The sequence below is a fragment of the Durio zibethinus genome, chromosome 3 (genome assembly GCF_047325235.1).
Source record: "Durio zibethinus cultivar Kanyao isolate XHJ-2024 chromosome 3, ASM4732523v1, whole genome shotgun sequence".
In the NCBI taxonomy this organism is placed as follows: domain Eukaryota; kingdom Viridiplantae; phylum Streptophyta; class Magnoliopsida; order Malvales; family Malvaceae; genus Durio; species Durio zibethinus.
Window position 1 is genome coordinate 34,891,963 of NC_143164.1, and position 68,060 is coordinate 34,960,022.

At 32.9% G+C, this 68,060-nt stretch overlaps 12 protein-coding genes across 22 annotated transcripts in view; 6 read left to right on the top strand and 6 right to left on the bottom strand.

Moving 5' to 3' along the window:
* The first annotated feature begins 4,528 nt into the window (after window positions 1-4,528).
* LOC111283754 (splicing factor U2af small subunit B-like) lies at window positions 4,529-5,999 on the top strand. The gene has a single exon (XM_022872366.2). It carries the CDS (start codon window positions 4,916-4,918, stop codon window positions 5,750-5,752), a length of 837 nt encoding a protein of 278 aa, XP_022728101.1. The 5' UTR covers window positions 4,529-4,915; the 3' UTR covers window positions 5,753-5,999.
* Window positions 6,000-8,202: 2,203 nt separating this feature from the next.
* On the top strand, window positions 8,203-13,616 carry LOC111283281 (transcription factor UNE12-like). Of its 4 annotated transcripts, XM_089758656.1 has the most exons (8): window positions 8,203-8,794; window positions 10,524-10,643; window positions 11,250-11,315; window positions 11,978-12,043; window positions 12,392-12,487; window positions 12,558-12,913; window positions 13,011-13,182; window positions 13,362-13,616. In XM_089758656.1, the coding sequence occupies exons 1-5, from the start codon at window positions 8,477-8,479 to the stop codon at window positions 12,473-12,475; spliced, it is 654 nt and encodes a 217-aa protein (XP_089614782.1). In that variant the 5' UTR covers window positions 8,203-8,476; the 3' UTR covers window positions 12,476-12,487; window positions 12,558-12,913; window positions 13,011-13,182; window positions 13,362-13,616. The 4 variants fall into 4 exon arrangements, with proteins under 4 accessions (XP_089614782.1, XP_089614779.1, XP_089614780.1 ...); XM_089758653.1 differs by lacking the exon at window positions 12,392-12,487; XM_089758654.1 differs by lacking the exons at window positions 12,392-12,487; window positions 13,011-13,182 and having other exon boundaries at window positions 12,558-12,719.
* Window positions 13,617-13,846: 230 nt separating this feature from the next.
* On the bottom strand, window positions 13,847-17,741 carry LOC111283282 (NADH dehydrogenase [ubiquinone] flavoprotein 2, mitochondrial). Its single transcript, XM_022871739.2, has 10 exons — window positions 17,539-17,741; window positions 17,408-17,440; window positions 17,233-17,298; window positions 16,687-16,803; window positions 15,261-15,338; window positions 15,049-15,154; window positions 14,912-14,958; window positions 14,429-14,506; window positions 14,281-14,346; window positions 13,847-14,158 (listed from the first exon to the last, which is right to left on the bottom strand). The coding sequence occupies exons 1-10, from the start codon at window positions 17,602-17,604 to the stop codon at window positions 14,051-14,053; spliced, it is 765 nt and encodes a 254-aa protein (XP_022727474.1). The 5' UTR covers window positions 17,605-17,741; the 3' UTR covers window positions 13,847-14,050.
* Window positions 17,742-18,205: 464 nt separating this feature from the next.
* LOC111283280 (protein OSB1, mitochondrial-like) lies at window positions 18,206-20,146 on the top strand. Its single transcript, XM_022871737.2, has 5 exons — window positions 18,206-18,687; window positions 18,804-18,942; window positions 19,040-19,121; window positions 19,227-19,333; window positions 19,705-20,146. Exons 1-5 carry the CDS (start codon window positions 18,320-18,322, stop codon window positions 19,888-19,890), a joined length of 882 nt encoding a protein of 293 aa, XP_022727472.1. The 5' UTR covers window positions 18,206-18,319; the 3' UTR covers window positions 19,891-20,146.
* A 1,526-nt stretch (window positions 20,147-21,672) lies between these two features.
* On the bottom strand, window positions 21,673-22,955 carry LOC111283440 (auxin-induced protein 22D-like). The gene is made up of 4 exons (XM_022872010.2): window positions 22,573-22,955; window positions 22,222-22,427; window positions 22,006-22,105; window positions 21,673-21,908 (listed from the first exon to the last, which is right to left on the bottom strand). The coding sequence occupies exons 1-4, from the start codon at window positions 22,794-22,796 to the stop codon at window positions 21,836-21,838; spliced, it is 603 nt and encodes a 200-aa protein (XP_022727745.1). The 5' UTR covers window positions 22,797-22,955; the 3' UTR covers window positions 21,673-21,835.
* A 5,629-nt stretch (window positions 22,956-28,584) lies between these two features.
* Window positions 28,585-33,110, bottom strand: LOC111283873 (F-box/LRR-repeat protein 17-like). 3 transcript variants are annotated; one of them, XM_089758652.1, is made up of 11 exons: window positions 32,347-33,110; window positions 31,757-31,858; window positions 30,938-31,082; window positions 30,667-30,851; window positions 30,367-30,471; window positions 30,151-30,248; window positions 29,819-30,039; window positions 29,658-29,724; window positions 29,475-29,560; window positions 29,249-29,347; window positions 28,585-28,917 (listed from the first exon to the last, which is right to left on the bottom strand). In XM_089758652.1, the coding sequence occupies exons 1-11, from the start codon at window positions 32,964-32,966 to the stop codon at window positions 28,777-28,779; spliced, it is 1,869 nt and encodes a 622-aa protein (XP_089614778.1). In that variant the 5' UTR covers window positions 32,967-33,110; the 3' UTR covers window positions 28,585-28,776. The 3 variants fall into 3 exon arrangements, 2 of the variants coding, with proteins under 2 accessions (XP_089614778.1, XP_022728249.2); XR_016341037.1 differs by having other exon boundaries at window positions 28,878-28,917; window positions 29,249-29,342; window positions 32,347-33,084; XM_022872514.2 differs by lacking the exon at window positions 28,585-28,917 and having other exon boundaries at window positions 29,112-29,347; window positions 32,347-33,084.
* Window positions 33,111-35,168: 2,058 nt separating this feature from the next.
* On the bottom strand, window positions 35,169-39,304 carry LOC111283562 (uncharacterized). The gene is made up of 9 exons (XM_089757842.1): window positions 39,263-39,304; window positions 39,036-39,094; window positions 38,376-38,508; window positions 38,160-38,255; window positions 37,964-38,051; window positions 36,722-36,806; window positions 36,488-36,572; window positions 36,317-36,406; window positions 35,169-35,755 (listed from the first exon to the last, which is right to left on the bottom strand). Exons 1-9 carry the CDS (start codon window positions 39,302-39,304, stop codon window positions 35,681-35,683), a joined length of 753 nt encoding a protein of 250 aa, XP_089613968.1. The 3' UTR covers window positions 35,169-35,680.
* Window positions 39,305-40,059: 755 nt separating this feature from the next.
* Window positions 40,060-40,794, bottom strand: LOC111283863 (photosystem II reaction center W protein, chloroplastic-like). Its single transcript, XM_022872502.2, has 2 exons — window positions 40,628-40,794; window positions 40,060-40,529 (listed from the first exon to the last, which is right to left on the bottom strand). Exons 1-2 carry the CDS (start codon window positions 40,722-40,724, stop codon window positions 40,219-40,221), a joined length of 408 nt encoding a protein of 135 aa, XP_022728237.2. The 5' UTR covers window positions 40,725-40,794; the 3' UTR covers window positions 40,060-40,218.
* Window positions 40,795-47,180: 6,386 nt separating this feature from the next.
* Window positions 47,181-52,400, top strand: LOC111284012 (magnesium transporter MRS2-2-like). Of its 6 annotated transcripts, XM_089758660.1 has the most exons (12): window positions 47,244-47,363; window positions 47,482-47,717; window positions 47,805-47,834; window positions 47,976-48,129; window positions 48,228-48,349; window positions 49,483-49,557; window positions 50,904-51,128; window positions 51,209-51,253; window positions 51,333-51,377; window positions 51,613-51,642; window positions 51,730-51,849; window positions 51,945-52,324. In XM_089758660.1, exons 2-12 carry the CDS (start codon window positions 47,610-47,612, stop codon window positions 52,101-52,103), a joined length of 1,113 nt encoding a protein of 370 aa, XP_089614786.1. In that variant the 5' UTR covers window positions 47,244-47,363; window positions 47,482-47,609; the 3' UTR covers window positions 52,104-52,324. The 6 variants fall into 6 exon arrangements, with proteins under 6 accessions (XP_089614785.1, XP_022728473.1, XP_089614786.1 ...); XM_022872738.2 differs by having other exon boundaries at window positions 47,185-47,717; window positions 51,976-52,400; XM_022872736.2 differs by having other exon boundaries at window positions 47,249-47,717.
* Window positions 52,401-54,843: 2,443 nt separating this feature from the next.
* Window positions 54,844-61,414, top strand: LOC111284011 (E3 ubiquitin protein ligase DRIP2-like). Its single transcript, XM_022872735.2, has 7 exons — window positions 54,844-55,404; window positions 56,227-56,326; window positions 57,118-57,451; window positions 57,615-58,057; window positions 58,163-58,213; window positions 59,991-60,063; window positions 60,921-61,414. Exons 1-7 carry the CDS (start codon window positions 55,290-55,292, stop codon window positions 61,092-61,094), a joined length of 1,290 nt encoding a protein of 429 aa, XP_022728470.1. The 5' UTR covers window positions 54,844-55,289; the 3' UTR covers window positions 61,095-61,414.
* A 1,415-nt stretch (window positions 61,415-62,829) lies between these two features.
* On the bottom strand, window positions 62,830-63,687 carry LOC111284013 (PRA1 family protein E-like). Its single transcript, XM_022872740.2, has one exon. It carries the CDS (start codon window positions 63,559-63,561, stop codon window positions 63,013-63,015), a length of 549 nt encoding a protein of 182 aa, XP_022728475.1. The 5' UTR covers window positions 63,562-63,687; the 3' UTR covers window positions 62,830-63,012.
* A 1,930-nt stretch (window positions 63,688-65,617) lies between these two features.
* Window positions 65,618-68,060, top strand: part of LOC111283718 (signal recognition particle 9 kDa protein) — a 6,508-nt gene continuing 4,065 nt past the window's right edge. Inside the window, exons 1-2 of the mRNA XM_022872313.2 lie at window positions 65,618-65,802; window positions 65,983-66,051. Coding sequence (XP_022728048.2) covers window positions 65,731-65,802; window positions 65,983-66,051 — 141 coding nt within the window. The 5' untranslated portion in view covers window positions 65,618-65,730. The remainder of the gene's footprint in view (window positions 65,803-65,982; window positions 66,052-68,060) is intronic.

Sequence of the window (68,060 nt, forward strand, 5' to 3'; positions counted from 1 at the left end):
ATAATAATTAAACAAAATTCAAATTTTATTCGATTCAAACTTTAATAGTATATGAATATTAATGTATCATTTACACTAGTAATTGAGGTGATAAAAAATTGGATAATTTTAAGGTAATAGGTTTTTTTTTTTGGTGAGACAATGTGAAACTAAAAATAAAATATCATAATGTTTATTGTTTTATATACTTCATCTAATATATATATATATATATATGAAAGTATGAATATAAATATCACTACAAGAGATATTATATAAAAATTAGATTCTAGAGAATAATTTAAACCTAAAACTTTAATTTTGTTGAGATTAGGGTGTCAAAATTAATATTTTAAGACATTTTTCAGTTGTCTAGATAATATTTTGAAGATGAATAAATTGATAAAATAATGAAACGATGAAAATACGAGTGAAGAGAAAATAGGACATTTAATAAAGGATAGTTTACTTTTATTTTATAATAATAATAATAAAATATAGGATAACAAAATTAGAATAAGGCCTTTAGAATAATCATATATCACAAATCTAAAATTTAAAAGTAAAACTCTGACTTAAACTATATAATTACATTTAAATTTATTTCCAAACCTTTGGTTTGGTGGTAAAAACATTTGAAAAGACATTAAATACCTAATTTCGAATCAGATTCTCTTATCTTTTTTATTTGTATTAAAAATTTATCATCTTGATGTAATAAAAAAAATTACATTCAAATTTAAAAATAAATAATCAATTAAGATTTTTTTTTTTTCATAAGTATGAAAAATATTGAAATAGATTTCCAATTAAAAAATAATAATATTTCAATTTTAACATAAGTAAACTATGGTAATTTATGTTTGGCGGGGCCTTTGGCTAACGTGAAATAGGCAAATATATGTAGCGATAATTTCAGCGTGAAGATCCCGTAAGACTTCGAGAGAAGAAACGTCGTGGTTCCAACGGTAATGTTTTTTTACCAAAGAGCCTTTGGAGTCAATGTGTCAGTATCATCTGGTAGTTTACATCTACAACCCGCCTCTGCAAGTTCGCGTTGAGCCTTCAAATCGAATGGTGATAACAAGAGCAGACGATCCATCAGGTGTTTTTATATGATTTTATATTTTTATTACTGCATTTTCCCCTGCAAATTTGCCGTTCATTCCTTTTGACAAGGCCGGAATTTTTATGTCAATCAGACGTAAGAAATGTAGATAAATATTTAATTTAGGTGTTTTTTTTAACAGAATTAATTAGTTAAATTAACTAACGAAAACATCCATAGGATGAACTGATGGAAGACACTGTTAGCTCTCGTGCTGATTAGCCAATATGAAAGTTGTTTACTGCATATGTTGTCATAAAACATCAATTCTTTTCTGCAGCTTTCATGCAATTATCTATCTGTTTATTGAGCTGTATTACGCACAGAAAGTTGTAATGTGTGGCTGAGGAGAGCTATGAAAAGCTGACAAGCATAGATCATGTAACATCTGTTGCATCCATATCATCATCATCGTCATTAAGTCACGCTCATCCCTCTCCTTAGAAGTCACTGTTGGGTAACAAGTTATCTTCGAAGTGTGAACGTAAATTGCCTTGGTTATCGAAGTGTATTATTTAAGTGATCATCTACGCTAACTTTTTCATGGCTTTTCTTTTCATGACATGATCAATAACAACCAAAGAGACTAGTAAATGGTAATCCTGATGATGAGATTGATCAAACACAAAACCATTTGATAAAATGACTTTGTAAATTCTTGCAACAACGACGAGTTACTTCAAACTTGCCCTATTATGTCATTTTATATGGAAATTTTGTTTATTGATCATTTGTTGCTCAATCAGACGCCAATCACACGGTTATGGGCACAGTTTAAGGATGAACAGATTTGTTGATTTTAAAAAAATTTTATGAACATTTTTTTATAAATATATATAAAAAAATTATCGATAAATTTATTAATTTTATTGATGAAAAATATTTAAAAATTTTTTAAACTATCCAAAGAAAATTATTTTAAAATTTTTATTTTTCAATATTTGAGAATATCGTAAACATTCTAACGCACACATGCGAATCCCCCAATGACAAGAGAACCATTGTTACAGTTTTGCGCAAACCTACTATATATTTCAGTGCATGAGAGAGTATCTTGAACTACAGTGTCAAATTTGATAATGCGGATTGGGATAAAATTTATATGAAATTATATAGATGGAGTTTGTGAAATTATTTATTAAAAATAAGTAAATAAAAAAATTGATAAAAAATTTAAATTGATAAATTAATAAAATTTATTGTAAAAATATTAAAAATATTATTTATAATCTAAATTTAATCAAAACTTATTTAATGATAAAAATTTTATTAAAAATATTTATTTAATAAATATATCAACAAAATTTTAAAATTTATATTTTTAATTTATATAATAAAATATTTTAATTTTTAATTTTAATTAATTTATTTATAATAAAAAATTTTACGAATTTCATTTATAAAATTTCATATAAATTTTTTCCGATTTGGATAAAACTTCATGCATGCTAGCTGTTACTGACATTATGAAGAATTTCCTTTTCGCTTTGATGGCATCATCTTATTCTGATGTCGGCCACTAGCTAGTTAGATTAACCAAAGGTCTTGTCTTCTGAATCTCAAACTTTCATAGTTTCGTCTGTAACGATACCAATGCAAACATAACTATAGAATTTCTATTTGAATTGCATTCTTAACTCAAGTTTGGTATACTAAATTAAGCTGTGGCCTCCCATCCTTTTAATTGCAGATTGCAAACATGATAAGGTTTCTGGTGGATAGCTTCGAGCAATTTTGGAGATTCCATCCAAGGGTCATCCGTATGAGTTATGATCCTGCACATGATTCTGTTCTTTCACAAGTTAAATACCTCTTCTCTGCTGAATCAGTGGCATCTGGGAGGCGTTAAATTATTCTTTTCAGAGAGTTGCAATGGTTCTCTTTCTACTTTCTATGAGATAAAATATACTAATTTTGTTAGGAGACATGGTTTGATGGCCTTTTGAATTGAATTACTTACGTTTAAAGAAACTTTTGGAGTTGGGTGGTGTCCATCATCCAACAGTTGCTGATGCATACTTGTTAAGGTAATGATGGTTTAATTGAATCGTCTTTTTTGGATGAGGGGATCGGAGTATTCTTGTTAATTTTATTTCGAGATTGTTTTAGTTGATACGTTTTAATTATTTTAAAATATGATATATTTAAATGTAATTTTTATATTAAATTTAACATTGAATGATATTGATTATTTTTGTTAATTTTGATTAGTTTCGATAAATTTCAATTCAATAATTCGTTTCAATTAGTACGTGAATGTAAAATATATTTTATAATTTTTAATTTATTTTTTATTATTTGATTATTTTTAATCTAACAAAAATAAAATTAATTGATAAAATAACTCTTAAAATTTAAATTTATTTATTTATTATTATATTTTGTTTTTTCGAACAAAAATTTATAAATATTTTAATCTCTTTAAGAAAATAATTATATTATTCTTTCTAAATATTAATAATCATGAAATCAGGTTAATTTTTTTTATTTTTTTATTTTTATCTTAATATTTACATGAAAAAAATATTTATTTAAATATAATATGATTATATTAAATATTTAAAATTATCATGATAAATTGATGATATTATTTTTTATCTTTTTAAACTTATTTATATAATTTTTTAAGATATTACATATTTATTTTATAAATTATTAATAATATTATTATATATAAATTTATGTATATTTATAAATATATTTATACGAAATCAATAATTTTAAAATAATATATTAAAATAATTAATATCAACATATACTACATTATTTTTTAAAAATCATCGATACGATAACAATTTTGGATCAAAAGCTTACCGATTAACATGATAAACTTGTTAAAAAATACATTTTTAAAAAATTATTTATTATCACTATATTTATAATATTTTATTATTTTATAAATTTTAATTTTTCATCGTACTTTTTTACAATAATAACGAATAATTAAAATTTTTAATGACATTCTTCTCACTGTACTTTTTAGATGCACGTTTTTCAATCATAATTAGTTAAAAGAAAAATTATCCGTCTGTATATCTATGAGTTATATTCAAATGTTTTCATCGAAGCTCACAACCCAAAAGCCCATTATGGACCCATTGGGCTTTGGTTCCGGATGCTGCCTGCAAGAAATGTATAACCGAGGTTTGGCCGAACAACTGAACTTTGAATTTTATTAGGATTAATGTGATGAACATTAGTCTTAAATTATAATGAGATATTTAAAATTATATCTAAATTTAAAAATTTTTAATATAATATTTAAATTATAAATGTATTAATTAATATAATGTTTTAAAAAATTAATTATTTTATTATTTAAAGTTAATATTATATTAATTAATTAATTTATAATTTACATATTTATTAAAAAAAATTTAAATTTAAATATCAAATTAAAAATTATAGAAGTGATTATTACTTAATCGCGCTGACAACAGCAAAAGTGAAGAAAGCTTGGGTTGACCGTGGGTGTCAAGGGCTACGAACTAGGAAATACGGAATACGAAATACTACTAATATAGCCTCTCCACAAACCTCATTCTTACGAACTACGAAAGCTTTCCTCGGCGCATGCTGAATCCGCGAGATCCTTCCCCAATCCCCGATGCCCGAGGCCCAAACGAAAAAGAAAAATCCTACTCCTCTCTTTCCCCCTTCCTCCTTCAAAAGCCCAAAATTAGGGTTTCGAAACCCCTAAACCTACCATATTTCCTCCAAATCCTACCTCTTTTTCGTTGCTTTCTTCTTCAATTGGATTAGGGGTTTTAACTAAAATCATATTTACAAATCTCCTGCACTTGTTTTTGTTCATAATTTCGAGCGTCAATGGCGGAGCACTTGGCCTCAATCTTCGGTACCGAGAAGGACCGCGTGAATTGTCCCTTCTATTTCAAGATTGGAGCATGCCGGCATGGAGATAGGTGCTCACGGCTCCACAACAGGCCGACAACATCCCCAACCCTCCTGCTGTCGAACATGTACCAGCGTCCGGACATGATCACCCCCGGAGTGGACCCACAGGGCCAGCCCATCGACCCCCGCAAGATCCAAGAGCACTTCGAGGACTTCTACGAGGATATCTTCGAGGAGCTGAGCAAGTTCGGTGAAATCGAGAGCCTCAACGTCTGTGACAACCTTGCCGACCACATGATTGGGAACGTGTATGTTCAGTTCAGGGAGGAGGACCAGGCGGCAGCCGCCCTCCAGGCACTTCAAGGAAGGTTCTACTCCGGTCGGCCTATCATTGCGGATTTCTCCCCGGTCACTGATTTCCGCGAGGCGACTTGTCGGCAATTCGAGGAGAATAGCTGTAACCGTGGGGGTTACTGTAATTTTATGCATGTCAAGGTAATTGGGAAGGAGCTGAGAAGGAAGCTTTTTGGGAGCTACCGCAGGTTCAGAGGGAGTCGGAGCAGGAGCAGGAGCGCCAGTCCACGCCACAGGCGTGATAGGGAGTTTAGGGACCGCGACCGTGACCGCGACCGTGATGATCATCGGGATAGGAATGGGCGAAGACCTGACAGGTACGACCGTGACAGTGGTGGCAGGAGAAAGCATGGGAGTCCTAGGCGAAGTAGAAGCCCTCCACCTGCTAGGGAAGGGAGTGAGGAGCGGAGAGCCAGGATTGAACAATGGAATCGAGAGAGGGAAGAGAAGGTGTAAGAAAGCTTGTTCGGTCATGTTTTTATCTATATTTTCATTTCTTCCTTTTGGTAATTATCTCCATTTCTAGATTGAGATCATGTTTTTGTTATGCATCTGCAACCTGGATTGAACTCAAGTCTTCATTTTGAGCAATGAGGGGGACCATTTTTAGCTGTTACTATGGTCTTGTTCTTGTAGTGTCAGTTTTAAATGTAGTACTTGTATCTCTGTTGAATAGTTTTCTTTCTTTTGTTTGCTGGTTTAAGTTTCATGGTACCTTCTTCTCACCTTTATCTAGGATTTGTGAGGTTTTCATTCCTTCTTTCTCGTTGCATTTTAACTTGTTAATCGGTCTGAGGCTGTGGTCTTATACTGTAAATGTGTTGTAGGCTGCTTTTGGTGGGAAATGGCTGCCAGTGTGTTTGCACACTCTCACTGCTACTGCCATTCTTGTATTTCTTCAAATTAATTTCTGTTGCTATGAATTTAATTTTTGCTATGGATTCATCCAAGAAACCTTCTTAGGCAAAATTCTAAAACTGTTTTCATTTGTCTAAATTTTTGTAGGATTATGCTATTGATGGCCTTCACCTCTCCTAAATAAGTTATATTATAGGGAAACTTACTTTTTTTGGCCATTTATAAGTTGACTCTTTTGGGAAATTGCATTTTTTTTCTTGTGTTTCCTCTCATTTAATCCCTCCCTTTATTGTCTTTTTCCTTCTCAAGATTCAATGGGATGGCTTTTCAATTTGTTTCTTGAGATGATTCACACCCATATTTGAGGCAATCTCTGGATTGAACTATTTTGCTTTCTTTTAGTAAATTTCTCCCATGCAAAAAATTCTTACCCTAGCATTATCTGGCAGCTCATTGCTACCGTGTAAAAGCTCTAATTAGTAATTTGTTATTCTTTTTCTTTAGAGGGAAAAGAATTTCTTTTCTTTTAAAAACTTACACGAGAATGAGATATGGTGTTACACACTTCTTGAACTGCTAATTTGTTTATTGATAAAATTTGAAGTTCATCTTATGTTCTTAATAATGTGTAGCTTCATAAGGAGCAAGAGTGATCTAATATCTTCATTGTTCCTGTCCTCAGAGTTTCAGGATCGGGAATATTTGGAAGCAATTACTCTTAATATACATGCGTACATGTGCACATTCTACTACATTGTCACACATGCACTCTATTTTATGGCTTAGAGTAGTGGTTCTTTATTATTCTTTACCATACCATTTTTTTTTTTTTAATGAAGCAGTCTCTTCTCTTTCAGATCTTGTTTCTCTTTCTAAACAGTGGGGCATTCAGCTTATGCTTAGGGAATTTGGCCATTTTTGCCCTTTGCTTGCAAATATTTTAGAATCTAGCTTTCATACTGCTAAGAGATAAGTGTTGCATTTATAACTTTCAATGGGTTAGAGAGGAATGGTTGAATTGAATTTTATTTATTCTTTTTCTTTTCTTCCTTTTCCTTTTCTTGAAGATGATATCAGCTTTTGCAACTCCAACAATGTCTAATTCATGAATCTGTGCCAGATCATTCTTATATCTGAATGGTCTTTGCATTTTTTAGTCCAGTTGAAATGTTTTCACTGGGTTTCAAAAGGAGCCGCAGCTCCAATTAAGATGAATAGACCAATTCAGAAATTTTCATCGGAGATACGTTCTATCTGCAAATCACAGATAGATTACTCAATGAAAAGATAAAAACGCAATCGAGACATGATCTTGCAAAACAGAGATTCAACATTATTTCAATGAAAAGAACCATTGTTGAAGTCTGATTTTATTCCATTAAAATCATCAAGGAAGCGCAGATAAGGAGAGTTTGCTTCAGCCAGCAGCTTAGCCATGGCACTGCCAACAATCACACCAACGGCTTCCCATCCTGCCATCCTGCTATCTGTTCTGATATATTAATAAAGCAAGTAACTGCTGGTTTAGCATTTAAAAATTTTAAAGTGTTTAGTATTGTTACAATAAAAATATTAAATAATAAGTAATTTTTTATTCTAAAAATATTTTTTTTATCGTAAAAGCAATTCTATAATAGTTTTTTTTTTATTTGGATTGTAAAGTTAAAATTTTAATTTAAAAGTTATTTTTTTATTGTTTAATATTGAAGTTGAATAAAAATAATTTTTTAATGAAAAACTACTTTTATCAACAAAATCAAATTAGACATAAGAAATATCTAATAGAGGCAGAAGCATAACCAGGCATGCAAATATTGAAGAAGCACTGTTCCAACTTCCCACAAAGGCAGTTTGCCGGAATTTACTAAATAATGAAAAACTACTTCATAATATACAAAATAAAAACCGATGCCGTTCCCAGACCGGACCACGTCGACAAACCCAAGCAAACGTGGAAAATGGTTTCCCACGTAATTTTGATCAAAGTCCGACTCCTTTTATAAAAACGCTACATTTTTTAACCACGATAAAACGCCACTCTGCTTTTCGTCCCCTCTTTGACTCTTTCTCTTTCGCTTCCCTTTCTTTTTCTCTCATGAAGAAAAAAAAAAAAAAAGCAAAAGAAAAACTTTCGCATCTCAATGGAGGAGAAAGAAAGAAAGCTAAGGAAAAAAACGTAAGGTTTTTTTTTAAAATATTCTTTTTATTTTATTTTGTTTGGTTCAAGCCTCTTTCGCTATTTCCTTTTTGCAAGTAGATGCTCTTTGGTACTCATAACTGGCCACTTCGACTCACTTCCACTACTATCTCTTCGACTTTCTCATGGCCAATAACCCCAACGAGGCTCCCGCCGATAATTTCTTCGAGCAAATCCTCAGATTCCCTAGCTTCGCGCCAACTGAGATGGGCTTAGCGGGACCCGACGGTGGCTTGGCTGAAACCACTGCAGCGGCTGGAGCGTCGATGATGCTGCAGCTCAACTCCGTTGATGGCGCGGGACATCTCCGCGCAATCGGCGGTGGGGGAGTTGGCGCGTTTCACGGACAGATTTTCCCTCTGGAGTTGAGCTTGGAGCAAGGAAAAGGCGGGTTTTTGAAGCCTGAGGAAGCTTCAGGAAGCGGCAAGTGCTTTCGCGACCAGGTATTTTATTAAAGTGGGTTATCCCACATTTAATAAATATTCAATTTTCTGTAGTCTTATGTTCAAGTTGAGCTCCTCCACTTATTGTCAATTGATTTTAAGTTGGATAGTAACATAATATCAGAGTCATGATTTTCTTTTATTGCCATTTCTAAATCTGTCTTGTAATAGGTTTCTTCTATATCTAACAAATATCAAATTTTTTATATTCTTGTATTCAAGTTGGGCTATTTCACTTATTGTCAATTGGTTTTAAATTGAATATTTAACATAGATGATGGCAGAGCTTTTTCTGTAAAAAAGTGTAAGAAGCATAATTTATCTTTTAATTTTTTTTATTTTCCCCATGTGTTGGCTTGGCCACTTACTGTCAATTCACTTTAAGTTTAAGCTGGATACTTAACATAGTTGATGGCAGAACTTTTTCTGTAAAAAATGTAAGAAGCATAATTTATCTTTTAATTTTATTTATTTTCCCCAAGTGTTGGCTTGGCCCACGAGGAACTGAAGAAAGGATAAAAAAACATAATTTTCTTTAATAGTGGAGCAATTTCTTTTGGGAACTTAAGGAGCTAGTTTTTGTGGTGTTAACTAATGAGTGAATTTCTTATTAATTATTACAGTTACTTTTTTTTTACATTAATTGGAGCTTGTCTATTTGTCCTTGTTGGGTTATTCTAAGTTTTGCATTGTCAAATGTGGTGTGACAGCAAATTTGTCTGTTTGATTTTTTATTATGTTGCTATGTCGTGTGTTTCTGTCTGATAGCAGAGACGACAAGGAAAAACATGACAATGTTTGGAGCAGGGTTGGGTTGGGAGTTAGTGTTGTGAGATGCCAGTTTGAAGAAACAAAGGAAAGAGTACACCAAGGTCCTTCTAGGTTTTTCCAGTGACATAATTAAACTAACTGGCAGGGTAGAATTGTTCTATCAAAGAACAGTCTGATTCCACTGCTAATTACCATCAAACATGCATCAGCAAATAAAGGAGAGTTTTACTCCAAAATGATATTATTTTTTTCATGGATTAAAGAACATATGGTTGAAACTTGAAGGCTAGGCTCATATCTAATATCTCCTTTATATTACACTTTAAAGGCCATTAAAATTACTGGTAGTTGTTTCCTTAATTTCTACTAATGTCATGCTTTTTCATTTGAGTTTGGGAATTGGTCTTCTGTTAATGGCTGGTCCATCTGCCAGGGGAAAGTGGTCCTGAGTAGGTTCACGCACCAAAAATTGTCAAAATCAGATAAGAGTTCAGTTATTTGTGGAAAGGTTCAAATTTCAGAACAGTCTCTTATTATGTTAGAAAATGTACAGAAGTTAAAATTATGACAGAAGAAATACAGATCTAAGTTTTCTTTTGCTTATTTAATATGGATTTAAAGTATCAGTCATGATCAAGACATTCTATCATCTGGAGCAATTGCTTTAATATTTTAGTTATTTATACTTTCAGTTTATTCTACAAATAGTGTGGGAAATATTTTGCAAAAGTTTTAAAAACTCCAAAAGTCCTATTCTGATAAGATTTCTGTTGTTTGTTCCACTGCTTTATGCTTAGATTCCAAACATTTATTTTTGTATATAAATCCCTTTACCCTCATTTCCTTGTCAAGAGGAGAGATAGGTGGGCAGGATAGAAAAGATGGTATTGGTTTTAGACGGTGTTATCTTATTCTGTAAATTCTATTATTGGTGATATTGACTTGCATAACTTTCCAGGTTTTCCGTGGCCAACCAATTCCAGCAACTGTTGCTGGAGCACCACATCCACCAGTAATGTGTCCGAGGGTGCTGGTTAGACGAGGACAGGCCACAGATCCACACAGTATTGCTGAACATGTAAGCTTAATTTTTTATAAATAATCACAGTAAACAAGGGAATGACAAAATATATTGAAGAGCAGTAATTCAGGTATATGTTTCGACCTAGAATCAAAAGGCATGACAAGGCTATTTCCTTGGACAGGAAAAATTTTAAAAACTAGGAATTGGATATATTTAATGGATGTCTTTTGATGACATAAGGTGTTTGAATGAAATTGGCTTTCCAAATAATATTTCTATTGTGTGCTTTATATCCAATGTAGAAGGTGGTCCATTGAGAAAAATTGTATTTTAAAAGATTTTTTTTTGAGTATTTGTATTTGGCAATGGAAAGAAACTGATTAATCATAAGATGGGGCCAGGACCTCATGGAGTTATAAACTATAAAAGATGAGTATTAGTCTGTCTCTTTTACATATCTAGCATAGAGAAGTCATATATAAAAATATAGAGATATATGAAACGGCATAAATAATTTTTAAGGAATTAGGAGGATAGCTGGGTAAAGTTTTACTTTATTGCCACTTCTTATGTTGTGAAATTGCAAAGCTAACCTGCTCAACAAATGGTTGCAACTGTAACTAATTATACTGAACCATTCAATTTTCTCCCTTGGTACAGTTGCGCGGGGAGAGAATTGCTGAAAGAATCAGAGCATTACAGGAACTTGTTCCTAGTGTTAACAAGGTCAGTTCCTTTTCTATCTTTTCATAAATTTTGCTTGTGAAATGACTTGCGTTTTTCCAATATGTTTTAGGCAACATTCTGAATAATTACTTTTTTCTTATACCGGATCTCTATCCTCAAATAAAGGTAGTGCTGTAGTTAAGTTGGCAGGAAAAAGATCTAAAAATTAATCAGTTTCTTTTTAAATTAATATAGTAAGGAGCATGCTCTTATTGGCAGCAGGGAACCATAATCCATTAATGCGGTTTGTTACTGATCTTGTCAGCCCCTAACTGATGATCTGCTCCATCTTGTAATATAACCTTGCATTAGTTTGATAACTAACCTTGTGATCTGAAAGTTTTAAAACTATTTAACTTCATTAGTTTTTGAGGGTTTGTCCACTTCCTTAAGACTTATTTCCAAGCTAACTGTCTGTTTGTCAAATTTTATACAGATATTGAAAAGATGAATATCCTAATTCTAGAACTAGTAACTTAATAACTTTACAGATGACTATTGTTGTTTAACCTACCTAAGTTGAATATTGTTATAGGGATCTTTTTGAGACATGGGTGACTTTATGGTAGATTTGTGTGTCTTGGGAAGTAAACCATGAGAAAGTTTAACTATTTATAATGCTTCTTACTCCAATTAGTAGCAACATATATTTCTTTATGCAGATTGATAGAGCGGCCATGCTTGATGAAATTGTAGATCATCTTAAGTTCCTGAGGCTCCAAGTTAGGGTATCATTAACACTGCTTACTTGTTTGACTTCATACTTCTTATTCAGATTTTTGCTTTAATGCATATTGTGGTGCTGCTTGTGTCTATCGGATCAGTCTGTGATATCTTATTAGATGAATGTGCCTTGCAATTTTAGAAGTTTTCATCCGTAATATATTTGGGTCAGTGGTGGTTAGTTTGCATCTGCATATACTTTTCTTTGCCTCAATACTTCTAGAGCATCACTGAATTTGTTACTAGTTCTTCAAGGAACTTGAGTAGTCCTTCTAAGGAAATAAAGAGAAATAAATCACCATTCTCATTTGAGAAAGATTCTCCCTTCATAATAATACGTGATTATTTAACAGGTTTTGAGCATGAATAGGTTGGGTGGAGCTGGTGCAGTGGCACCACTTGTATCAGACACCCCACTATCATCAGATGAGGAATAGCTAAGTAATCATGTACGTGTCAGACATTTATATGTATTTTGCTATTCATTCAAGCAATTGAGCTTCCTCTATCATGCACCAGGATGAAAGTAGTGAGGGTGGAAGAAACCAACCAGCATGGGAGAAGTGGTCGAATGATGGAACAGAGCGACGGGTAGTTAAGCTCATGGAAGAAAATGTTGGAGCCGCCATGCAATTCCTTCAATCAAAGGCTCTTTGCATCATGCCCATCTCACTGGCCACGGCAAGTTACCACACACAACCACCATATACCTCCTCTATTGTTAAAGCAGAAACAAATCCCCCTGCATAGACACGAGAAAAGAAGGGGGACGCATCCCACAGTCCACCGGTCCACTCTGTCTTCCCACACTTAATTTGTCCTATTCTAACCCCCCACGAAAATAAGTTGTTTGCTGGCTTCGAATTGCAATTGAAGTAAGATGCCATAGCTCTTACTTTTTGCCTTTCTTTCCAGCTTTTTTTTTTTTTTCAAAACCGGGTTTGATGTCAATGCCTAAAAAAATACACGCAGGCACCGATGTCCTGACAAGTTCAATTAAAGGGGAAGATTTGTCAAAGCTCACTTGACATATTCTTTTCTGCATCGAGGGCGGGGGTGCTAGACAATGATGGAATCACTTTTGTAGTGGGTCTCCGACTTTTGATCAGTGGGTTGTCGGACCTGCAAAAATAGATAGATGACGGTATATATGTGTTTGTGTGTGTGTGTGTGTGTGTATATATATATATATATATGGTATTATTATTGTAACTGCTTTATTTTGAGAGGAAAAGGAATGCAGTAGAATGGATGATGGTTGGCTATTCTAAAATGCTTGTTGCTATGGACCAACTGATACTGGATTGTGCTTCCTTTGTTCAGGGGGGATCTTGGTTGTTTTTCCAATAGTACTTCGGCTTCCTTTTTCAAATTCTACCGAACCATTGTCGGATAGTAAGATCGTTGGGCAGAGGAAAAAGAGATGATGGAGCTGGGTTTTGCCGTCAGTTGAAGTATTTCTAGTTTTTGACACTAAGCTACCTGGAAAGGTTGTATTAATGAGATAATCCATCCCAAGCAACAGACATTTTGAGCAAAAGTATATAATAGCCCTCGATTTTGATGACATTATGTTGATGTTTTAAAGGGTTTTTTTTTCTCAAGTTCTTTCCGCAGTACTTCGATCCGGTGTTTTGTAATGGAGAAAGATTAAACTACATCACCTTCCCTGGTGGTTCCAGGCAGTAGTCACCGAGAAAATCCCATGTTTTCAGTTCAGCTTCAAAATAGCATTGAAGCATTCCAATGCCAGAACAATTATGGCCAGCTTCCATCAAGGATTTTAGCGAAAACATTGACATCAATCATCCAGTGCAAAGCAATTTGAGTCATCTCATAACTTATACCAAGTTGAAATTGCATGAAAAATTCAATAGACGTCATATTGACAGAGAATAAAAAAAAAAAAACTGGTTGGTTGAGCTTGACAAATTCAACAAGATCATACAATCCAGTGCAGCATGGCAATATCCAAGCTTTGCATTATTGGAGACAGCATTGGCATTTTAACATTAGCAGGCATCGAGATCTCGGCATGGGGGAGGTTTTGGATCGCTCAGCAAAGTGGTATTTCCTCCTTCTGGTCCACTCTTGATACGTTTAGGATTTTGAGTGCCAGGCTGAGATATAGAAGAGAAATCAAAACTTACATTAGTGGCATCACCATGCAAACAGAACCAATAAACTCAAACACCCTAAAGTACTGTGAGGAAAACCAAACATTTGCCACACAGTTGCTTACCGGTGGCTTCTCTCCCCTTCTTAGCATCTCAACTATCTCAACAACTCGTTGCGGAGTAACATCTTCCTGCATTGTTAAACATGAAATGCAAAAATCAAATTTCAGATGGTAAATAGAAAAAGTTGAAAGGAATTCTTATGAAACCCACATAGTAATTATACGAATATCCTTCAGATCCATTGGAGTAATCAGCAACCGTGATCATAGGAGCATTTACACAACATCCCTGCAGAAAACCAATTAGTAAAATGTCAAACCTATCAGTCTAATGAAGGAAAAAGGTCAGCATAGCATAGAATTTGATCTCCAGATTGCAATTCGTCTTACAAATACCATAGCAGCAAGGACAAGTAGCAATACATGGATAATAAGGTAAGACATGCCAAAAATACCCCATAGGTTATTGTGTACAGGTTTTCAATCATTGCAAACTGCACAAGGAAATTTCGAGTATCCTAGGTAGAAATCCTTTTCATGCATTTGTTCTTCAGAGATCCTCCAGGAACACTAGCCATAAATTGATAAATATAATAATTGCCATGCCAACTTCTATATACCAACAAAATCAAAGCTAAAAAGCTAATTAAAAAATACAAATATCGATAGGTAACATGTAAAGGAAAAGACTTACCATACATTCCATTTCTCCAACTGAAAATAAACCATCCTTTGTTACCTCTGAACAACAGAAACAATAGATAATCTTCAATACTATCTAAATTTTCAAACTGTGACATAAGTTCTGCATGATGTAAGTTCAACACTTACCATTGCGCTTAACACCCAAGTGTTTCAATAATGCTTCTTCAATTTCTCGTGAACCACGTATCATACAAGGTGTTGTGCCACAAACCAATAGATGATACTTGCCAACCTGAGAAGCAATTGAATAAACTCATGTGGGTACTGCATCTTTGCTCATTGAGACAGGTACATAAAGAGACGGTCTCAAGGTGCAAAACAAAGATATAAATTCTGACCTTTGACCTGTTGAACATTGAATAAAAAGTCGCAACCTCATATACACGGATAGGAGCAACTTCTATAACCTTCGCAACCTGCACAATCCATTACATAATTGATTCCAAATACAATTCATTTAGCTTTTGCCTTTAAAAAGGACTGCACCATTCAAATCAGCTGAATGAAAATTCAATGGATGTCATCTATGGCAACAAAGATTTAATTTGCTTAGCCACAGAAGAAAAGCTGAATTCTCTCTACAATATTACCAGTATTTCATTTCAAGCAGAAATCTAATAACAAAGTAACACCTTTTTAGGACTACATGACCCACAAGTGATAAGCAAGCACTGTTTCAGTGGTTAAAAGATCTAGCCAATTACCACTCTTACATGATTTCAGATAAATGAACACTAGCTATTGATAATACAAATATTAAAATGTTACAATTATGTATCTCAGTCTAACAATCAAATTGAACCTCAGCTCAAATAATTTTAGATGTAATTATCTTGCTTTGGAGTCCTATAGTAGCATCAAATTTTCCTTTTTAATAGCCCTAAGCTCATTAACTTGAATCTTCAGTCACATTAAATTGTATATTAACACAAGATCAAGTATCACAGTTCAAGTACCAACATGCTTAAGTTTTCCCCTTTTGCTATGCACACTCCAGTAAGAGTAAAAGTACAGGGCATTTTGCATGATCCAGCATCAACTGCAGTCTAATATCCTTCACAGAATACCTGGCATGGAATTGTCTAAAACAATGATAAAAGTAGCAATGCATATGGTAACAAACATAAGCAATTTGCTAGCCTTCTGAACACTCTAGTAGTCCTTTTTCCAGATATTAGTAGCAGATCAGCTGTCGGCTGTATCTAATTTGCCACCTCCTTGCTCAAAGTTCATCAGCAATATAGAGTATGCATGAAAGCCATCACATATGGGCAAAAATTACTTATAAAAGGAGTACTTAAAAAGACGTCAGTAATTTATCTGATAGTAGATCAGGGAAATTATTGAAAATATAATAAAATATGATTTGGGAAAAACTTTCTTCTAGTTCGTTAAGTGCTTAAAAGCTTTGATTTGAACAAAAAGTTTATTTAAAAGCAACTCTTTTCTATTATATTTTGCATTATACATTACAAACCAAAATACAACATAAATCATGAAATACACGTTTGTGATGAATTTTGGCTTAAAAACAGCATATTTATTGAAAACCAAAAACCAAATGGAACGGCAAACATTTAATATTAAGCCAAAAAGATACTGGAATTTACCTCCAAAAGTGGTTAGTTTCATGTCTAATAGAATCATAGGTCTAATTCTTCATATTAACTATATATCACTGAATTTCTAAACATTTGAAAATTACCAGTCCAAGAGTATTAAAGCATGTCATCAAATTAATTTAACATTATTCATGCCACATACTGCATTCATTGCTGAAACAGGAAGCCACCCTCCATGCTGCTGCTGTGCAAGATCTAACAAAGGAATAACTGCAGATTGCTTGTAGTTGGATGGATAATGAGACAATATCTCCTTAACCTATGCATAATAAGTTAGGATTAGGACCATAATCAATTTTGGATTTAAAAAATGTTACCAATTACTAAGCCACTAAAAATATCTCTGCTAAACTTAGAACTGATTCAACTTCCATACAATTCAAAAGACATTTATGTTACAAGGAGAGAAAAAAATTCTATTCTACCCTCACAGAATTCATAGAACAAACAACCATACATAAAATAAGAATCTTTAAGTTCATATAAGTTGTGAAATATCTTACACTTAGTGGAGTTTATAGGAGTTCCTTAAATTTTAACAAACCAGTCATAAATTTATTAACTTTACCCAATCCCAAATCCCAATTTACAATACACCATCAAAGTCAAAAGCTTTTAAATCTACAATGATGGAAAAATATAACCTATAGCTCCAAATGCAAATGCAAGCATTTGAATTTGAACTCACCCTTCCTTTGTTGGCCTCGGAAAATTCCCACGGAAGGTTGGGATTGTTATCTGGGCTATCAAGGTGCTGCAGCAAAAAAATTACACCAAATTCACTCAATCAACTGTCTTTTGTAGTAGTATTAGGGGAAAATCCCGGAAAATTGGCATTGTAATCTGGGAAGATTGGAACTTACATAGTTCAAGGCAGTGGAGAAGGATCGGCAAGCCTGCGGAACAGAAAAAAAAAAGGGGGGGAATGAAATCGAGAGGTGTTGGGATGAGCAGAAATTGAGGGAAAAGGAAAAGGAAAAACGAAGGGGAATACCTGAACAGATTGACGGAAAGCTTGACGGATGTCGAGAAGACGCTGGGACGCGAGCCGAGCAAGCATTTTCAGGAGAAGTTTTTTAGACCCTCCTTTGTTAAACCCAATGAAATACTGGAGTAAAACTAGAGAACGGAGGAGAGATTTGGAAAGAAGAAGGAAACAAAGAAACAAACTACAGGTGCTCAATCGCTAGCATTTACAAATTGGGCGTGTGCGTGGTTTGATTGGCCCTATGACTCCATTAAACTATTGGGCCTACCATAAAAATCGGATCAGTTTCTCTTTGGGCTTGGCCTGCTTAGAACTCGAATCTTGTCTCTATCAAATTTTTAATTTGAGTAATTAAAATTTAATAACTTCAAATACAAAAAAAAAAAAAAATTATAAATAAATACTCTAGACTCTAGCGTGATATTTGTGGTGTTTTTATGCCATGAGACAACATTTCGTCATATTTTTGAAAAAAAAAAAGAAAAAAAGAAAGTGGACTTAAGCTTGCTGAAAAGCCCAAGATTGGTGCTGATGTTAGTAGTCCATTTAGTAGAGAACGAGCCAGCAACCAGCCCAATCCACGTGCCCAGCACTGTGCAGACAGCAGATATCTTCTCGAGCATTTGGGACAGGACAACTAAAAATAAAGTTAAACCCTCGCGAGAATCCGGATAAGCGAGGCAGGCAAAGAAACCAAAACATTTCTCATTCGGCAGTTTTGCTTGCAGCCTTCTACTTCACACTTTGGCGCCAATCGTCCGCCAAAAGCTAAAGAGATAGAGTGGCGATGGCGTTTGGGCTAACGCTAATATCAAGCAGAAACTTATTCTTCACCGTCCCCCAAAACCCTTACCCTAAAACCCAAACCCCAATTCTCTCCTCAGCTCCGACTCCCCATAACTCGTCTTTTGTCATCAACAAACGACCGCGTTCCATTCGAACGCCGAAATGCTCCGTCGATTACAGAGACCAACACTACAACCTTCAAGCATCGTACCCAAAACCCTCAGAAATCCCTTGGAGCAAGGACCTCTGTAATACGGTGCACCTCATCGGCTATGTCGGCGCTCCCGTTGAAATCAAGCACTTGCCATCGGGGAAAGTCCTGGCTTGGACGCAACTTGCAGTCAAAAAATCCCCTACCGAAACCACATGGTAATTTTTTATATGCTCTTTTAGGGAATGTATGAAAATTTAGCCCAAAATGTGCCTTTGATGCCCAAGTTTATCATTTTGTTTATCCTTTTTTTCTTATCGAAAAAAATGGTTAGGATTAATTTGACATTCTGGGATGAGCTGGCGAATACTGCGTATCAGCATGTCGAGAAAGGGCAACAAATATATGTTTGTGGCCGTCTAATTTCGGACACGGTTGAAAGTGAAGATGGCAAACGGCAGACTTATTACAAGGTGCTCACAATTACTATAATCCCCTTTGTTTTTTCTTGGCGCATTGAAAATTTGAACTATTCTTATTATTGTTCTTATTTCTGATATAACACTGTAGATAGTTGTCCAACAAATGAATTTTGTCGAAAGGAACTTCCTCTCAATGGCTTCATATGATCGTGGGTTAAGTGGGATGCCAAGTAAGGCGTATTTCCTGAATGGCTCAAACGCATTCTGCACAAATTAGCAATCTGATTTTTTTCTTCTTATTCTTCTTTTTTTTATTATTGGATTTAATTTTGCAGATAGGAAATTTGGCAACAATGGAGCGAATAATATGGGCTCTACTGTGGAACTATGGCAAGCTTTTTTTGCTAATCCTGCAGAATGGTGGGATAATAGGAAGAACAAGGTAGATGTTGAAACTCATTTGGAATTCCGAAACGTGTTGCATTATAATCGATGTGGTTGTGTGCTTTTATATGTACATATTCAGTCTTTAAAACTGAATGCAATTAAAAGGATTAGGCTGTAGTTGGTGTATTGCCAATGCTTTACATGCATCAAGATCATATTAAGTTTTTGTAAAAACTAGCCTAAGAAGCTCTTGAGTCAAAACAAGAATTTGCATTCTTGACTGAAAAATATAATTATAACTCTGGAATTAGATGGATGAGTTACATCTTTTAGGATTCTGGCACACTTGAACCAACAGAATTAAATGCTTTACTATTGGAATTTTTGCTAGCACTTTGTGTTAACTGTTTGTTTCGCCATGTAAAGAGGAGCCCAAAATCTCCAGATTTTAAGCATAAGGATACCGGAGAAGCACTATGGGTTGAAGGTAGGAATAATCCACACTGGGTGAAGTCCCAATTGGCAATACTGGATTCTAGAATGAGCTCTCTCAAAGATGAGGATGAAAGGATGCACGCTTCAATGGCTGGTGATAATCTCATGCCTTTCTAATGGTTTCTAGTCCTGTGTTTATAATGTTGCTATAAGCTGATTACCCTTGGCACGGTGCTGACATTTTCTACGAGGAAGTTTTTGTTAAGTCTCAATAGCCTTCAGATGTATAGTCTGTCTTGTAAAACATTGATCTTCTGCAAGTTCTAGTTTTATCTGCTTTCGTTTGTCTTCTTGAATTTCTGAAATATGATCAATTATGTTTCTCAGTGGAATAGATTTGTCTTTTGGTGGCCTACTGGCCTTCCCTCTCTAATTATCATGAAGAATTTGATGATTCCCTAATCAATTCAAATCCTTTAACCTGGTTTATTGTTCTGATAGAGTGGCAAGCATGTTATGCATGGGCACTGGATCAGATCTAAATTAAATTATCTATATTGAAGAGTAGAATTAATAACTTAATAAGGATCTTTTTTTCTGCTCTCTTTCCTCCTCTCCCACTATATGGATGATAGATGTTGAACCTCTACCACATTTTACTACCTTTATTTTCTCCATTGGATCCCAAGTGTGATCCACAATCTAAATCTGTATTCTTCATTCAATTTATACAATTATATGTGATATGGCTTTAAAGTTAATTGAATTGCATCTCCCTTATATTAACCTCCAGTTTAAACTCTTTCTTGCCATATTTATTAGGTTATATACTATATGTATTGTGGGAAATTAAATGCTGACAGTTTTAGTTGAAAGGTTGCTTTCACACTAGTCATTGCTTTTCTGGACTGCACATACTGATCCTGATTATTTGAAGTGATAATATCTGCCTAGGCAGCAGTTCAAGATGGAATCTGTCCCTCTGTCCTTGTTGTCAAGCTAGAATTCTGTTTTAGACATGCATTAGTATAAATCTGGCCTGAGATAATATGGCTTCTCTAAACAACAGCATGTATCCTACATTTGCTTTAACTCGATATTTGACATGTTTCTCGTTTGCCCCTTCCCTCCTTTGATTGGAGAGAATGCTCCAAATGCTTGCCCTTATTTTCCCATCATATTCCTCAAGTATTAAAAGCTTAATTGAAGTAATAATCCATTGAGCCAATAACCAGACTTTAATTGGTCTTTTGTATATAGGACACTGGCCAAATGAACCTTTTTAACCCTTCTCCCGAATTGGTTTATTTTGTTGCTTCTTTTGTTATAGGACTGCTCTTGGTCTTTATCCTCTGGCTCTTTTGCATTACTTAATGAGTTTTATCATTTTGTTAGATTTCAAAAAATTGAATTCTGTTTGATGCAAGTCGCTGAGAGCTATCATTAGATAGGGAAGAAAAGAATTTCAGGATTGTTCTAGCTGTTGTCCCTGCCCATGTTTTTAGTTACTTTGGTCTCACTTTTCTGAGGTTATCGTTGCAAACGAGAAAAACTAGATCTGATTAATTTTAAACAAATTATGGTAATATGATACGAAGACAATATAAAAAAAAAAAAAAGTGACAAATTAAAATTTTAATAAAAATTGAATATTGGTTTGACAAAATTAAAAAATATGTTTTGTATTTAATGATGTCAAAATAAATTATGACATAATAATTTTTATATATTATATATGAAATAAAAAAAAAATCTTATCTTTCCTCCGACAACAGGCAACTTCTAGTCCTTGATATTTCTTGCATAAAATTTCTAATCCCGAATCCTTTAGCTAGGATTTGTTTTACTCAAGTGAGACCATCTTGTATTGTGATCTTTGAAATTTTTTATGCAAATCACATGAGATTTACACCCTTGCTATTTGTTCCAAACTTCCAATCAGAATAGCACATACAAAACTTTACACATAAATATATAGTTCTTGCTTTTCATTTCATCTTCCAGTTACATGTGCTCATCCTGGAAAAATGGTAATTTCCTTTGTACAGTTGATCTCAACTATACTATTCTTTCCTGCCTTTCGATCATATCCTTGTTAAACAATTTGTTCTTTGTGGGTGTCTCATATACAGCCCAAGCCTCTGGCTTCTGATCCTTTAATGATTCTCAGCCTCTTGCAGGAGGAGATGAACATTCTGTAAACAAAAAGGTAATAAAAATATGAGTTCATTGGTAAAAACAATTGAAACTTATAAAGTTAAAAACAGAAATAACTATGGAGAAATAACTTACTGCCAGGGAACATCTCCAACAAGCATCCAATCACCATCTTTGTCTTCATAAGTTGGAGCATAGTCAGATCCATTGTAGCCTTCTCGCTCTGAGTATGCGCCTACAAATTGCAGATAAAAGGAAAAAAAAACCATCAGCTCTAGCACTACAAAATTATTACTCCACAATCACCATTTATAGTTTCATATATATTATATAACCATCGTTGGTTCTTACCAATGGTGAGCTTGAACATGTTTTCCAAAGCCTCAAGGAGTTCAGGGTAGCTTCTGTGAACCTTGAGATCAATCTTTCTGAGATAAGGAGCTCCATCAACGCTTACTTTGACATACATCCCAGCCCCTTCAACCTCGTTTTCATTGGTCTGTAAACAACTTTTCCTGTAAGATCGAATTGGTGGCCATCCTACAATTACTTGCGCCCTGCATTAATAATTCATGAAATTTTACATTAATATTCTGTCGAAACAAGTCATTAACTCAATATTATTATAGCCAAACCCTATACTCTCAACTTTATTGGCTAAACTTTTCTAAGACAAGAGGTCTTATACGTGTGTATACTTACTTGGCAGGAGGAGCAGTACTGTCATGGTGATCATCATTTCCGACCTCTGTCACGCCAGAACTGCTCTTAGACCTTGACTTTTCTGAAATCTCTGATGACGTTCTCTTATTATTTCTGATACTAGGAGTCACTTGTCTCTCAGGCTCGTCACTTCCGGGCAATCCCAACCTGAGCTCCGTTGCCTTGAGATTAACATCATTCTTGTAATTCACTCTCCTTTCCATTTCTACCAAGATGTATTATTTGTTCCCGAAACAATATATAATATCCCAACCGGAAGAATGATTTTCCTTCAATATGTTTGCTTCAAATCTTTGTTCGGAGGAATTTTCTTTAGCAGATTCCTTCAAAACTACTTTTGTGTTTGCCAAAACAGTGTTGATGAGAAGGATGTGAAGCTGGACCAGTTTTATAGGGAAGGATTTGTATTTTAGGGACAACATCTACGCCCTAGGTGACTTGTTCACTCGTGCCATGCATTACTTTCATTGATGAGAAATGAGAACCTCAAGCACGCGGTGTCGTACGTGCTTCCTCAATGACCAATCGCCTGGGTTCCCTCCATAGGAGGTAGGACCCCCATGGGACACGTGGAGAGAACCACGTGGCTTGGATGGATACAGCCTGGCACATGTGGGGGCGGCGTTGAGTTTGGATGCCCAAGTGAAGGGGACAAAGGAGGGACAAGCACAGCCAATGGCGTTGAAGACTGTGGCGGTTGAGATGGGGAGAATTTGGATTGTGATTCCAGGAGCGTTGGATCACAAGGGTCGGTGAGGGGTGATGGGAACATCCCCATGTGAAAAATGTCCCACGTGGATGTCGTTGATTGGTAAGTCAATTACATGTGGGTTGAGAACGGTCTGCAATTGAAGGGCCCTTTGAGTTTGTCCCTGACAGGGTAGAGAAAAAATTTTGCGCAATCTGGAAATGGATTTGAAATTATAATGCCTGGATTTGTTTGGGTCGATTTTTTTTTATTTGATTTAGATTAAATTTAAGTATTAAATATATATATATTAACTTTAAATTAAAAAATAAAAAATCGAGTCAAATCAGATTATATATTTTTTTAATTTTTATAAAATAAAAATAATAATTTTATATTAAATTTTAATTAAATATATTAAAATAATATATAAAAATTAAAAATCGATAAATTAAATCAAATTAAATTAATAAATTTTAATTCAAATAAAATAAAATTTTAATTCAAATTTACATCAAAATTTAAAATTTTAAAATATTATATAATATTTAAAAAAATTAAATTAAATTCGATTCGAATTAAATTATTATCATCCACATGTGAATTGTTACATGGCAATGGTTGATAACTGTTGTTCTTCCATGGTTTACCTTTCTTGGATTTCCTTCTCTTTCTCCTTATTATTAATGGGGAGGGTTTACAAATTTGATTATTTCCCTAATTCAAACATGGATCTCACTCTTTGGAGTTGACTATCATTACATAAAGCTAAATACTGCTATATGTTATCAAAGGATTATGATGGGTTTTGTTTTGCAAGATGGAAGAAATGTGAATCTTTTAATTTCATGGCCTATTAAAATTGGAAAAATGCATAACTAAACCACATCATTAGTCCTTGACTATTTATAGTGTTCAATTTTTATTTACAAAAATCCAAAAAAATTACTATTTTAGTGTTCAATTTTGATTTACAATAATCTAATTTTTTTATTTTTTATCTGTATTTTTTTAATTTATTTTAAATTCATCTATTTCTCAATATTTTCTCAAATCTAAATGCATTAATGTGAATAAAAAAAATTCACTTAACATATTAGTGGATATACAAATGATAAATTTCATCTAAATTTTATCGAAATGAATGAATTTAAAATAAACGATAATGAAAAAAAAATTAAAAATTTGAAATTACAGAAGCAAATAAAACTATTTTATCCTATGCCTATGTCTCTCTAACTCTCAAAGAAGCATGCTCTAGCAATATTACAAGGATTTATATTGGATATATTATCAATTTATAAATTTTATACATTATCAATGAATAGGATGATGTCATCTCATTAATGAAGTGAATTAAATGATATCAATTAATTAATGAATAAATTTTTAAAAAATAATTAAATTTTATATATTCATTTTAAGGATTTATATTTACTAATTAATAAAATAATATTATATTTAATGATAATGTATACATTTAAAAATTATCACATATTTTATTTTTAATTAATTTTTTTTATTAAGATATTTTAAAAATATATATCATCATGCTAACTTTGTTTGTAAAATAAATAAGATAATTTTTTATTACATAAAATCAATGCCGCTTCCTTAGGATTTAAACTAAACTATAAGAGACATAAAATTTGAAGTTAAACCCCTTTTTGGGTAGTTAAGAAATGTTTATAATTAAACCAAAAGTCAAGTGTAAATTCATTCATTCGTGTATTTCCCAACTTGCTGTTCCTGTAATTATTGGATTCGGCCTTTGCTTCCTATCACCCCATGCCCATGAACCATTTCATTTAAACATCGCCATTTTACATGCATCAACCCATCTTTTTAATTGGCTTAAGCTTTCAATTTTTTGTTTAATTTGTAAAATAAAGCAAAAATTTTCTTCAAAATCTTGTTTGATCTCTAGCACACATGAATGTGGCTCCCAGCCACATGGTTAAGATTACTAATAATAGCAGGAGCTGGTCCATTATTCTTGCTCAGATTGGGCCCAAACATGCAGTTTCAAATCTCCTCCAAGTGGTTTTGGCCCCTTTCTTGACGAGTTTAATCTGCCTGGCCCATTTTGGCAACCTAAAGGTGAGACAGGCAGGCAGTACCAAATCCATATTAATCTGATTATGATGTGGCCTTGAGATTTGCATCACCATCGCTTTTAAATGATTCGATTTGATATACAAAAAATTTTCAACGGTCGATGCAATAGTTGGTCTTCTCTCGTTTTTTCTCACCAAGAGAATAAATATTGGGCCACAATCATTGCCAAAATTTTCAACCTTGTATTTTTATGGGAGAAAAACTTAATAAAATTTTTTAGTAAATTTTGTGAAATTTTTTTATTAAAATTTATTAAATAAAATTAAAATTTATAAATTAAAAAATTAAAAAATCTTATTACATAGATTAAATGTGTAAATTTTAAAATTTTGTTAAATAAAGTTGATAATTTTTTATATAGATTTTTTTCTTAAAAAATTTGATAAAATTTTTGCAATTAAATAAATATTTTTAAATTTAAATTATAAATAATATTTTTAATCATTTTTATATATTATTGATATTCTCATTAAATTATATTAATCTATCAATTTTATTAAATTATTTTTAATGAAAAAGTGCACCTAAAAAATTTTATCTAAGGTTTTTTCTTCTATTAAAGCCTTAATTGCGCTGCTTTCCATAACTTGGACTTACAAACAAGAATGAAATGGATCCTTCATGAACAACGTTATGACTCCAAATTCAAAGAAATTAAGACTTAGTTAATATTAACTTTGTTGATTAATTAATGACAAAATTTTAGGGCTTTGTTCCCATGGACCGACGACATTAAATATAGCACGAGTAAAAAAAAAAAAAGCTTGCATTCACATTGATATGCTTACGTACGAATCAAAATTATTTTCATGCTATGTATTTATACATGAAACATGTAACTTGAAAATGCAAAACAAAATTATCCAAATAGTCTATATATGTATTAAGAGAAAAAGAAAACATGATAATTTATCACTTCTCGACCTCCCATTTTTCCCTCTATTGATTATATTGTTCGGAGAATATAGTAATATATTTAATCAATAAAGATCAATAAGTAGTAAGTTCAATTAGTTAATATTTGTCCTCTCTATCTAAGAGGTCTTGAATTCAAGTCTTATTAATGGTTACTTGCTAGAGTTATATGAAATACATGACCTGTAACTATTGTTAGGGTTATATGAAATGCACGACCTGCAACTTAGGATGTAATTGAGCTGAGTCGAGTTGTTATAGTGAGAAGCTCGACTCACAACTCACGACTCGATACTCAGCTCGAACTCGATCGAGTTTTATTTTTCAAGCTCGAACTCGATTAGTGATCAAATTCGAGCTACTTGAACTCGTTCGATTAAGCTCGATTAATATGTAAAAATAAGAAATTGAAAAAGTAAGAAATTCAAAATATATACATTGAAAAAGTAAGAAATTGAAGTTAAGATTTAATTTACTCACGCAATCATCTTTAAAAGATGTTGTTTAATAGGTAGAGTTGGCATCGAGTCGGGTTCGAGATGAATTTTACTCGTCTCGAACCCGATCCGACTTATGTGTTATCAAATATTATATTACAGTTTATTTTTTCATATCCGATCCGATATTATATAAACCGTAACCGATCTGACTTAACCCGAAATTAATAAAATATTATTTTTTAAATATAAATATTTAAAAATATCATTATATATAATTAAATAATCAATTAAAAAATAAAATTTTTATATAATATCGGGTCGGATTGGGTTTGCCTAAAACTTGACCCCAATTGTTTCATAATTTTACCTAAACCGACCTAATCAGAAACTCAAATTTCAAAAAAAAAAATTGACCCCATAGGGTCGGGTCGAAACCCGTCGAAAATAAATTAAATTGTCAACCCTACTAATAGGTCTATAATTAAAATTTCAACATTTATAATATCTACGACATTTTTAGTCAAAAAATGATAATAAATTACTTTACAAGGTTAATTTCATTAATCGTTATAGATTTGACTTTGTTCCTCGTCATCTAACAATCATATTCCATAGAACTAACATTTCCTTCAATATTTTTATTGATTTTCTTACCTTTATTACTTGTTTCCAAACCTCATAATCTAATTTGAAAACGAAAATTCTTCTTTTTGCTGAAAATGTAAAATTGAATTTGGAATATGTATATATATGTAGTTGAATTAATCAAATAAAAATTCATTTATAATTTTAGGGCGCAAGTTGTAGGTTGGCCACCAGTCCGATCATTTTGAAAGAACATGTTAGGCACCCAAAAGAGCAGCAGCGAGAAGAGTACTCAGAAGGCCGGCGACAACGCCACCTTTGTGAAGGTAAGCATGGACGGAGCACCTTACGTCCGGCAAGTGGACTTGAGGATGTACAGAAGTTACCAGGAACTTTCCGATGCCCTAACCCAAAATGTTCAGTTTTTTCACTATTGGTACGTAATGATTGATTAAGCACTTGTTCTTGACACTTATTATTTTTATTTTTTTTATTAATCGTTGTTGAATGTTGAAGGAAATTGTGGATCCCAAGGAGTGAAGGATTTCATGAATGAGAGCAAGCTCCTTAATGGCTCCGATTATGTTCCTTCATACGAGGACAAGGATGGTCACTGGATGCTTGTTGGTGATGTCGCATGGGAGTAAGTTGTTCATCTCTCCTTCCTTCATTGATCTTCTCCTCTAATCACTATTACTCTTAATTTGAAGCTTTTAAATTACATAAGAACTTATAAAAAGTTTTTAAAGTTTACATAAATGAAAACAAAACTAAATTCTCTTATAGATAAAAGGATAGGCTTCTTTTTCATATGTATGATAGTTTTTACTATTAATCTTTTGTTTTTCTTTCTTAATTCAGCATTTTAATATTAATCTTTTGACCAATTTGATATTTTAAAAAATAAAATTTTATAAGTAGATATTTAAATTTTTATTTCATTATATATTTTAATACTTTGGATTAATATAGTTAATCAAATTATTAATGTGATGTGATAATTCAACAAAATCATTATACATGATATAAAATTTTAAAAAACATAAAATATCTAAAAATTAAAAAATTCCAAAAGCTAAAAAAATAAACATTTTTTAAAAAAATTAAAAATATAAAATATAAAAAATTAATTTTAAATTATATTACTTTTACATTTTTATATTATTTTTATATCATATCTTCGTGTTTATACTAATTTTTAAGTATAAATAAACTATACTGCATAAAACAAATTCACCACAAAATAAAAGACAACCTTGATAAAATTATAAACTTTTATTGGAAGATAAAAAAGTTGGTGAAATTTTATGCTACAACAAACAAAAATAAATAAAAAAAGAGAGATTTGTTAAGGAAAGGCAATTCAGTTAGGAGGCTGCCTTTCACCACGAAATGTAAATTATTAGAGGACTGTTCACTGTTTAGGACCAGACAACCTTAGGAAACATGACAACAAACAACAATTGCGTACAATAAAAATGCTGTACAAAGTACACGTAACAATAATGGGATTTTAGTCACAATCACGTTACATTGTCGTCCCGCAATTCTCCCTCCTTTCTTATCATCATCACTTGACTGCAAACAACAAAACTTCACATTACCTATTGATTTTTTTTTTTTTTTAACAAACCCCTTAATCTATTCAGCAATGATTCCTCCATTTTCACAGATTCAACTTGTTGAGAAATTTCCAATTATCAATCAAATTGAGGCATTCACTGTCATCAAACAAACCAATTGGTTTTGGTTCTAGAATAATTTCATTGCTTGAATTCTCTTATGACATGGCGGAACATTCAGAAGAAAAGCGACATCATATGTACAGAAATGCGAGAAGGGTGTAATAGTAACACAGTCCACTCCAATCTGAATTTCCTTCAAACCAAATTCTGCTATAAAACTATACCTTTTGACTAAGAAAATTTGGTGCAATAACCCTCTTGGAGCCGTCAGCCAAATGCTTACACGGAAAATGGTTTTCCACAGAAGCCAAGTTATCACTGTCCTGCAAGCCAACATTTTCAAAGACTAAACAAGAACAAGACCTCCAGAAACTGGCTTGATCGGATAAATCACGAAACGAGTGATTTAACAAGTATAGAATGGAACTCAAAGAACTTAGTAGTATTTACCTGGCCTTTAATGGCCCCAATTAACAACTCCTGACATCCTGATACATGCACATTTTGCAAACTTGGGCATTGAAGTAGCAATCTCTCTAGGAAAACACACAATTTATTAAACAAATCATATAAAAAAATAAGCATAGTTAAATGACCAACAAATGACAATGATCAAACCAGCAAATAGGATACCTGGATGCAAGTTTTTACAAGAGTTCAGATTAAGGTCGTTGAGTTCTGGACAGTTTAAACATAAAGCCTGCATTTTAATTCACAAATAAGAACCACAAGAGGATATTAAGAAAAAAAAAATTCTAGCAATATGCTCAAGATTATGGACTAAAAGATCTCACATCTAAGCCAGAACAACCCCACAAGCTGAGTTTTTTTAATCGGCCATGTTTGATAATAAGCTTCTGATACATAAGCTGCAGTTTGCTGTTGAATGCATTTGGAAGTTCATTGTGGCCACTTTCATCACTGGGTGAATTCTGGGAATCGGGATCACATATTGTCATCCCACAATCCATAAGTTCAAGAAGAGGTAGCTGAGCTGTGGCAAACTGAATTCCACCTGTAAAATGCAGAAAACATATTAATGAATAGATTTGCATAAATAGGACAGTTATAGGTAAATATAGCTACTGCCAGTGCTATAGGTGTGAGTCTTAGACATCAAGATTACTTGAAGTGATGTTAGGACATAGAGCAAGGAGGAGTCTCGACAATGTGTTCTGGTACACATTGCAAATCATTCCAATGCCACTGTCACTTACGCTAGACCTGAAAACAAGCAGCAAGCATCAGGAAATATGGTGCCAAAGATTAATAGATAATAAGTAATCATTGAGAACCAACTCAGACAAATGGATAAATTAATCAAAGCTAGAGCAAAACATACCCGCTCAGATCAAGTAATTCTAATCTTGAATAGCTTGAAGCAATAGCAGCAACAGATGCATCCGTGATTTCTGAGCCAAGAACAAGTGAAAGCATCCGCAACCCCCTGAATAATAGACAATTATTATTAAATTAGTGATTCATTTATCCTCCAAATGCAGAAATCCATGAAACAAAACACAGCATTGCTAGAAAACTGAACAAAGTAAGTCCAGTTAACCACTTTAACTCTTGATAAATCAAAGCAGTGTCTAAATGATACATGATTAAATGAACTTATAGACCAAAAGATTCAACCAACCTCAAGTTCGCAGCAGTAAGAGAAAGCACAACAGCATGTGAAAGCCGAACTGATGCAATGTGAATGTTTTGCAACCTCAGACAACTTCTTCCCAGACCATCAACCATGGCAGTAAGATCAGTAGCATCATTTTCTTGGCAAGAAAATTCTAAGGATATCTCTTTCAAATTGGGACAGTTAAAACCCTACAAAAGGAGGCCATATAAACACAAATCCAATTAAATGCCCCAGGAACGTTTTTAAAATAAAATGGACTAGATGAAAAGGTTACCGTCTTTGAGAGGGAATAAAGATCAGAAAGCCAGAGTGTAGATAGACTTGACGAAAAGAGAACAAAGCCCCCTAAATTAGAACATCCATCCATCTTAAGGGTCATGAGACAGCGTTTATCAGCAACAAACCGACCCAATTCATCTCTATAGATAAAAATTTAACAAAAGTAAATCAGAATCAATTAATCTGACATTTGTGAACTTGTACCTGCTTTTTTGGACAATTTGTGCGTAGTTACCATGCAACTACATATAAGCAGGATATGAGACAAAACATAACAAAAACATTAAACAACAAATAGTTTGAAATCCGAAACAGGGGCAAAAATATTCAATGGATTCCAATATAAACAGAAATTTCAGCATGGAACACGTTATGCATGACAACCTAAAATATGAAGAGACAGAGTTCTTGACCAATAAGCAACAAACATAAACCAACATCAGTCGGACCAAGAAATCTATAACAGGGTCTACATAACTTTATGACTTTTTCATGTTATCACATCTCGAATTAAAAGAAAGAAAAAGACTGATCAAGACCGCTCAACTAGAAAGATCTATGCTTTTCACCCTAGTTTTAACCTCTTAGTCTTAGTCACTCAAACCCTCTAATAAATTGGTCAAAAGAATTACAAATTTCAACGAATTAGCTATATCTAAATTAATTCATCCATCAACAAAATCAAGGTTAGACAATCAAACTATAATCAAGAGTAACAAAGTTTATTAACTGAGAAACTAGGCTTACCATTTCAAAGATCTAACCATAACTTACAAAAGAAAAACCCAAAAAAAGGCGTGAAAAGAAATTGTACCCTGTGATCCGATTGACAGCTTTATTCGATGTTGAAATCTCCAGAGACTCCAAATTAGGGCAAGAAAACGCAATGCAGGCCAGCATTGTTGCATCTACATCACTGCAAAACCCAAACAACAAAATAAAAATTACAACAAAAAATCCAAAAGCAGCAATGAACCCCCCCCCCCCCCCAAGGGATGCAAAAAAAGTGATAATAACATTTGCAAATTCTTACAATCAAATAAATTGTGAGAACACATCTGCCTAAGTGAATAAAGATCTTAAAGTTTTCCAGTCGAATTTTTTGTTGATAAGCTAATCCAACCCCGTTGTTAACTATTGCAATGATTTTATCTCTTAATTATAGGAAATTTTTATCAGAATGTTGCCCAAAGAGCACTATTAAAACAGTAATTAGTTTGAACACAATTTTGCAGTTCTCGTGGCGATCCTGATTATAGATCAATTTCCATTTCATTTCACTGATTATTTTCCGTTAAATTATAACCCGATTAATTCACATTACATGATTTCATTTTGATCTCCATTGGTGTCAACCGGTCCTGTCCATGAAACGCTAGATCTGTCTATAGTTTAGACCCAAACCTTTCCATCTTAAGAGAAAGTCTAACAAGGCTTGGGCATTTCTGCAAGACGGATCCAGTGAACCTAAGCTGACCCTTAGTTGGGACCATAAGTCTAAGCTCCTCCGCCGCCCTCCACAGTCTCTTCGTCGTTTCCCTCCAACCTTTGCACACCCTCGCCGCCGCCAACAGCCCCGCAGGCGGTAATCTCCTCAAGACCTCCCACAGGCACCCTGCCGGTAACCCACCGGAGACTGTCTCATTATCCGGATCCATATCCTTACCCGGGAAGGGAGAATCGCAGCCATCTAAATCAATTTCCGGCAAGTCGCAGCGGGTGTCGATATCGTCAAAGGAAAGTGCGCGTCGGAGGTTGGAGTAGGGCTGACGTGGAGCTGGAGGACGAGGAGGACGGGCTGCTGAAGAGTAAGTGTCGGTGGTGGTGGTGGTTGTGGCAGCTGGAGTTGAGGTTGGGGTGGAAGATGAAGTAGGTGTGCTGCTGCTGACTTGGCAAACATGGCCTTTCTTGGGAAGTCCACATCGGCCACAGTTGTAACTGCCGCGTCGTTTGGCTGGTTTGGAGTCAAACGCAGCAGTGGCGGCGGAATCGGGTGAAGAAATGTGGGGTTGTGGGTGGTGCATGGCTGTTTGGCAACGGAGACAGAGAAAGAAAGAGAGAGAAAATGAAGATAAGAAAAATGATTGAATGAGAAATAGAGAAAGGAAGGGTGGGAGGGCTGAGGGGGATTTGGGATAGAGGAAATGGAAAATAAAGGGAGGGCTTGAAGGGGCGGGAGTAATGGCTTGCTTTCGCGCGTGATTTTGAATCCAGAAAAAAAAAAAAAAAAAAAGGAACGTGGTTTATGATGTTTATTTACTATATTACCCTCTTCCTTGATGGATGGATGGCACGGGTCAGGTGAAAAGGAGATTCTATTTACACCTCATTTAGTGCTATATATTATGCACTTCTATATACACTATAAATTCGAAATTAATTTTTTTATTTTTATTAAATACATCTCATTCTTTATTTTTTATTTTTTGTTCTTACTTTTTTTCTTTTATTTTCTCTCTTCACTTTTTAAAATCAAATTTCTCATAAATGAATATTTAAAAAATTTTGAAACTTTTTAAAAATAGATATAGGAGAAATTTTAAGAATTTTTTTATATCCATTTTTAATAAGAATCAAAGGTTTTTGGATATTTATTTTCACAAATATTTAAATTTTTTCAAATATTTATTTTCTAAAAAAACTAAAATATTTTCATAAATAAATGTTCGAAAATATATAAGACTTATCAAATCTTTATATCCAATAAACTTAATTTTACTTTTAATTAAAAATCTTAATCATACGTTTATAAATCCATTACTTGATCATGTGTGCAATTGGAATTGAAATCGATATTTTTAACTTATATGGTATAAATTTGTTATTTTTCTTGAGCTTTCTAAAAAATTGATAACATTGTTTTCTAATTTTGATGGTTTTACGTTGATAAAATTGAGTTCTTGGTTTTTTGGGCTCATGACAAAAATATTTGTATGCATTTCATACTTGAGAATTTGGTCTCTTTCATTTGCACATATGATAAAGTAAGAATTGACGTATCGATGATTCATATGTGTATATGCAAACTAATTCAAGCTTGAACATCCTATAAAATATTGTCATTGATAACATCATCAGCGAATTGATAAATATAATAATATCTAATATTTTTGCCTTCAATTTTTACTGTCAAATTTGTTAATCTGTTGATGATATTTTTTAATGTCTCAAAAATTAGAGAACTTTATTTTCTTATTATCAAGAGTTTATAATTTAATATATATTTTAAAAATTCACATATTCTCGAAATCAAGTTTTCGAAAATACAGATGACTCTTAAAAATTTATTTTCAAAAAAAAGTAATATAATTTTTAAAAATAAATTTTGGATAAGTGTGTTTTATTATCAGTAATCTAGTTATGAGAATTAAGTTTTTTTTAATGGATTACTAATAACACAATATAACTATAAAAAATTAACTTTTAAAAATACGAAATGAATTTTAGGTATATAAACTATTAAAGATGCTTTGTAATTTATCAAAGGATAAAATTGACATTTGATAAGTATGTATTTTTGAAAGAAAATTTTGAAAGTGTAATTGTCCTTTTTTTTTTTTTTCTTTTTAAGCATCAGAAAATATTTCCCGTTATGGCAGGTTTTTGGCTGTTTCCTGGGATTGTACAAATTTAGTCAATGATCATTGCGGTTATAATGAACCATACAAAAGTTAATTTTCATAATGGTTATGTTGAATGTTACAATTTCAACTTCTTTGAATAAACTCTTCAAACTCTTTGTAAATAATTATTAATTATTCAAGAGATTCAAGAAAGGAGAAAGAAAATGATGGATTTTCAAAACGAACAGCTTTCGGATTTTCAAATCAAACAGCTTCCAATTCTTGTTCCAAATGTTGCAAACCAAAACTATGATCTAAACTTAATTGCAAATTAATAAAGCATGGCCTTCCTACTCGCATTGCAAATTAATTGGATTTCCTTTTTTTTTTTTTTTTTGAGGTTTCTAATCTACCTTTAAACTTTTCTTATCCAAATACATACTTGATTGACAAAGACATTACACGTATAAGTTCTCTTGAACTTGTAACCTCCAAATGCGATAATTCTTGACAATTGGATTTCTTTATTAATTAAACTGTCAGAGTCTAATCTAATTGATGTTGTGAATTGGTATGTGCAGATAACATTGAAAACGGCCATAGATTTGTGCTAGCAAGGGGAGGACTCTGTTTTGGTACACCATATCCAGGGACTGCTCAAAGGAATGCAATCTAAAAATAAATTACCTATAACAAGTATTCCTTTATAGTGTACAGAAAAAAAAAAAAGGAAATTTGCAAAAAACTAGTACCTTTGGCATTGCAAACTAGTGCTGTTTACTTGCCATCAGCTCCAATATATACCACAATTAAAATTGGTTTTACAAATTGAGGCAAACTAAATGCAGCAGTCGGCTATTGAGCCATTCACGTTGTGGAAACAAAGGTAAAGATAATCACCAAAATTGTCAAAACAATACTTTCAACCTTTGTATTTAGCAGTTGGCATTTCCTTGATGATAAGTTTATGGTTGAGTAGAGCGGATTAAGGAATCTCCGAGCACATGGAGGCGATGTCCTTAGGAAGAAGCACCATAATACTGCTGCTGGTATTGCAAGCTTTGAAAAGTTCATTTCTGCTGCTCTTTGAAGTATCTACAAACATCTACAATCTATAAAGCCCAATTTGTCCTTCCACTGGTTAATATGCAAGGCTAGCTAGTAAGTCTTTAAACTTAAGACTCTTCCTGAACCATTTCTGCTTCCTCCCACCATGAAACAGGGCCCAAACCATCATTGTCTGTTGATCCCTGCAACGAAAATAAACAACATAAATATATATCTACACATTAATCATATAACTGAACCTTTTCTACTTTTAGGAGGTACATAACTTACTGATAAAAAAAGCAGGAAATGTAGGATACACAACAGCATAAAAGCAAAAAAAAAAAAAAAATCAATGAAGCGGCAGGGGAAAAATAGTAAGGGTTGTATAACACTTCTTTTTGTTGATGTGGATGTTTATCAATGTATGACCTAAACTTCAGGCATAGAAGAATGATCCAAAATGTAAGAGGAAGACTGAGGGATTAAAGGATTGATCCATCAGGATAGATTTAAATAATTCAAGGTTTTGATTAACCAAAGGTTTAAAGAAGAAGAACAAATGATTCTTATTACATGACAATGACAATCTTTCCATCTTATGTACTGTGCAAAGTTGGCTCTCATAATGGAAGATGCACTTTAGTATGATTTATGATGAAACAAATTAACATTATATTAACCTAGAAGCAAAACTTCAGACAGAGAGGGATCTAATGCTACAGACAAGACAATGATGAAATAAATTTGAAAGAGGAACTTACAGTAATCACCATTGGGGCAAATGGCTTTGAATTTTCTGGCTGTTCAAGTGGAATTGAAGTATAACTAACACTATAAACTTGAAATTTAATCTGTGATTCAGAAAATCTAAAGTCAGTGTAAACATAAACATCACAAGTTTATGGAAATTTGCATCACATAACAAGGCATACCTGATCTGTTCCATCAATAACAAATCGTGGTTCTTTGGACTGTGCGTCTGCTTCTCCAAAGTCCCATATCCATCTGCCTTGATTTCTTCAATCCTCAAAATAGTAAAGAAGCACGTTATTATACATACCATAAATAGCATAATAAATGACATAAGTTAAAAAATTTGTAAAAGTTGGTGGGTAAGCCCTACTTCTAGTTACACAAAGTTGAATAAACAAGCAACTGGCTCTTACTTATTATTAGTGTCAGACTCAAAGCGAGATGGACTTGGCAAAAGATGGACAGGTATGTAAATGTCATAAAAAAATCCAAGTGTCACTGCAAGTTACAGAACCAAGATAATTGAGTAACATGTAGATATTCGAAAAAGATATTTAACAAGAAAAGGGTTGATGATACTTATAATTGGTCTAACATTTGACCACCTTAGCCTGGCTACTTTTAGCTTTGATCACAACAACAAGACAAGATGTAACTTGACGATCAAAATAACCACATAGCAAAAAGCTAAAGACTATTTCAAGTAAATGACTGGAATATGTACACCTCAAATCATAGAGAAAAGGCAAAAGGGTAAAAAAATCCCCTAAACTAAAATTCAATAATCATCCAAGCCCTTATTATTATTATTATTTTTTTTTGCAATCAATTAAACCCTCAGACATCTATTTTCATCAATTAAACCCTTACTAGAGGAAAAATAGTTAACCGTATCTGTCCAATTGAGGGTTTAATTGAGTGAAAATACATGTACAAGGGTTCAATTGAATGAAAATAAATATTTAAGGGTTCAATTGATCCGAAATCGAAGATTTAGGGCTTGATTGATTGCAATAAAATATTAAGGACTTAAATGATTATTGAATTTTAGTTTGAGGGTTTTTTTTTTTTTTTTTTTTTTACCCTTATGCCTAGAGAAAACATGCCATTAGCAGCCATAGAGATATCAGTCAAAGAACCTAACTCTCCTTCTACTTATATCTGTTATTTAAATGTCAAAATGTAAGAACGGAGAGGAAGTTTCCCTGTTTTTTCTCCTTATCATCTTTTGACTAAACATATGGATCGAGTCCTATGCAACTAAATGCAACAAAAAACATACAAATGAGACAATCTGACACTGCATTGCCTCGACTCAAACTGCAACCTTCTACATTCACTGATTGGGAACAATGCGTTCTATACACCACCCACAAACTTCTTTCATACATAGAAAGGATGTCCTCTCAACTGACTCATCTTGCCTTGAACTAACCACAAGTTAGAGAATATATGATTAAATCAGGTTGAGCTACGGCCTCAATTTGAATTAGTTATTATGTAATCTTGAAACCAAAAGGCTATTCTTGGTTCCAACATACAGATGATAAAGGCCAGTATTTATTCTAAAGAAAAAGGAAAACATCACTTCAGATTCCTCTACACCAAAAAATCATAATCCAATAAGTAGACAAGCATTGTTTTTCCAGACTTACAGCGCAAGTCATTAGCATCAGATTCTTTAAGTTTTGCAACAATAATCTCACCAACAAATGGACGAAACACGATCAGTCTCAACTCCACCTATCACAACAGCAAAAGCAAGATTGTCAAACGTCAGAGACTGCAGAGAACAAGAAAATGAATCGATGTGTCTTGCTTGCAGCAATTTAATACAAAAAATAGCAATACCGTATAGGTAGAAGCACCATCCCCGGGAAAGATAAAGCCACCTTTAATTGACCTGATATCATATACTGAAATACAGAGTCCCAATTTTGCAATAACCTACATTACAATTTACAAACATCATTAATCCTTGTAAAAGCATAGTTCAATGAAAATACTTAAGAAAAAGCAAATACCCATTTCAACAATGAACATGTCAGAAGATATGGTACTACAAACCTTATCCAAGAAAAGGGTTTCCAGCTCTATCTTAATAGCTTCATCAAGGGGAAGGTTAAGACGATGAGGTGGTAACCGCAAAGTGTGCTCGATTAAGCTTAGATAGAACAATTTTCTTCTGCTGTCTTTTGGATTTTAAAAAATTTAAAATTGTAAACGTACAAGAAGAAAAGGATTATCTACTGAGGAGGCCACGCGATTTGAAGTAAAGTTGGAGAAGTCGGAAGTGGTTTACGCTAATAGTTTGGAAGAAGTGGATGAGTCTACGATGGACTTCAGAAGAACAGAGCATGAGGCTGTGGTTGTCTTCTATCTCTTTGAACTCTATACGAACAAGAGGCGGGATTCGATTAAGGCCTCGGAACGTGGATTGTGGATATTAAAATCACCAAATAATTAAAGATTTAATCCAAAAAAAATATAATGTCATAACAAATATTCATTTTCATCGATCGTTCAAATAAAATAAAAAGTATTTATTTTTTATTTTTGAAATTAATAGGATAATGTAATCATTGCAATTTCTTTTTTTTTTTTTTTTGCCAGACATCGCAATTCCCAATTTAATCAATTAATTTTTGTAATTAATAATAGTTTTGTTATAATTTAAATTAAATATATGAGTAAGTTAATATTTTCAAAAAAATTAACTTTGAAGACCTTAGGATAGAAGAATACTCACAGTTCAACCCATAGTCCCAGACCATAATCGCTTCATACTGAAAATCATCCTCGAAAATGTGTTATCACTTTCAATTTGGTGAAGGTGAAAGATGATCACTTGAGTTGTTTGAAGTTCATGGTTCTACTTTAAAATTTTGTACTTACATAAAAGATTAAAAAAAAAAACATATTTAAGTTTGTTTATTTCAGTTTCTTCCATATACTTTTGGAAGAAACAATTTTGTAATGCTAATAATTAAAACCATTTATACGAGAGCTCAAACTTTTAGGTGAAAAATCAAATGTGGTTGATTTTGACACCCATTTAAGATTTTTTGTTGGAAAATATCCAAAGTAAATCCAAGTAGGTTTAACATTCCGGCACACTCACTCAATCCAAAAATAGACTGACTTAAACTTATTTAATGGAAGATTTGGATTCTATCATATTTTTAGTGTGATATATTTTCAGTGCGATATAATTGAATTTGTTATATGATTAATTGAATTCAATGTTAATTTTAATAAGAGATATTCAATATAAACTTTTTTATAAATTTTTTTTAATCGTAATTATAATATTTTTATTTTTATTTTTATTTTTAATTTTATCGAATTTAATCTCACTATCTATCTAAACGAATCCTTATATAAAATGTAGGCTTAAATTTCAAGCCCACGACACTCGCACATTCTTGTCGTAGAAACGCTAGGTAAGGTACCGGAAGAGGAACTAGTAAAGTCATGAATTTAGATGTCTAAAATTGAGGCACAAAGAGACGGTTCTATAGATCCAATTTCACTCGTGAATTATAGGGAGAGAATCAAAATCTTCTTTTCTTGCCTAAGCAAATTGATTGAGGTGCCTAAGCCATTGGTGGCTAAAAAGCAAAGGTACCAACGGATGAAATATGCCATTGTAGAGCTGCCAAGGGCAGAGGTCCCGCAAATATCCTGGCCCTGCTATTCTTTCATATATCAACGTTTATGTTAACCAAATCAAGCATCAATGAAGAAACAATGGAGAAAGTGAAACATAATTAGTAGAAATAAGAATAAACATTGGGCATGCAGAAGGTAGTTTTACTACAATATAGGAAGGCCAAACTCTTTTGATTTTTTACATTCCTTTGAGCATGGTGTTTTCAGTGAACAACACCAGAAGGAAATAAGGTTTGGCTTAGAGCGACAATCCAGACTCCTCATCCTCTTCAAGGGAGGAAGTGTAAACAAAGTAAAGTGCCCAAATCAGGCCGAATATACCAAACAGGGCCCAGCCAAGAAGGTTGTTGCTCAAACCAAAGGGAAGTCCGGTTCCTTCAGTGGTCATTCTCTCGTCCACCAGAGCCATGGCTGGGCTTGACATGGTAGCTGCAAAGACTGCTGCCACCAATGATGCACCTATGCCCATGTTTGACCCAGTCTCCTCAGCAGAAGGCTTCTTCTCCATGGAACACATCACTTTCCCCCTCTTTTCCGTTTTTGGCAACCCTGGAAAGTAAAATTTGCAGTTAAGAGAAAATGAAAATGACCCTTTACTTTTAGAAAAAATGAAAGCAAAAAAAAAAAAAAAAAACTCTAGAAGTTACCAATGGCAACAGGGGATGCAACCCTTGGTGATAGTTTGTGAGCAAGAGCTGCAGGGGTGATGGTTGAGGTAGGGGTACAAGCAAAGATGGTTGCCATATTCCTTCTTCAATTGGGAGAGAGAGAACAGCTACAGCACAGTGATTTTAGCTACAACGGTGGCTGGATCCAAAGGGTACCAGCTTACAGATTAATACCGTTGGTCCAGAATCACACCAGACTGATTTCCCCTATCCACATACGCCCAACCACTGTCGTCCACGTGTCACACAATCTGTCCATAAATAGATATTGATCCTGGAGTGTTTTGTGGTCACATGACAAGACAAAGTTAGCCGGCCATGACCCCTAACTTCGACCCAACCTAAAATTAGTTTCTTGATTCACAAAGACAATAAATTAATTCGCCTCTTGACAGTAACGCTATAAATGAAAAGTAGAAAACGATATAAAGACAATCAGACAGACAAAGTTCATCTGTTTCCTATTTCTTTTAGTAGAATTGTGCATGAAAAAAAAAAAAAAACTAGTAGAATTGTGATGTCTTTTGATATCAGTTATGTACAAATGTATACCTGCAATACAGCACTCCCGCATATTGACTCAACAACCCCCAAAAGATTAGGGCCAAAACATTATGGGAAAAATGAGTTGAAATTTACATGAAAGATTGTTAAAGAATCAGATCAACAGGAGCAGTTTCTGGGAGAAGCAAGTAGTAATGTAGTCTGAATCAAAGAATTCCACTTGTATGCTGTGATCTTCAATTACTCGTGGATATTGCATTGTTGTAAGGATGGTCATACTGCACATATTTTCTTCAATAACCCTTATATTTAGCAATTCCTATTTCCAACCAGGGTTTCTTGAGTCCATCATAGTGTATAACTGCTGCATGCTCAATATCACCCTGCCTAAGACCTGAGTGATAACCTAGCCCAAGTGCTTTTAAACGTGCAAAGAATTCACAACAACTATTGACAACCTGCTTTGAATTAGCATTCTTATAGGTTCATCAGAATAGAAAAACACTAAAAGAGCAAACTCTTGACAACCAACTTTGAATTAGCATTCTTATAGATTCATGAGAATAGAACAACAAAGGAGAGAAAACAAGCAATGATGTCATTAAAAAAAATGTTATGGGCACATCTGAAATCACACAAATAGTGTCAAACAGGCTTCGATTCTTCTTCTCATCACGATGATGCTTGTATGCGACCTTTTCTTTTTCCTTTTCTTTTTCATTTCTTCTTACAAATTTTAGATTATTGTATCCAGTTTGAATCAGTTTTCTTTCATTCATCTGTTTGAATGTGTATATGTTGATTTTTTCCCGTTGTTTGGTATGTTAGGGTTTTATTGCTTAGTTTACCCTTGAGATTTTGATTGATTCTCTCTTAGACTCAGAAGAACTAAAATCAAGTTTAGATTATAAAAAAAGGTTGAAATTTGAAGCCTAAAAAAAATTCTTATAATTAAAAATCCATCCTGGTTTAAAAAAAAATCAGAGCTATTTATTTTTTTAACATTAATTTATATATTTGTTTAGATGAAACGCGAAATGGGAGTAGAAAACATATTTAGGCATAGCTACTTGCACTGTTTTAAGGGTCATCCCCATCATGAAGAGCCTCTTCCTGTGAGTTTCAATTCTTTTTGTTTAATTTTATTTTTTTTAAATACTGTTCTTATTTGTATAACTATGTTTCCATTTTTTTTCATAATTGATAGTTGAATACCATATGTTGTGTGAATGTTTACAGCGTACCCATATCTACACATTTGCAACAAGAAGTTCTTATGGGTTATGTTATCCTAATCATTATATATTTCAATTTATTTATGTTCTATTTGAATGTTACTTTTGGTATTTAGGTTTTGCTGTTTAGGTTCAATTGGGTCTTTCCATGGCAATTAATAACATAACTGGATTTTCTTTTCTTTTTCCCCCATTTGGTTAAAAGTCTAGGGATGGAAGTAATTCTAGACAATTGTAGAGAATTTATGTTTTGTTCAGAACCAAAACCAAATGGAATTCTATTGGCTTTGGTTATTTGGAAATAAATTCAATTCCTTTTTTTTTCAAATTAATTGCTTATTTTAGCATCCAAAACACTATTTTAGGTTATTTATAGAGAGACTTAAAAGTCACCCAACTCATAGAGATGTTTTGCACATTAAATAATAAGGAAATGTGCTAATTGCCAACCAATTATGGTCGGCTATTTTTAACAAAACGCCAAAAAAACTTTGAAAGATGCATGTGTAATACCTGGCAAATTTTTTGGTAATATCATAGGTGTAATGAGCATATCACAAAACTTGGTAATATCATAAAGCTTGGTAATATCGTAGGATAGAAGATATCCTTTTTGAGTTAAAGTTAAAGTTGTTAATATCATACCGAATAACGTTTAAGGTTAAGATTAAGGTTGTTATATACATATATGAACTTGTACATTATAATATTATTAATAATCTATAAAATAAATATGCAATATATTCAAAAATCAAATAAATAAGTTTAAAAGCATAAGAAATAATATTATAAAATTTTCATGATATTTGTAAACACTTAATTTGATCATATGATATTTAAATAAATATATATTTTTCATATAAATATTAAGATAAAAACAAAAAGATGAAAAAAAATTAACCAAGATTTTATGATTGTTAAACTTTATAAAATGAGTATAATTTTTTGTCTTGAAAAAAATTGAAATACTTATAAACTTTGGTTTGAAAAAATAAAGTACAAATTTTTTTTTTAAAAAAATAAAGAAACTCAAATTTTAAAGTTTATTTTGTCAATTAATTTTATTTTTATTAGGTTAAAAATAATTAAATAACAAAAAATAAGTTAAAAATGATAATATATATTTCACATTCACATATCAGTCGAAACATGCTATTTCATTGAAATTAATCAAAATTAAGAAAAACAACCGATATTACTGATACTAAATAAGGTACGAAAATTATCCTTAGGTGTATTATATTTTGGTATAATTGGAGCGTATTGATTGATATGATTGGTACCGAAATGAAGTTAACCATAATGATTAATGTAACATTTCAATAACTTTTTATGCTCTCTTTTTAGTAAGATACGCTTGGTTCATTCTATAAAAATGCTAAAGATTGTGTGGTTGTTTTAAATTCCATCAAAAGAAAAGATCCAGATGATTATTCATCAAGAGACATTTTTTTTTATGACTCATTCTTAGTTGTCATCACACAAAGCTTACAGTTGATTATCTTAAAGATGCTGGCAATGAAGTGCTATTTCACAAACTTGTGACTAAATCTATAGTTACATAAGTCATGTTACTATGAATTCATTGGTTTTTTTTTTTTTTACAAATGATTGAACTGCAATATTATATTTTTATTTAGAGAAAATTTTAATATAATGTAAATCTTAAAGTTTGATTATTCTAAAACTAGGTTATTCATGTGCTTGAATCAAAAGGTGTTAAGGTGGTTTTTTTCAAACTAAATTATATTGTGGACTCTGTTCAAGGTATCCTAAATTCACCGTAGATGTTGACATGTTAACCCATTTTGATTAATGGTAATGCTTTGCGGATGATGATGATCATTATGAAGCTTAAGATCAATGGCCACTTGAGTTACGAAATGCACGTGTAGTTTCAACTGTAAACTATATGCAAGCCAGTGATTTACTCTATGATTATTGGTTGATATTATAGTTGGATGAATCCATATACCTCTTGAACTCATGTTCTTATGAGCTATTGGAAGATACAAACTTCTTCAACTCTTAGGAATTACCTTCAAGGAATTAGTTTGATTTTATAGTTGTTTTAAGAAAGCTTTCAACTTTCTCTTAAATTATTATTTTATGTTAATTACATATATTACTTTAACTTCTAACTTAATCAAATATTATAAATTAATATAAGAAACCTTGGTGAAGCCAACCTTCAATTGCTAGTGAATAAAAAAATCACATATTTATGAGATATTGTTACATTTTCTTGGAAATAATTTTTTTTTATTTTTCTCTTAATAAATGTAATTTTTGTTCTATTTTATCCTTTCTATGTTACAATAATTAGTAAAAAAATCTCAATTTTTTTCTCCTCTCCTCATCCCGATAACTATAGTCGACCCAAGCTTCTCTTTCAATTGCTTTGACCGTCGTTTCCCTTTCGATCGTCACTTCTCATTCATTGGTTTCCTTTCATCGTTATTTTTACATTGGAACTAAATTCGATCACAACTTTTTTTATTTCTTTTCTATTTTCACAAGTTCGATCGCCATTATTCTATTCTTTCTTATATATAAATATATATATATATATGTATGTATGTAATTTTTTTTGCTTCGTTACAAGCTAATGGTAAAAGAATTAAGAAAACACAAAATTTTATAATTTTTGTTACAATTTTGAAAAATGAGATATCATTTTCAAGTGAAGTGGAAAGAGAGAATGTTCAATAATTCATAAATCATAAAGTTATCCCTATTTCCAAATTGTATGGCTATTGGCAAATGCTAATGGATAGGAATAGGAAGGTGGCAAATAATTTGCATTTCGTACTTCCTTCATGCAATCAAGTTGACGCCCCTTGAGTTTATCTCTTAATTTTTTTTTTTAAAAAAACCATATTAGTTCGTCTGCTCCTTCAAATTAAGGATTTTTTTTTTTTTAGTAATTAAGGATTTGTTTAGTTGAAAAGGAGTTATATAAAGTTTTATAGGTAAAAATTTGTGAAATTCCTTATTAGAAACAAGAAAATTAAAATTAAAATAAAAAATCAAAATCGATAGATTAAAAAATCTTATAATATAAATCAAATGTACAAATTTTGAAAAAATTTTAATATATTTATTAAATAGACATTTTTAATTTGATAAAATTTTTACGCTGAATTAATATCAATTAAATTTGAATTATAAATAATATTTTAATTTTTTTTATATATTATTGATTTTCACATTAAATTCTCTCAATTTATCAGTTTATATTTTTTATTAAAATTTTTATTTATTCATTTCTAATAAGAAACTTCACAAATTTCACTTATGAAACTTTATATAAGTTTTGTCTTGTTTGATTTAACAATCACGTTGTATTTATGTCTCAACGAGATAAATTGGAGGTTGGTAAAACATTCATGACCAATGTTTTCTTTTATACATATATATATATATATATTTTACATTAATGTAAAATAAAAAATTTTTATTTTTTTATCTTAGTGATGAAAAATAATATAAAACTAAAAAAATTTTCATGTAAATTAAATCCTCCTATCTTTAGATATACTAATTCAAGAAAATGCATGTAGTACCATTTTCTAATACTATATTTGGATTGAGAAGAAGGGAAGGAAAAGCAAAAGAAAATAAAAGAAAGCAATGGAAACGTAAAAATATTTCTTTTGCTTGGATAAATTTTTAATTTAAATAAGAGATGAAAACTAATAATTTTTAATTTTTCTTATAATCATTACTTTTTTAATACCTCAATTTAGGGGAAAAGCCAACGAAAAGAAAGTTGAAAAAAATTTTATTTTTATGAAAAGACTATTATATCTATTTTTTTATTATGAAATTAGATTTAATTATATAATTGACACTTTTTACAAATAAAAATTTTTTATAAGTATTTTATATAACATCACAATTTATAAATATTTTATGATTTTTCAAGTCTTAACAACAAAACAAGTTAAATTATTATCAAAATAAATTAAAAGATTGAATTAAACATAAAATTAGGAGTAAATCAATATGAAGTTAATACATCTTACTATATTAAACATAATTTTGTTCATAAAGATTTGTTTATACAAGTTGAATAGTATAAAGATATATTTATATATTATATGTTACTTTATTAAAAAATGTTATAATTGAAAAAAATATTATAATGAATTATTTAATTTTTTTTCACTATTTATCTAAATAATGGTTGTTAAAATTTTTTTTGTTTATTAATTTTAATTATTTAAACAATGAGTACATATACCTTTTCCTTTTATTTAATTTTTTTTATTTTTCTTTCTTTTATTAATATTTATTCAAATATAGCATAAGTAATGCTATTTTGTTATCTTTTCTTATTGAATATTTTTAGAAGTATTTTATTTATTATTTTTTATTATAATTTTATAATTATTAAATTATAATAAAAAAATAGGTAGAAATCTACCACTTAAAATGTGCATTTTATATAATGTTTATGGAATTTTCATAATATTGAATTTTAATTAATTAATTAATTAATTATAATAATTATAAGCAATATATATTTTTTTATTTTTAGAGTCTAATAGTTTAAACAAAACTTAAATTGAATTTATAAATCATTAATTAAAAGCAATTGGCGATAATAAAAATCAAACTTAAATTTTATAACAAAATAAAAAATTATAAATTTATTTACAAGTAATAAAATATTAAGAATTTAAATTCAAAAAAGAATTTTATTTGTAATGGTGTCGGTATACACAAAAAAAAAATGGTGAAACCGAAAGAAAAAAAAAAAAAAAAAACAGGAAACAGGGACGGAAGAAAAGAGAACAAAGACCGTTGGGGCACGCGCCAAAAGTTGAAGAGTAAAAACAAGTAAACTTATCTGTTTAAAACCTTTTGCCCTCCATTTTTAACTCAGTACTGAAACATTTCCAGCATCAGCCAGCCCCATGCAGCAAATCTCTCCCTAATTTCCTATCCTCTGCCCCATCACTTTCTCCTCCGTAAACCCTAACACTTCCTTTTCCTTCTTCATAATTCAATAAAAATTTCCCAATCCTCATCTTTGCTCTGCTCAAAGATTAATTCTCTGTTTTTTTTCTCTTTGAATGGCTCGAGTAGTGTATTTGGTTCCCGTGGTGGAGACGCAAGTAGCTTCGCCGAAGAAGAAAACGGCGGTTACAACGAGCTGGGTTTCGATACACGCGAAGGGGCAAGGCGTGATTCTTGACGTCGACAAGTATGCTATAATGCGCCGCATTCAGATTCATGCTAGAGATCTTCGTATTCTTGATCCCATGCTATCCCGCCCTTCCACCATTTTAGGCAGAGAAAAAGTCATTGTTCTCAATTTAGAGGTAATTTTGATTTTTTATGTGTTCATTTTCTATTTTTTAGATGTTTCCTAAAGCTGATTTTATTTTTTTTAAATGATTTGATTGCAGCACATTAAAGCTATAATAACAGCAAAAGAGGTTAGTTTATATAATTTGAACATTTTAGTAGACTTTTATGCTATATAATTTTGTTCTGTTTTTTGGCTAATTAGTGTCGTTTTGGTTTGTATTAAGGTGGGTTTTGGTTTTGGAGGTAAGTTGTGCTTTATATCGTGATAGGTATTGCTTAGAGATCCATTTGATGATAATGTAATCCCCATTGTTGCGGAACTTAAAAGGCGATTGCCTCAGGATAATCTCACATGTCAAGGTCAAGGGGAAGAAGAAGAACACCCTGGTGTGCGCAATGATATGGACAATGGGGAAGAAAATGGTAACACTAACTTTTGGTTGAAATTACTTAATTTGTGGTTGTATCAGTCTATGTTTAATACCATTGATATCATGTTGGTTTTGGTTTGTTTCATGTAGAATTTCCATTTGAATTTCGGGCATTAGAAGTTGCATTAGAAGCAATTTGTAGCTTTCTTGATGCACGCACTAGAGAACTGGAGACTGATACTTTTCCAGCTTTAGATGAGCTGATCTCCAAGGTATTTTCTCTTTGAATTGTTTGTCCTTGATTTTATCTGAAGCCATCTAGTTGAATGGATGAGATTTGTTGCTGGCATGATTCTTTCAAATAATTCATTTGAAGCTGATAGTTGGCTTTGATGCAACATATAGGAGTAGGATTTTGGCTCTCAAAGTACTGAAACCTCTGTTTTGTATATTTTGTATCTTCTCACTTCTGAGCAAATGTAATCATGTTGTTATTATTTTTATGCATGTTCTTTGAGAAAGGATTAAACTCACAATTACATGAATTACATACAACCCCAGAATGAAGTCAGGTTGTAACTAAGTCAAAACAGTCATCAGCTTCTTAGGTATTTTTCATGATTCTGCAGCAGAATTAGAAATTCTGCCATTTTAATGCATATATTTTTTAGTCATTGCAAATTCTCTATTGCTACTTCCGCCAAACTTGACTGGATAATGGCAGTGATTAGTTTCTATGGTGGTATCTAAGCAGTTTGCATTGAAATTAATGGAGAAAACAAATCTAGGTAAAAAGCTGTAAAGATATCTGAGGTTCTTGTTTCACAATGTGTCCTGCTGATTTCAGTTCACAGTTAAGTTGGTCATCAGTATTTGGCTCAACCGTCAAGGGTGATCTTGCTTTATAGTTGTTTATATGACTAGTACCAATTACAATGACAGGTATGTCAAGAAGCCACGAAGACAAATTGGGATCATAAAATGTTTTAATATTGAAGGCATCTTTCCTCTTCTTTGTTATGAATTGGTTCACGTGATTTGTGCTCTCTAACTACTGATTGTTGATGAAATCCATGTTGGCATCAGTAGGTAGTGCAATTAAAATAGATGATATCTAGAGAATTGTAAAATACATTCTATGTTTTGATCTTTATCTGCAATAATCAAAATGTTTAAGAAAAGTTCTTATAGCATATGGTGAAACATTTTTCACTGAGATCCAGTTGTTTAACAGTCATTCCCATATAACATGGAAATATGGCTATCCATATTATAGTTTTTCATTTATTTTGCCATAATGATGTTTAATATTCATTAGTAGCTGAGAGTTTCAGTTCCATTGTTTGCCCGGCTTGCTTGTAAGACAAATTCAATTACTTGCAAGAATTGTAATTATTATGTGCAGATTAGCAGTTGCAACTGGGACTGGGTGCGCAAACTGAAAAGTGCTATGACAATGCTGATAAATCGGGTTCCAAAGGTATGTTACTATGACAAGGCTGACAAATCAGGTTCAAGAGGTATGTTACTATGTGTAGGATTCTGGGATCTAAACATATGAGTGCAATTTCATATTCTCCTGGTGGGTGAATCCTTTCTTTCTCAGTTTTGTTTTGTCCCACTGCTAGAATATATTAAGCTGCTTACAGCTTTTCAGTGAACAGATGACTTTTGATTATATCATACATGCAATAACATGCATAAATCTTGAATAGGCTGAAATACTTGCTTTTTTTAGGATTACGAAAGTTTTTTCTAATGGTTCTGCTGATTTCCAGAATGTAGTCTAGCAATATATTAGTTCTCGATGATGGCATTGTTATCTACTTGGAATTTACAATATTTTTTCTCCTTACATCCTCTTTCACTGAGTGGCTGAGTGTGCATTAACAAATCTAAAACCAAGGGTTCAAAGCTGCCATAATTCTTTTCTGCCATAGCTTCTACTTTCTTCAGGTTTCTTCTTTCGCCTTTAAAAGTTCAATAGCCAAGATACATGCTAACTCACAGGAAAAACCTAACTCTTTAATGCAAATGAAGGAAGCCAATGGTCGGTGTTTGGAGGATAGGTCTCTCTGTTCCATGAGTTTATCCAAGTAATCTGATTTGCTACAGGTCTTTCCCTTGGAAGGTTAACCGAATTTGATTGTTTTCTAATAGATCTCATGCCCTCATATCTAATCTAGGATGCAAGTCATATGGAAAGCTAAAGAGACAAATGTAGCTTCCCAAAAATAAAATAAAATAAAGAGCCACATTAATTTAAAAGGGATAATAAGGAAGAAACTTAACATTGGGAAGAAAATATTAATTCTGTAAATCAATTAAAAACCCTGGTAATTTTAAGTAGATGCGGAAGTTGTAATTAGAGGTGTACGGATGATGTACGGATGATCATTATTTAAAATACTTCTCCTCAAAATGGAAATGCCTTAGGGAGCATCATATGCAGGTGGGTTTTGCTGCTAATATACAAATATACTTTTCTTCAACTCAAAAGGAAAATGAAAAGCAAAGGCAAGCGTAGAGAGAACGACCAGTACAATGCTTATGGAAATCACATTATATCTTTTTTGGCAACAAAATAATTGATACCACATAATAAAGAGATGGAACATCTCCACGATATTTCAGAGTTTGATACCTTGGCTAGTTTAACTACTTAACCTGAGTTCCAAAATTTAGTTTTACAACTTGTGTGACTGCTAGTGCTTTTTAGGGCATATATTGGCAATCCTTTGGCACTAATGACTGAAGAAAAAGATAGATGAATGGATCTCTACTCATGGGTTCAGACTTATTCTTTATAAGCATTCTGATTTTTAGGTAAGGGATGAACTTGAACAACTTTTAGATGACGACGATGATATGGCAGACCTTTATTTATCGAGAAAGTTGGCTGGGGCAACTTCACCTGTCAGCGGTTCTGATGCTCCTAATTGGTATCTATCTTCACCAACTATAGGTTCAAAGATATCAAGAACAAGTCGGGCAAGTGCAGTGACAGTTCAGGAGGACAGTGATATCGAGGAGCTTGAAATGTTGCTTGAGGTTCTTGATGTCATTACTTGTCATGGTTTTTATTAGTTAATGCCCAAGCAAAAGTTCAAGTTTATTTCCGGATTCTGCAGGCTTACTTTATGCAAATTGATAGTACATTGAACAAATTGAACACAGTATGCTCCTTACTTTTCATGTTAACTTCTAGATCTAATTCCATAACTATTGTTGCATACTTATTCTTTTTCTCTCCAGCTCCGTGAATACATTGATGACACAGAGGATTATATAAATATCCAGGTGATTAGATAAAGAAATTTATATTGGAAACGATATTAAGGTGGAAAAATTGCTGAGGAGGGTTTTGATAGTTCAGGGATATGTCTGAATGTCCCATTTACTTTACAATCTTGCTCTAAAATAGGAGCTTGGAAGTTTGCTGTAGTTATCAAAATTCTCCACGCAATTTAACACCTTCAAGTATCATGACCTAGTAAGTATGAGATCTTGATAATCTAAATGCATTCTCTCGCAGCTTGACAATCATCGAAATCAGCTAATTCAGGTGCTTCTGTATCTCTGTCGTTGTTGAATGGCCTAAATTTAGTTTTCTGCATGCGTCATATTAATATGTTTTCACTGTATGTGGCAGCTAGGGCTCTTCCTAAGTGCTGGGACTGTTTGTTTGTCTATATATTCTTTGGTTGCTGCAATGTTTGGAATGAATATTCCCTATACATGGAAAGAAGGCCATGGATACATGTTTAAATGGGTATGTCCCGTATGATCACCACAGTATACACCAGAAGAAACTATTACATTTGCCAAGAAAATTTAACCTATGGCTTTGTTTGTTTGTTTTCCAAGGTATTACTTTTGCATATGCTTTGGATCTTAGGTTGTCACCCTCACCGGAATACTATGCATTTCGACTTTCACCTCAATAATTTCCTACGCGAGGCACAACGGTCTTGTTGGGTCTTGAAGTGCATATTCCTAGAATCAGTCCGGGGTACATCAGGGTAAAGCTTGAAGAGACGCGTCAGAATTAAAACTAAAATGAATTCCTTACCATATCTTGGTGCAAACCTGGTTATGATTCAGCTGCCAATGTCAGGTGAACAACTGCATGTTATATTGTTATTATTATCAATGCCTTTTGGACAATATGGTCCATTGGGGGTCTTCCTATTGAAACAAAAAAGTTATCAAGTATCATTGTGTTGGCATATATATATATATATATATCTATGAAAGTAGGCAGCAAAGTAGTTGGTGAGAACTATTCCCATATAAGATAATATTGCAAATGTTGTTTGAAGCTATTTGTGGTTCATTTTTTTAAATAAGGTGTCCTTTGGCCAGCTCAAAACTATTGTAGAGGAATTAGGCAGACCTAGTGGTGCGTTACGTATTCTTGGAAGGCAGGCGGGGAGCACGCTACCCATCAATTACTGCTATCATGATTTATCATTTTTTCTCAAAGAACTCTCAGGTTTTCCCACCTTCCATGACATATAATAGCATTGCAGGCTGGCTGGCTGGCTTATTAAAAATGGTAAGTAGAAGCATGCATTTATTTTTCTGAAAAGATGACTTCCTACTTCCATTATATCTCGTACTCTTTAGAAAACATCAGTTTCAAATTTAAATTTTTATTTTCAAAGTCTGGATTTCAAAATTTAAACAGAAAATACTTGATTTTCTTTCATAAAAGTTATCACAATATGACAACAAAAATATATATATAGATAGTAAAATTTAAATCTTGAATTGATTATATATTATAACTGCATAAATCTATAAAATTAAATTTCAAATTCACGAAATATGATTCATTTGATAGAAAAAGCTTCTATGGGGAATTACTGTTACTGCCATTGCTTTACCATGAGGATTTGATATGAGGTTCCAAGAAAATAGTCATTTCGTTGGGCTCCACACGGTGGATTAGATATAATGGAAAACGAGAGCCTACCAAGCAAAGTTGGCTATGATGCCTTTTTGACTCCAACAAAATTCTAACAAGATTTCTGGGACTGCAAGCCTCTCTGCCTTATCCTTACTTTTAGTGTGGACAGAATAAAACATCTCTGCTTTCTCCCTTTTCTCGTCATTTCCCAAGTAGCTTTGCCTCGTACCATTATGCCGTGCATGTTAAGTTTACAAATAACAACAATCGTATACAGATCGTTACCGAGCTTTCATTTTTCTCCTCCTTATTTTCTTAGAAAAACCTTTAAATTTTTTTTTTTCATATTTCAAACCTTATTCTTAAATTTGATAATTTATGTATATATATTATATTTATTTTGTATCAAATACGTATTCCTTTCATTTTAATTTGTTTGTTTTGTATTAACTTTCATAGAATTTTAAAAAAAAAAACTTTGATTTTAATATATTTAATATTAAAATTAATTTTTTTATAAAATAAAAAATTTTATGATTTTTAATATTAAAAATAAAAAATATATATAAAAAAAAAAAATTTATATTTTCAAGACATAAACTTTAGAATATCCCAAAACAGAAAGACAGATAAAAAATGAAATAGAGAGAATATAATTTATGTAAATATATCAAATATGAAACATATTTTTTATTTTTATTAAAATTTAATTATATTAAAAATTATTAAATCTACTAAATCCTGGTTCAAGGTGCAGATGTCGATGTTCTATTTTTCTTCCCAAAATAATAAAAGTTTTTCCTTTTTACTAATTAAAAAAAAAAAAAAAAAAGCTTTCTTTTTTTAATGGGCAATAATGGATTTATGCGAAGGAGAATTATTGAAATCTAAACCTTACCCATTTTACGCGGATGCAATGTTACCTTGTTAATAACCTAATTGCTATAACGTGTTCCAAAATTTATTTGCAATTTGACAGTGTACTAATGAGCTTTTAAATTTGTTGTTTATGATATTATTTGTGTTTGTGTCTTTAAAAATGTCATGTGACTATACAGTGGGAAGCATCTTTTTTTCAAGAGTGAATCAAACCTCTAACTAGCTATAAGTAGAGGGAGAAAAAAAAAATGAATCTTTAATGTCACCCCGGGTTAAATAGAAGCATGACACATGTTTGGTTTTGTTTAACAAGACATGAAGCATGTTTCCTTTGACATTTTCATACTATAATGACACCAAACCAAGTTCTTTTAAATTCTTCAATTGTTTTTTTTTTTAATGTAAATTCATAAATTTACTTCGATCATTTATTGTTTTTACCCATATAAATGCTTTTACTTTGTTTTTTTTAGTGATAAAAAAATTTTAAAATTCAAATTCTTTTAAATTCTTGAATTGATTTTATGTAAATTCATATCTTGTTTTTACCCATATAAATGCTTTTATTCTTTTTAGTGATAAACAATTTTTAAATTTCACTCTATATTTTTTTAAAATCAATTGAAATAAATTTATCTTATTTTTCAATAAATATTTTATGACTATACTCTAAAATTTATATCAAACTCTTTAAGATAAGTGTACAAGCATTAAATAGTGTACTACTAACCACTAAAAACGACGTCGTTTAATATGGAGCCTAGAGGTCCGTTCTTCCTTAGGGTACAGCCTTCTCTGTCGTTCGCAAGGGAAAGTCACCACCGATCCAAAATTCCAAATCCTAATTGGAGCCCTTCTACATTAAACTTGTCTTAAATATTTACTAAAAAATATTATATATTTTTATTACTAATATTATTATTATTAGTAGAATATAAATTATAAATAAAAATAAGAAAGAAAATACATAAAGACAAAGGAAACTCTCGGTTCATGCCCCCTTGGACGACACCCTCTTTAGTCTTTTCCTTCTCTCTCTATTTATTATTTTTAGATTCAGATCATTGTTGCGTTTCTCTCCTCAACGACGCCCCCATTTCTTCTTCTCTGTCCGAAAAATCCACATCGAAAATCAACGTTGTCTTATCCCATACTCTTTCCCTTTTCCTTTCTTTTCCTTTCAGATCAGATTAACATTCCCCATATGAGCCCCCATAGCTCTTAGCTTCCGTTCCCGTTTCCTATCGACCTCTCTGTTTATAATCCTTCTTCTTAGTGGTATTTCTGTCATGGGTTTTAATGCAGGTTTTTATGAAGATATGCACGTAAATATTCCGTTGCTTTTTGCTTGTCGTTGACATGCAGTGAGAGGGAGCATACGTGCAACGAGTTATTGAGATTGAAAGAGAAAGGGGAGGGAGATGGCGAATCAGGTTGTGAAGGTGAGGAGAGAAGCGATTGCGGTATGCATGACTTGTCCTCTTTGCAATAAGCTTCTGAGAGATGCCACCACCATATCTGAATGTCTTCACACGTGTGAGTCTCTCCTGAGATTTCTCTCTTTTTTTCTTTCAAATTTCGTTCCTTTTTCTAGCTCATTTGTTCTTAATTCTTCAAATTTTCAGTTTTTTCTTTGCGTTCTGCTCCTCTTTTAATCTGGGTTGTTCTTGTTTTCCCCGTTTTCTTATCTGGGTTTTTCTTGGTTTCGCTTCTTACCCTCTCTGTTGACTTGTTCCCTTAATGTTTCTATTACTATGCCTTAATACGGTATTGCTGTTTTATTTCATTTCCCTCTTTTTCTTACCAGTTGATGGTAAGGCTGTCGGTAGAAAAATATGTTGATATAAGATTAATGCGTACGGATTAGTTTAATAAAACGAGAGGGAAGCAGTTATATTGCTTTGTTGATGTATGGTATAGTAACTACTTTTGGCAATACAGTTTGATTATTTGGGAGTGGATTTTAATGTATTCATACATGACTTCTGTTTATTCTATTATGAATCCGTTTGTTTAAGATTCATTGCACCCAGTTATCGTTTTCCATATTAAGTTAAGGCTTCTTACTATCATATACTTTACTTCCAATTCAAGGGTGGTTTCCAAGATTGGAGCTTTCCTCATTTGTTTTGCAAGTCCATAACAAGATTCAAACTTTAAGATCGTTTTCCAGTTTTTGAAATGGAATGGAACCAACCTCTTTTCCAAGTTACAGACGAGTTTCAATTGCTTCACTTTCTCAGCTTGTTTCCAATTAAAATCTTTTCTATGATTGATGCGTGTGATCTTTATTTCAATGCCTTGTAAGTCTGTTAAATGGAAATTTATGTAAGATTTTGTCTGTTGAATTTTATGTAGTTTGCAGAAAGTGCATATATGATAAGATACAAGAGGAAGAACTAGAATGCTGTCCAATATGCAACATTGATTTGGGTTGTGTTCCTCTGGAGAAATTAAGGTATCCTTCATTTACATATTATGCTCCTATACCATCTTCTCTTTGTCCCTTATATAGTCATAAGTCATAACTCATCTGTTAATTGCAGCCTTCATGTCACAATTTTTTTTGACATGTAAAGTAATTACCACTAGTTTTAATCTTGTCAAATACTCCAGACGATATCTACTTGTTTGAAGTGGTTACTGGCAAAGTTTTCTGATTTCTTCTGAATGCCTTAGGATCATTAGTCATTCCATCCTTTTGAGCTCTGATAGTGGCTTCTCCTACATGCCATTCATCTTCTCACTGGCGCTATAAATTTCAGATTTAAAGGCAAGCAATAAAAATTTTGTGGAGGAAACAGTAGAAATTTGGAGGATTAATAATGAATCTTTTTGAAGTTAATGTTTACCAAGTTTTTGGAAGAAGATAGAAAAGCATGGATATCTTTAGAAGCAGCCAACATTGCTTGTTTCCCCGTTTTTCCAAGTGATTTGGCTAATATATGTAACTTAGCCAATTTCAAGTAAAATTTCTAGGCAGAATCTAGCATTGTTATGCAAATGTAAGAACTCATTGCTTTGTTAGGATTGTGAATATCTCCATGTCAAAATCAAGGTCAAATATTTTGAAGTGGAAAACATCCTTATACTGGGTGGATTCAGGTTATTGCACGCAGCTTTTGGCTTTCCTAAATAATCTTTTTGTATCTTCCTTGGTTGATCATCCACACACATGCTTAATGTTGGTTAATCGAAATTTTGAAAAAATTAATATGTTTGAGCTTCATTTGTGCTTTTGGTATTCAGGCCTGACCATAGTCTGCAAGATGTAAGGGCCAAAGTCTTCCCTCTTAAAAGAAGAAAAGTGAGGGCGCCTGAAATTGTGCTCCCAGTTACAGTGCCAACTAGAAGAAAGGAGAGATCACTCTCCTCGTTGGTTGTTAATGCCCCCAAAGTATCAACACAAACTACCATGACTGGAAGGAGAACAAAAGCTGTTGCCAGAAAGTCTGGTACTTTACGAGGTTCTAGTTTTTCAGTAGAGAAGCCTGTTAAAAGAGATGAGGACTCTATGGAGGATCACCAGGAGAGTGCAAGCTCACCTGAAACGCTAAATAAATTCACTCAGAATAAAAGACAGGTAAAGGAAGCCTTCATATTTTTTAAGTTGTCAGACTTTTGTTCTCATAGGGTCCAATATTGTTTAAATAGTTCTCTCTTTTCTCAAACATCCATTTACTTGAAAATTATTAATGTTTTAGTGTAGTCTGATAATTTCTCTCATCTATAAAAATTGAACACAGTGTACTTCTTCTGCTGAACCTAGCCAACACACGAATAAAGAAGCAGAGAATGGTGGCGCATCATGGGATGGAAAATTGGACCTCTGGAAACCTTTGAATTGTTTGGTGGAGGTTGCAAATAGGACCAAGTCCTTCAAGTCTAATCCACAAGGCTCTGATTCTAAATTAGAAGCTACTAATATCACCAACATTGAAGCTCAAATGTCCAAAACCAAAAATAGGGAAGACAAATGCAAAAATAAAGTTGAGGATGAAAAGGAGAGTATTGGTCCTGCAACTTCAGAAACTGTAACTCCTAAAATGTTACGCAGGATTCGTCGAAAAAGGGCTTCTGGATTTGGGGATTCTGGCTTTTCTCCACAAGCTGTGCTAGATGCTGCAGGTCCAAAGCATGAAAGAAGAATTGGTCCTGTTTGGTTCTCATTAGTGGCCTCTGAAGACCAGTAAGAGTTGATTGCATCCTTCAAACTTTAATGGATTGAAACCAGAGTTTATCTTAAGATTATTTTGTCTTGATCATAAACTGATTCAAATGTCAATGCTTTCAGGGAAGGAGATGCACCCCTTCCTCAAATTCCTGCAAATTACTTAAGGATAAAGTAAGTTCGTTTTGGAAATTCCTTTTGCATGAGTCTTACAATAGCTTGCTATATATTCTTCCTCCTTTTGCTGAAGATCATAAATTCCATATGTTGCTTGTTAGTTGTTAGCACCATGATTCTGGCCTGTCATCCATCCTGTTTTTCTGTACCATAAATCTCCTAGTATTTGGCTTAGCATACGGAAAAGAGAACAGACATGTGGGTTGTTACCAATTTAGAGACTGTTAAAGGAATTTAATAAATATTATATGCTGGAATTTATAAGGTAACAGATAACTTGGAGTATAAAGGAAATGGTTAATGGACTGTGAGAGCGGGTGGAGATGAGACAAGGCAAAGATACTAATATCTTGGCAGTCTTCTGAGGAAGCAATTTCACTTGAGGAAGCAGGGGCTATGGTAGCTGCAGAATTTTTTTAATGATATATGGGCAATCAGTGGATCACAGGCTTAAGTTACTTCCACCAATTATGTATTGAAACGCTTACAGGATGACTTACAACTGTTTATGCCTTGCTTTCAGTAAAGATTTAACTAGTGGACCTGATATAGTGAGTACCACCAAATTTTATGGCTACTGATGCTTATAAACAGCAGTAATAAGATAAGAAGGCTAGAAATCAGGTTTGATCCAGAGTATAAATAGGAATAAAGTACTGATGAGACCAACAAGCATTATTATTAAGCAACTGTCAGCTGTTTATACGGGTTTTTGTTATTCATCTTCGGTAATTTTAATGTTCATCAACAAGTTCAAGAAAGCATTTGGCCCGTGTGTGTTAAAGTTTATATAAAGATGTTGTAAGCTTAGGATAAAAAGGCTAAATGCGTGTAAAGGTGTGGTAAGACAAATAATGGTTGGAGTAGAATCACTTCAGTTTTAGATTGTTTTATATGAAAAAGGTCTCTCTAGTCACTTCCTATTGTTAATCCAGCTCCTATCCACTGAAAGGTGTTTATTTTACTTGGTGGATTATTTTATGACATTACGGCCATTTACTCTCAATTTATACTTCAACCTAAATCATTTGGGAATTGCCTTCTGGAAATTGTTGCCTAGATCTTATCTTAAGTTATCAGGTATGTGATGGTGAAATAAACATAGGGCACTATGATCCCAATTTCTATTCGCTGGTAAGTTGCTGTACTGTGAAGACTTATCTTTAACCAACTTTATGTTAGATTCCATATTGGATCGTTAAGCAACCATGACAAGACCACAAGCTGAGTACAGTTTCTGTGGTCATGCTAGAGACTATACATTCAGTTTGAAAACTGAAAAAGCTGACTTGGTAAATAGTTATCTCCTGAATGACCTGTTTAACAGTGAGATGAGTGCTAAAAAAACTGCAATTTTATTTCTTCTGCCAATTAACCTTGTTAATTTGACTATTTTTCTCTTTAAGTGGTTTGAACTGTTATAACTAGCTAAACCATTTCTATCCATTTTTTACAACTTACTCCTGCATGTTTTTGTGCTTTTTTTTCTTCAATTTACTGCATTCCAAGTTTACATTTTGGATCAGCCATATGGGTTAATGACCATGTTTTCACTTCGATGTGTATACCAAATTATAGTTCTTTCTCAGTGTCACTTAAGATGGTTCCATAACCATTTTGATTCAAGTGTTTCTTTATTAATTGATGCCAGAAAAACCTAAAAGTTGAATTTATCTCTGACTTCTGAAATGGTAGAATGATTCATAGATGATTATTATTAAAAATTTCTTTTATCGGAAGAAATAGTTATCATACTTCTTTCATTCTGTGACAGGGATGGAAATATACCTGTTTCTTTTATCCAAAAATACCTGATGAAGAAATTGGACCTTACTGAAGAAGCTGAGGTGAGTTATCTCTCGTTGAATGTTCTTTAATGATACACAAAGAAGAAATTTGGCCAAAAAGTTTTTGGCTTTTGGTTTTTCAATGTCTATTTTTTCAATCAGGCTCAGTTCTAAAATGTTATGCTTTATTCGTATGATAATCTATGCATGGATATTTTGAATTTGGTTAGAAAAGAAGAGTTCCAAGCCTTATTCTCCACTTTGTTGAAAGTATGGCATATGGGACAGGCGTATGCATGTATAACCAATCCAGACTCCTCATTACCTGAACCATTTTCACAACTATCTTTTCAAATTTTTACGTGTCAGTGCTAGAAGTCTATCTTCATTTAACTACTAGAATTTACTTGTTCGCTTGTTGTTTGCACTGAATCATCATATCAATTTACTGTGGTTGAGTTTCCTCTCATAAACTACGAATAATTTAAAGTTTAAGAAGTGTGACTGCCTCAAGTTTTCAACTAAATGTGAGAAAAAGTGTGCTTTCATCCCAATCTGTGACAAATCAATCGCAGCAAACTCTAAAATGCTGTCAAGTTTGCTTTTGAAACCAGTGAAGAACAGTCGAACAGTTGAATTGAATTATATAACCATCTTTTTGATGGGATCCGCATCTTTCTAAAGCCTGCTGAAGTACTATCCTCTTTGATAAATTCTACTGATTTAGCTAAATTGCATTCATTCTGTGAGAATTTCTGAAACGACTGAAGGATAAGAAAATAGGTAGGCAAATGAACTGAAGTAGTAGTTTAAACTTCACTTGTCACTAGAACAGACATTGTCTCACTACCTTTGGTAATTATTGATGTTGAACAAGGTGAATTGTCTTTATTACATTTTGTTATTTTTTCTGGCAGGTTGAGATCAAATGTATGGGGCAACCTGTGGTTCCCACGTTGCAGTTGTATACTTTAGTTGATTTGTGGCTGCAAACAGCATCGACATCACAGCGAGTACCAGCATCTGTTGGTTCTTCTGCAAAGGATTTTGTTATGGTGTTGGCATATGCTCGAAAAGTCCCAGATCAATAATAATGCTTTCTTTCATTCTTTCCTCACCACATCAATAATCTATGCATATATCCTTTATTCGAATCTCTTTGGTTATAGAATAGGACATTTTGATCCGGCATGTTTTTTTTATATAAAAGCATCTATCCAGTGAGTTGGTTCTTCTACAATAGTCTCTTTCATTCTCTTCCTTCGAATAGAACAGTGTATGCGGCATTGACACGTTGTTTGAAATCATGACATCGAGCTTGCTAGGGCAGATTGTATTATCAATTTACCGTTACAACTTGTGGATCTTTTCATCGTTTTCGATTAGTTTGACGTAAAATCTTCTCACTTTCCATCCGAGCAGAATCCTTTGCTTTCAAGATTCTTTTTTTTTTTAACGCACAGGTCGGGATTTTAAGACTTGCGACCAATGTGAACTGCGTCAGCATTACACTGCGTTATGTGAATCTAACAATTCCCACGCATGATGGGATGTCAGTAAATTCGAGTCCACCCAAAAACCTGGGAGCATGTTTTTAATTTGAGTGTGCCCAGCTGGGTCTCAAGGAAAAAGAGAATGTGATTTGGTTAAATTCTCGAGGCATGATTTCCTTATTTCAAGATTTTGGGTTTAGATTCGTCAAGGATCGTGCAAGGATTGCATTTTGCGGTTAAAAGCACTGAAGCTTAAGGAACCAGAAGTAACTAAGATATGGTCAGATTTCGAATCTTTTACAGAGCTTACAAACCAACAATAAAGCCTCTTGAAAAGACATTAAAGAGCTTACAAACCAACACCAAAGCCTCTAGAAAAGGCTCAGATGATTATTTAGTTTAATTGAATTGTAGAGTTATTTTTAAAAAATGATATCCAATAAATTTAAAACTCGATAATTGTAACCTCTTTCTTAATTTCGAACTAGAATTTTATACGAAAAGAAAAGACTCGGATGGGAAAAAAATTGATAAAGACCGAAAACCTGACTTGGAGGAACTTTGGCAAAATCCCATTTAGGACAAAAGACAAACCACAAATCTTTGCTATCTATTGAGCAAAATATCTGTAGGGGGAGGAATTTATAACACCATGCATGCAGAACTCAATGTCAAAGGCATTCAAATCAAACCATAAAATTTCTAGGAGATGACATTCTATATTCCAGTTCCACACTTCCACAGACAAAGAATGACAACTTTTGGGGCTCCTTTGACCCATATAAAGCAAAGCAAAGCAAAAGAAAAGAAAGAAAACACCTAATGGACACTGGAAAGGGAGAGGGCCATCTAACCATGTGGATGGATAGACAGCTTTAGACTAATAAACCCTTTCATCGCTGGAACAACTACTCATGGCGACTGTTATATTGGTCATTGACAAGGACCATTCTTGTTCTTACAGTCATCTTCGTACATCAAAAACATCTATGACTATGCCTATGGGGGTGTTTGGCCATCTAACCATGTGGATGCATACACAGCTTTGAATAATAAACCCTTTCATCGCTGGAACAACTACTCATGGCGACCGTTATATTGGTCATTGACAAGCACCATTCTGTTCTTACAGTCATCTTAATACGTCAAAAAAATCTATGACTATGCCTATGGGGTGTTTGTTCAAATTACAATCTCGAAAATGCAGTTAGCAAATTCAGATTTAACTATTCCATCCTCCCACCTACTAAGTTTGGCTTCAATGAATACACCCACGAATCCAAACATTTAATACTTCAGACAAAGACAAAAGCTAAGACATAAATCCAAATCCTAAACCCAGAAAATAACATTTAATTTTTTAAGTAATTATCAAAACTTAACAATTCACATTACAAAATTTACAAACACATTAACATTAATTAAAAGTAAAAAAAAAAAAAAAAAACCCATAAAGAAAAAAAATTTCAGCACTTCAAGCAAAGAATCAATTCACTGTTAAATCGATAATTTGGATTTAAACGCGGGAGTACCCGGCTCGGGTGGGGCTGCCGCCCACGACCGAAAACAGCCCACCATCGCTACCGTCCGGTTCACCCGAGTACAAATCCTCTGTTCCCCTAAGCGCAGCGTGTAGTCCCACGATAAAAACCCCAATCAAAACGGAGACCAACACGTTCAACCAAACGTCGGTCAGAACCAGGGCTACAATCGTAATTACGGATAGGATTGCCAGCACGAGGCGGTCGTCAATCGTGCGGTTGAGAATGACCAGGGGATCGTCGCGGAAGAAGTAGAGAAAGAACCAGGCGATGAAGACGACCAAGAAGACGATCATGGAGATTGGATGCCATAGGAGGCTGAGGAAGAGGATTACCAGGATTATCATGGCGTAGTTCACGCGGAAGTAGTAGAGGTTCCGCTTCATACGGGCCGTGGCGTCGCCGAAGGAGATGGGGCGGGCTATGGATGAGAGCGAGAGGAACTCGCGCCATGGGCGGCGCGTGAAGGTTGACATGGTGGCGCGTGTAAAGAACGCGGTTGTGGGCGGGGATTGCGAGGTCATTGTTGGTGCCAAAGAATCTGATTCGAGCGAGAGAGAGAGGGAGAGAGAGAAAGAGAATCTTAAGCTAATTTTCGAGCTTCGCGAGCAAGGAGAACTAAAGCGAGACAGAAACCGCTTCGAGAGTTAACACGTGACGGTTATTTATTTATTTATTTATATTTTCGATTCCCATGGGATCTCCTAACGGCAGCGTTTCCTTGAATCTTCACATTCAATCTACTACAATCATTATTATTATTCATTTATTTCTGTGTTAATAATTAATTGGCATTATTATTTATGGGTTCGTTATTACTATTTTTTAAAGATTATTAACTATTAATTATTGTATTTATTAAAAAAATATTATTAAAAATAAAAACTTAAATAACCTTAAATATATCTAAGATATTCATTAACAAAATCTAATTAGTATATAAAAAATATTTTTATATTTAATGCATTATTTTCACTAAATTTAAGAGAAAATAATACATTAAATACATATTTTTAAATATCATATTAATCATATTTCAAAAATATATATAATATTAACAAGATTAAGTTACACTGAATTTTCAAATATTAAAAAAAGGAAAATAGCATATTAATAGTATACAAGTATATTATTATAATTAAATTATGAGATTATGACATTTTTTAAAATATTATAAACAAAACCACTATTCATTGAACTTACATTATCAAATTTTGGTCTATTTGCAAATTAATTTCTCTATTGTTAATAAAAAAATATTTTCATTGAGAAATGCAAATTCTAGAAAATTAATTTAGGAAAAAACAATCTGTTCAAAGAACAAAAAAAAAAAAAGTGAAAAAAACAAATTTAGGCATTGGTTTTGCACGTTATCTTTTCTTTTAAAAAACGAAAAAGCTTTATTGACAAAAAAAAAAAAAAGTTTTTACACGTTTTAAGAAGAAAACTAAGCTTGAAAATGAAATATTAATCAATTAAATAGAATAAAAATTTTCCATTAATTTAAAGGGTCCCCACTTTCCATGTTGTCTGGCTGGCCTTCATTACTATTAACATCCTAATTTTAAGGCACGTTTCTAGCAACCTAACCTCATTTTAAGATGAATTTCCCCCCACAAAACCGAATCATTATCATTATTATTATTATTATTATTATTATTAAGGAATTTCAAAAAATATTAAAAATAAATTATGCTGAATTTTATCCTACATCTTCAAAACTCATTTAATTTTCACTAAATATAATAATAGAAATTAAAACCATAATAATTAATTGAATAGTGTAACGATGAAATTTAGTGTCTAAATTAAACTTCAATTCAACACTACTTTGAGAACCCAAAATAAAAACCATGGAATTATAAAGAATTTCAACAAATTAAGTAAAATTCATTGAATCGAAAGCTTCGGTCAAAAGGAAAATCATTGTGTTTTATATACGAAGAAAAAGGGTCAAATGAAAATTATTTTTTGTAGTTCCCTTAGAGAATAGAAAAATAAATTATAAAATGTTGAATTAAAACTTTAAATTTATTAAATATTATTTTTTAAAAAATAATTATATAAATTAATTGAATATACAATTACTTCACCAAAATCACATTCGCATCTACTCGGCCTCCCACAAAAAGTATGGGATTGTTTTGTACTGTCCTCAAATCCCAACTTCATACCCACAAATCCTAACAATTGTAGCCGCTCAACCATCATGTCTACCGTTTTAGTAAATATGATGCAAAAAACAATAAGTATGCAAAGAAACGCATTGTCATCTACAAGATATTTCAATTACAACTGATCAATAGCAATGTCATGATTGAACAACCCAATGCGACACTTGAACAAAAAGCATAACCAATCTAATAAGTTAATTCAACATGATAACTAGAATATGGGTGTTAGTCTAAAACGGCAGCGTTTTGTGATTTTCTCGGCCTGGGGTGGTGGCAAGGCCACACCAAATTAAAGTCTGTCCCGCACTTACGCTTTTTTTTTTTTTGGGCTGTCGTGGCGAGCTTCTATTGGTTTAAGGATGACCTTTGACCGTAATATTTTTAGTATATAAAATCCCTCATAAACTCCCCTGGCAACAAAAAAAAAAATCGATGATAAACTGAGCTTCGCCTTGAGTGTGACAACGCTCCGTTTGCAGATTCTCATCAAAATTCGGTTCTTCTTTGATTGACGGCGCAATGGTTTACATAACATCGTGGGACGAATTCGTTGAGCGAACAGTACAGTTGTTCCGTGCCGATCCTGAATCGGTATTTAACTTTACTCTCCCTCTTTTTCTCTACCTTCCACTCTTATTATTGTCATTGTTATTATATAATTGGAAATTTTGGTCTAATTAGCGCAGTTAGGGTTTGCAAAATATCAGTTATGACTGTTACTGACTTTTGTTTGGGGTCTATTTTTTCTGGATTTGGATCGGGGGGACCTAGACGCGGTATTGCATGAAGTACCGGCATTGCGATGGCAAATTGGTTTTGAAGGTTACTGATAACAAAGAGGTATGAATTACATTCCCTAATTGCTTAGATTATTGACTTTGATTGAATCAATTGTCATGTGAAGGTGGTAATTGATGTTTATTTCCGAAGAATTAGGTTAGATTTGGGATTAATTAAGAAAATGTGTGAAAATTTGACGGTCTGTTTACCTTGAGTGGATTTACACATATGCATCATGTGGAATGTACTTAAGATTGTATCCATTTTAGCTTTCTTGATGGAATTGCAGCAATTATTTCCTTTTTCTATTTTCTGTTGCTTTATTTGTTTCTCAGTTTTTGAAGAAGTTTTAGGGCAAAACATTACTTTTCTGTTAACTGTTTGGATTATTACTGTTCCATTCGAATAGAGGCTAAGAACTTTGATGGCATGTTGTTAAGGGAAATAGAAAACTCTTGATCATAGATAATGGAAGACCTAGGTTTCTTGAAATAGCTTATGAACCTGGTTTGCGTAACCCCTTGGTAATGGTACGATTAAATCAAAGCGGGAGGAAAAAGATGACAGAATGAATCTGTAATGAAGTTGCCGAAGAAGAAAACAAGAGTGGAAGAGGAAGAAGAGTAGAGAAGGAGAGAGAAATAGAAGAAGGAATTCAAAATTGTATTTTCTGTATGAATTAGCTTGCCTTACAACCGTGAATCAGTCCATGAAATACCCTCCAATGGACTCTGGCTTAAGAAGGAATAACTAATCCTGCAATTAGCGTTTACTAACAATTTAACTAACATTTAAATTAACTCTTTTATTTATTGGGCCGGACTTGCTAAACACTCCAACAATCCACTAGGCCTATATTACTACTAGCATAAGCCCATTCCACTACCAGCATCAATTCCAGCTTGTAACAAACACCCCTTCCTTGGGAAGATCCTTGTCCTCAAGGATCATAAGCAGAATATTTCTTCTGTAATTCATGTAATAACTCCAAGCTGCATCCTCTCTCTTCTTGTTCATCCTTCTGGCTAGAATGGTGATAGGTTCCTTGACCAAGGTTCCATTACTATCCACCATAAGAAGCTGGAACTGTGTTGGCTCTTGTCCCCGTGCCTTTTCCATTGTGATACATGAAACAATGGGTACATGAGAGTATTTGCTGGTAACTCCAACCTGTAAACCAGAAGTCCAACTTTTTCCTACACCTCGAAAGGGCCCAAGATTTAGCAGCAAGCTTCAAGCATGATCTGTTTACAACAGACATCTGCCTATAAGATGGAAGCTCGCTGTACGCATAATTCTCCATGTCAAACTCTCTGTCTGATTTGTGCTCGACAGTCTGATGCTTCATTCTGTTTCTAGCCATATTTAAATAAAAGCCAAATCACTGCTTCCCATGCCTGTGGATATCTGCCAATTTCTCCCACTTTAGAATCACCATGAATATAGGACGTGTGCTGGATTGCTACTAATATGGATAAAGGTTACAGGACAGTTATCATTTTCACTAAACTCATCTGTACCCATACTGAAAATAATATCTTGCTAGTTCTTATAGTTTTGGAGAATCTTCTTTACACCATTAGTAATATCATAATATTCCTCAAAACAAAGATAAAAGGAAGAGCATACCAGATGTAGAACCCAAGGTATCCGCAGCAAGATCAAAACCAAGCCCAAAGATCTGTCTCAACAACATAGTTGTGATCTCCAAATGATCAAAGATTGCTGTGGTAATACTCTCTTGAAGACCTCCAAAATCAGCAGCCAAGGTTGGTTGATAAAGGACAGACCCTGCTGTGTTTACTTGAGCAGAACAGAGAATGTTGACAATAAAGAGAATAGTATCTTGCCCTTAGCATCCTTCTTGTTCATAGTCATTTCGAGAGCATTAGCTGTCTCCTTAATGAAAAATCCATTATTATTCAGCAGGACATTTACAACATCAATTGTGTCAGCTCAAATGTCGACTGCGCACTTGTCACTAACAGCTACTTGAAATAGGAACAGAATACCACCGTTGATTCTAAAAGAATGGACAACCCATTCCAAATACAATTTATGTCTATCTT

Bases quoted from the DNA above. Each gene is read 5' to 3' on its own strand.
- LOC111283562 (XM_089757842.1), bottom strand. From the start codon at position 39,304: ATGGTTTTAATTATTAGCATTACAAAATTGTTTCTTCCAAAA. The intron at 38,052-38,159 runs GTATTGCTATTT...CTGTTGTGATAG, and splicing joins ATGGTGCTTCTACCTATACG to GTGGAGTTGAGACTGATCGT. The intron at 35,756-36,316 runs GTAAGTTCCTCT...TTTTCGTTGCAG, and splicing joins TTGCCCCAATGGTGATTACT to GGATCAACAGACAATGATGG.
- LOC111283280 (XM_022871737.2), top strand. From the start codon at position 18,320: ATGGCGTTTGGGCTAACGCTAATATCAAGCAGAAACTTATTCTTCACC. The intron at 18,688-18,803 runs GTAATTTTTTAT...AAAAATGGTTAG, and splicing joins TCCCCTACCGAAACCACATG to GATTAATTTGACATTCTGGG. The intron at 18,943-19,039 runs GTGCTCACAATT...ATAACACTGTAG, and splicing joins AACGGCAGACTTATTACAAG to ATAGTTGTCCAACAAATGAA.
- LOC111283873 (XM_089758652.1), bottom strand. From the start codon at position 32,966: ATGCACCACCCACAACCCCACATTTCTTCACCCGATTCCGCCGCCACT. The intron at 30,852-30,937 runs GTAACCTTTTCA...CTCCTTTTGTAG, and splicing joins TTTATTCCCTCTCAAAGACG to GGTTTTAACTGTCCCAATTT. The intron at 30,472-30,666 runs GTTGGTTGAATC...TCTATTATTCAG, and splicing joins CTTACTGCTGCGAACTTGAG to GGGGTTGCGGATGCTTTCAC.
- LOC111283440 (XM_022872010.2), bottom strand. From the start codon at position 22,796: ATGGAAAGGAGAGTGAATTACAAGAATGATGTTAATCTCAAGGCAACG. The intron at 22,106-22,221 runs GTAAGAACCAAC...TGCAATTTGTAG, and splicing joins CATGTTCAAGCTCACCATTG to GCGCATACTCAGAGCGAGAA. The intron at 21,909-22,005 runs GTAAGTTATTTC...TTTTGTTTACAG, and splicing joins GTTGGAGATGTTCCCTGGCA to AATGTTCATCTCCTCCTGCA.
- LOC111283863 (XM_022872502.2), bottom strand. From the start codon at position 40,724: ATGGCAACCATCTTTGCTTGTACCCCTACCTCAACCATCACCCCTGCA. The intron at 40,530-40,627 runs GTAACTTCTAGA...TTTACTTTCCAG, and splicing joins TGCATCCCCTGTTGCCATTG to GGTTGCCAAAAACGGAAAAG.
- LOC111283754 (XM_022872366.2), top strand. From the start codon at position 4,916: ATGGCGGAGCACTTGGCCTCAATCTTCGGTACCGAGAAGGACCGCGTG.
- LOC111283281 (XM_089758653.1), top strand. From the start codon at position 8,477: ATGGCCAATAACCCCAACGAGGCTCCCGCCGATAATTTCTTCGAGCAA. The intron at 8,795-10,523 runs GTATTTTATTAA...ATAACTTTCCAG, and splicing joins GCAAGTGCTTTCGCGACCAG to GTTTTCCGTGGCCAACCAAT. The intron at 10,644-11,249 runs GTAAGCTTAATT...CCCTTGGTACAG, and splicing joins CACACAGTATTGCTGAACAT to TTGCGCGGGGAGAGAATTGC.
- LOC111284011 (XM_022872735.2), top strand. From the start codon at position 55,290: ATGGCGAATCAGGTTGTGAAGGTGAGGAGAGAAGCGATTGCGGTATGC. The intron at 55,405-56,226 runs GTGAGTCTCTCC...AATTTTATGTAG, and splicing joins ATCTGAATGTCTTCACACGT to TTTGCAGAAAGTGCATATAT. The intron at 57,452-57,614 runs GTAAAGGAAGCC...AATTGAACACAG, and splicing joins TCACTCAGAATAAAAGACAG to TGTACTTCTTCTGCTGAACC.
- LOC111284012 (XM_022872736.2), top strand. From the start codon at position 47,469: ATGGCTCGAGTAGTGTATTTGGTTCCCGTGGTGGAGACGCAAGTAGCT. The intron at 48,350-49,482 runs GTATTTTCTCTT...TATTATGTGCAG, and splicing joins TAGATGAGCTGATCTCCAAG to ATTAGCAGTTGCAACTGGGA. The intron at 51,850-51,944 runs GTATGTCCCGTA...TTGTTTTCCAAG, and splicing joins ATGGATACATGTTTAAATGG to GTATTACTTTTGCATATGCT.
- LOC111284013 (XM_022872740.2), bottom strand. From the start codon at position 63,561: ATGACCTCGCAATCCCCGCCCACAACCGCGTTCTTTACACGCGCCACC.
- LOC111283282 (XM_022871739.2), bottom strand. From the start codon at position 17,604: ATGCTTGCTCGGCTCGCGTCCCAGCGTCTTCTCGACATCCGTCAAGCT. The intron at 15,339-16,686 runs GTATGTGGCATG...TGGATTGTGCAG, and splicing joins CTGTTTCAGCAATGAATGCA to GTTGCGAAGGTTATAGAAGT. The intron at 14,159-14,280 runs GTAAGCAACTGT...TCTATATCTCAG, and splicing joins GAAGGGGAGAGAAGCCACCG to CCTGGCACTCAAAATCCTAA.